General features: G+C 42.7%; 1 protein-coding gene across 1 annotated transcript; it reads left to right on the top strand.

Annotated features, from left to right (window-relative positions):
* The first annotated feature begins 11,837 nt into the window (after positions 1-11,837).
* On the top strand, positions 11,838-41,457 carry TRAF5 (TNF receptor associated factor 5). Its single transcript, XM_079915228.1, has 12 exons — positions 11,838-11,881; positions 21,833-21,911; positions 25,278-25,496; positions 26,481-26,538; positions 28,203-28,304; positions 30,672-30,836; positions 31,470-31,547; positions 31,866-31,940; positions 34,472-34,564; positions 38,214-38,354; positions 39,733-39,901; positions 40,531-41,457. Exons 3-12 carry the CDS (start codon positions 25,279-25,281, stop codon positions 41,106-41,108), a joined length of 1,677 nt encoding a protein of 558 aa, XP_079771354.1. The 5' UTR covers positions 11,838-11,881; positions 21,833-21,911; position 25,278; the 3' UTR covers positions 41,109-41,457.
* Positions 41,458-72,089: the final 30,632 nt, after the last annotated feature.

Genomic DNA, 72,089 nt, shown 5'->3' on the forward strand with positions numbered 1-72,089 from the left:
GAGAGATAGGTGCTGTTCCTTCCACTTTACCTGGCTGCAAGCCGGACCTCAGAAGTGACTTGAAAGATCTCACAGCACGTAGGGACCGGCCAGGACTCCAGCCCAAGTCTTCAGACTCCAATCCATGTGCTCTTCTCCTAGTTTTTTAGCTAGAGGAAGCCAGGATTCTGGGCAGGAGGGTGAGGAAACCAGAAAGGCATGCATCAAAGGCTGCCTGACACCTCTGTCACTGATCCGGGGTCTTTAATAAGAGCTGACAGACCAGGGGAAGGGGATCAGTGGCCGACTCTGCCTCTGAACAGCTCTTCCTGTCCAAGTGATGGCATTTTCTGACGTTCCTCTGGGGCAGGAGCTATCACCCCAGCAGAGTGTAGTAGGTGGATGGGTGTGTGTGTATGTGTGTGTGTGTGTGTGTGTGTGTGTGTGTGTGTGTGTGTGTCAGGGTTAGAGGGGAGCAAGCTGCAGGGCACAAGTCATCCCCAGGGCTGCTGAGGCCATGGTCGGGCCCCAGTGAGTTTGTTGCTTTGCGCAGAGCAAAGCTTTTTGGAGGGTTACACAGCGGTTTTTTCCCCCTAGAGTCCCCGGCAGGCCCTGTCTTGTGAGGAAGTGGGCTGGAGGGCCAGGGGAAAATAAAAGTGAAAATACTCAGTGGTCCTCATAGAAAAATTCGAAGTCCATTTGCAGTGACAGTGATGAGCACTCTCTGCATTTTGTTACCTGGAGGCAAGCAGTGGTACAGGTTTAGACGGCGCTGTAGCAAGAGCAGTGTGCACCCAAGTGTCCGTGCAGGTTCTGTGGCCCTGGGGTTACTGATGGAGCCCAGTGAGCGCCCCTCCCTGGGGGTGGGGAGATAGGTTCTTGTGGGAGGAGGTACCCATCTCACTTCCAGCAGATCCTCATGCCTCGTTTCTTGACACACACTCCATCAGCTTCCCTCCTTGCCAGTTCAGAACATCCCTGGAATTTCCCCTATAGCTTTTTTTTTCTCTCAAGGAAAAGGTGCTCTCCTGGCCAGCGGGAGGGCACCTTCTCCACCTACACCCCTGATACAGCTCTCTCCTCCCTCGGAGATGGATATGGAGATGGAGACGATTCCCTTCATAACTCCCTGGTCACTGATTCCTTCCCCTCCACCACATGCTCAGTCTCTTAAACAAGAAGACCCCACGTTTCCTCTCCCTTTCACTGACCAGCTCCTAGAAAGAGCAGCCAGCACTTGCCCTTGCACTTGGTGCTCTCCTCCTCACTCGGCACCGTGCACCTGCCCTGCTGCTTACATTGCCCTTTGCAAGGCTTCCAGGGCTTGGTAATCCTCAGTCGCCAGCCTGCTCTGCAGCTGTTGCTCAGCTCCTTGGAGGGGGCCACACCATCCCCACTGTCGTTTCCTTCCTTGACCTCGAGCTTCTCGTCCTCCTCCTGCCCTGTAAGTGTCAGAATGGGGCCAACACTGTGTCCTCGGGCTGGCTTGCCATTCCTACGCTCCTCTCCCTGGAACCCTCCTGTGCACCCGAGGTTGACCAGCGCTCTTAAGGAAAGGCTGATCAAGTCTCCACCTCTCACCCAGCTCTCTTCTTGGCCAGTTTGATTTGTGATGGATACACAAAATCCTCACCGTGATGTTTCAGGGGCCCCTTAGATACCGTCCCAAGCTGCCTCTTCCTCCACGTTCTCCCTAACCCTTGCAGAGATCATTGCTGTCCCTTAGCCACCTCTGTCCTGTCTCTCCCCAGCCGGTCCTGATCTACTGTCTATTCCCAGGGCTGCAACCTGAGTTCCCGTCCGCCCCCCACTTTTTCCTGTACTAGCTGAACTGTCCATTCACTCGCTTTCCTTCCCTTCTGTTTTCTCTTCCACACTGTTGCAGAGGGGACTCCTTAATGCATAGTCTAATCAAGACCTACTGCTTCCACCAATGGCGTAGTGGGAATAGGATGGATTTCAGAATCTGGCAAGCTTGGGTTCCAGTCTGGATTTATGGCTTGCTGGTTGTAGTTGTATGATGTGGGCAAGTCGCCCAACTTCCATGAGCTTCTGTTTTCCCACCAGTAAACAGAGATAGTAATGTCACCCACTTGGGGTTGCTGGAAGGATTAAATAAGGCAAAATATACACAGAGCCTAGGGTATGGCGGGTTCAATAAAGCTGGTTTTCATCTCCCGCATGTTTGACAGCATAGGGAGTTGTGGGGTCTCCGGGGAGGTGGAGAATATGCGTCTAGCCTAAAGGCATTCAGATTTAAATTAAAAACAGACAAGCACAAGAACTGCCACATACCAGGCTAGACCATCATTTAAACTAGCCTATTGCTGTCGCTTTGCAATCTCTAGACCAGGCCAACCTCAGGGACCAGAGTCGGTGAACTGGAATGGGGCGGGGCATGGTGGGGATAAGTTGGACCGAGCCCTTGGCAGGCAGAGGGCAGAGGAGGGGACTGGCAGCGTGAGATAGAGGAGGCTCAGCCCCAGGGGATGGGTTTCAGGGGCAGGTTTCCAGTCCTTTAGAAGGACGTGTGGGCAGAGCAGTGCAGCCTTGGAGGAATCATAGTGCTGGGCAGGGAGGCAACACAGGGACCCCACAGAAGAAATAAAACGGATTTAGGAAGCAAAATACAGGTGCTGGCTTGTGTGGCTCACCAGGAGCAGAGCCATTACTTCAGTGGGATCCAGCTGTGAAGTGAGAGCAGGATGAGGAGTGAGGTTGACTTGGGACAAAGCTGCCAGCCAGAGCCCTCTCTGTGCTCCCTTCCTAAAGGGAATGGCTTGGAACAGCCAGGCTATGTTCTGAGCCTCTGTTAGAGGAGTCCTTGATGCTGGAGGATGGAGGCAGGGGGTGGGGTTAAGCTGAGCAGGTCACAGAGGTCCCTCATCTACCTTCAGGATGTTGGGATTCTGAGGAAGAGGCTGGGCAGATATCTGTGGTACAACCTAGGAGAATTTCCCATGCTTCCCTGGGTTCAAGGCAAACTAATGTACTATGAAGTGAAAGCTTGAGTGTTAAGTAGATGCAGAATAAATAAAAGAAGTGATTCAGCAACTGGATGGGATCATTCCAGGAAGCCCTCCTGAGGCGTGAGGAAGGTGGACAGACGGGAGGGAGAGGAGGGAATGTTGAACCACAGGCAGAGGCATTTCTGAGGGATAAAGGAAGGAAGGAATAGTTGTTCTTAATGTATGGGAAGTAGATTATTCTAGAGCAGATTGATGTTGAGGTGGTTTATATGAAAAAAACCTAATAATTTGGGATGTTGCTTGAACCTCTCCATAGCACTCCCATAGACTTCCTCAAAAATGCCCAGTGCCATGTATTTGCTTTGGACGGGCAGACGCTAAATTCTTTCAATCTTTCTGTGATGCTAATTCACTGACACTAGGTCTTTCTAACGAGTGTGACTGACTGCTGTAACCCCTGTCTCTTCCACCTCATAACTGTAATGCGGAATTTTCTCAGTGTCAGCTCTCTTTAGACCATGTGGAACAGCGGCAGGGCCTTCTACACCTGACTTATCTATTCCTAACTTTCTTCACATCGTTTCTCCTTCCTGGAATGCCTCCTGTTTTAATCTACTAATCCGTGCCCCTCTCACTCTTTTCAAAGAAAACTCAAAATTCGTTTCTCGTTAGGAAGGCTGGTCTCCAAGAACACGCCCAGGTTCAGTGATTTGCTAGGAGGACTCACGGGATTCAGCCTATAGTCATAGAGCTAAGATTTATCACGGTGAAAGGATACAAAGCAAAATCAGCAAAGGGAAAAGGCACATGGGACAAAGTCCAGAGGAAACCAGGCACCAGCTTCCAAGTGTCCTGCCCCAGTGAATTCACATAGGACGTGCTTAATTCGTCCAGCACTGAACTGTGACGACACATGTGAAATGTTGTCTATTGGGGAAGCTCATTAGAGACTCAGTGCCGAGTATTTTTATTGAGGACTGGTCATGTAGGCACCCTCTGCCTAGCATACAACCAAAATCTCAGACTTCCAGAAACAAAACAAAACAAAACAAAACAGATGTTCAGCCTAAATCCCATTGTTTGCACAGTTCAGGCACAATGAGCAACTCAGGGTGGTGAGAGCCCACCCCGAATCCACCTTTCCGGACATCAGCCGAGGCCCATCCTTGGAAGCAGACCTTTCTAGGGGTAGCAGGTGCAGGCCTGCTCTGTTAACGCTTTTCTGCACAGCTTCCCTGCATAATCCCACCTCAGTGCCTAACTATAGTTATGCTCTAGAGAGAACCACCCTAGATAAGGGGCCAGATTACCTGGGTTCTAGCCCGACACGGCCGCCTACTGCTGGGTGACACTTTGGATCCCTCAAACTCTATTTTCCTCATTTGGAAAAGGCGGGTTGTAATTCTCGTGTGTAGAGTTCAAGGGTGACTGCGATGATCAAGTGAGATGGCAGAGTGGGTGTCCATCCCCCTAGATTGATCACCCACTGTGTCTAGGGCCATGTGTGAGCACGGGGAGTACGGAGGGAAGCGTGGTGAAGTGGCTTTGATAGGAGACAAGCCCGAGGTTGAATCCCAACCAGGCAGTTGCCAGCTACGTCACCTTGAACACGCTCTTCAATCTCCCTGAGCTTCAGGACCCGACCTGTAAACTATGAACGTGAGTAATGAAACTAGTACCCATCCCTCATTGGGCTGCTGTGCAGAGTGAGTGCAACAGCCCATAGAAAGCATCTGGCCACGGTATCTAGCACACTGTAGGCACCCAGAGTGGCAGCTATTCATTTACTCAGGTATTTGAGCAGTTGCTCTGTGCCAGCACCTTGAAAAAGACACAGTCCCGGCCCAGCCTTCTATTTGCTCATGTAGACTAATACTGAACAGATAATTACATTAGAAATGAATGTAATCATACGTGTTATGAAGGAGAAGTACAGAGTGATAATAGGGCGTGTACTGAGGAAGAAGGGGCTAATTAGCTGAATAATGATGCTTAAGCTGGGCTTGGATGAGTTTAGTTCCGTGAGAAGTGGGGGGAGGGAGGAGAGGATGTTTCCAGCAGAGACAACAGCTTGAGCAAAGGGAGACCAGCCTTAGGGCGAAGGCTGGAAGGAAGGAAGGTTCTCCTCTCCTGTGAGGAATGGCAAAAAGGCCAGAGAGGCTGGAGAGTAAGGGGTGGGGAGGGAGATAACCTGGAGAAGTGGGTGGGACCTCGGTAGCTCAGTTAAGGGTTTGGAACTGTGAGAGTAACGGGAGGCTGTGGAAAATCTGTGTGAGTGAGAACACCTTGGCTTTTTCAGAGGCTAATCAGGCTGCTGTGTGAGGGATGCTTTGGGGGAGTGAGTGGGTGAGGGGAGGCCAGCCACAGTAGGGGATGTGAGGGGAGACCAGCCACAGGAGGGGAGGGGAGGGGAGACCAGCCACAGGAGGGGAGGGGAGGGGAGACCAGCCACAGGAGGGGAGGGGAGACAAGTAATAGGAGGCTGGTGCAGAGGCCCAGGGGAGAGGGATGTGGCTTGAATCGGGGGTTGGTTGTGAGGGAGGAGAGAGGGCACTACCAGCAATGATACCAGTTGTCTGGTGACAACAGCAAGATAAAAAGCGGCCCTTCACCGAGAGGGACCACTGGAGAGAGGAAGCCACCACATTTTGGATGTGGTGGCTTTGGAGTGCCTGTGAGACATTGAAAAGGAAACACTAGGAAGGCAGTAACATGTGGGTCTAGATGCAGTGGAGAGAGACATTGGGGGTCATTAGTTCGTATGTGGTCTTTGATGCCAGGACAGTGTGGTTTCAGGGAAGCTAAAGGGGAAAAAATATTTTAAAGTGTGTGTTTGGGTTCGGGATGGGGGTCGGGGTCCCTAACATCAGATGTTTCTGGGAAGCCACTTAAGATGAAGATGGAAAATTGACCATTGGCTTAAGTGACCCAGGAGTCCCTGGGTCCTGGGTGAGAGCAGTTTGGGGGGCTTGGTGGGGTGTGAGCCAGGCCGGAGTGGGCTGAGCGTTGAAGAGAGGCCGGTGGAGATAGTCACTCCGCTGTGAGAGGGGGAGGATGAGTCAGGAGGTTTGGCTGTGAGAGGAAGCAGAGCTCGAACCTTAGAGAAATATGAGAGTGAGAATTTGGGGGGTTGCTTGCATCTCGGGAGAGATTTGTGATTGTGTGAGCGCTGATAGAAGAAGCCAGCTGAAAGGGGGAGGCTGACGGAGAAGCAGCCTCTTCCCATCAGAAAACCCCTGAGGAGGCAGGAGGCTGGGACAGGTGGAGAGCTTGTCCTGGTGCAGAGGCCACCTCTGCGGGGGCCCTGAGGGGGGCGGAGGAAGGGCAGAGCAGGGTCCCCCTGCACAGAGGGCCGGATGTACAGTCCTGGTGGCAGGAAGTGGAGGTACCTCTGCTCTGAAAACTTCTATTTTCTGTGCAATAGGAAATGAGATTTCCTGGGGAGACGGGGAGTGTGGTCAAGGTCTGTGCAGAAGAGAACGGTGTGAAACAGATGTTGAAAACAAGAGAGTGAGCTGAAAGGGAAACTGGCCCAGAACTCTGTTACCTGATGAAGTCTCTGGAAAAGGAATCCAGCAAATGTGATTTTAGATCTCTAGCACCTTGTGAGGCACCTCGCTGAGGGCCCCGTACCTGTTTTTTTTGTTGTTGTTGTTTGTTTGTTTTTTGCGGTACGCGGGCCTCTCATTGTTGTGGCCGCTCCCGTTGCGGAGCACAGGTTCCGGATGCGCAGGCCCAGTGGCCATGGCTCACAGGCCCAGCCGCTCCGCGGCATGTGGGATCTTCCCGGACTGGGGCACGAACCCGTGTCCCCTGCATCGGCAGGCGGACTCTCAACCACTGCGCCACCAGGGAAGACCCCCGTACCTGTTTTTTGAATAAAAAGTCCTTCTCAAGAATGAGGGGCTCAAGATCTCTATTTTCTTTCTAATCAGACAAATATTTTGCACTGCTCTGTCCCTTTGGTCTTTCCCCACATCTCGCCATGTTGATATTGTCTAGGATTTTAGTTCTATGATAATTATAGATTCAGTTCTATGATATTCTTTTTTATTGTCCTTAGTCCTTTAGACAATTGTTTCATGATTTTCATTTTCCATACCTCTTATCACATCTTCTTAGATTGAATTATTTGAACACTTCTTCCATGATTGTTTTCTAAGTAGAAGTTTTTGTGGCAAAAGAAGAAAGAAGTCCTTCTCAGCATTTTCTCTCTTTCGCAGGTACCTGGCTGCCCACTGGGACACCTCACCCAGGGGCTAGTTCACATTGGTGGGAGTAAGGAGCACTGTTCAGGCTCCACTCTTCCAGCCCCGGATAGCTAGACCCTCCCCCTCCTTACACTGACTACACCCCCCCCCCCAAGTCAGCCATCATTAGCCAGCTTTGCCTTCTCTAGCTGTGACTGGTAGAATTTCAGGACTCAGAATGGGTTGAGATGAAGTGTTAGGCCCTGGGGAGCATGTTCCGTGGGAGAGAGCCTGTCCTGCTTTCTGCAGAAACTGTAAGGCTGCTGTTCAGTCTTCCCATGAGTACTTACTGAGTGCCTATCATATGCCCAGTTGTAAGTACTGCTACCTCAGGAAGCAGAAGAAACATTCTTGCCCTCATGGAGCTTATATTCTGGCAGGAAGATAGTAAAGAAGCAAGCGTATACCAAGCTACATGGTAATAAGCGCTTTGGAGAAAAATGCAGCAGGTGATGACGGGGCTGCCGGGGATGTTGCTACTCTACGTGGGTCGGTGAAGCCCTCACTTGTGAAGTAACACCTGAGCAGGTACCAGAAGTGAGGAATAAGCTATTCAGGTGTCAGGCAGAAGAGCATTCCAGGCAGGGCGGCAGCACGCAGAAGGCTCTCCTACTAGTCAAGAAGAAGCGAGGCTGGTGTCACTGGAGTGTGTGAACAGAGGAAAGCGCTGGGAAATGGGGACAGAGAATGGAGGCCAGATCACAGGACTCTGAGGACACTGGCTTTTACCCTGAGTGAGATGGGGCCTTTGGAGCAGAGGAGTGACATATCTGACTTCTGTTTTTAAAAGGATCACTCTGACTGCTGGGTTGTGAATAGACTGTAAAGGGACAGGGGCAGAGGAAGAGACCAGCTAGGAGACGAGGGCTTTATCCAGTGGGGAGGTGACGGTGGCTTAGACTGGGATGGTTATGCTGACAGTAGAGAGAAGTAGGTAGATATGCTTGGAGGAAGAGCCAATAGGATTTGGTGTTGTGGGATGGAGAGTGAGAGGTGCCAAGGATGATTCCAGAATTCTTGGTCCAAGCAACAGGGTGACTGGCGGTACTGGTTTACTGAGGTGGGGGAAGGCGGTATAGGAGGAGCAGGCTGGGTGGGGCTGGATGTCTTACGTTTGAGATGCTCAGTGAACAAACATGGAGCTATGGACTAGGCAGTCGGGATGACTCGAGTTCAGGATGGGGGTCCAGGCTGCAAATAGGAACCAGGGCATTGTCAGCCTTAGATGGCATCCAAGGCAGGAGCCGAGATGGGCTCACCAAGAGCACAAGTGTAGATGGAAGAGAGCAGAGGTCCAGCACCAGCCTAGGTGCCCGAGAGGTGGGGCAGTGAGGAGTGGCCAGCAAGGAGAAAGTGACCCGGAAGCCGGTACGGTGGTCTAGCTCGGCTTGTCTCACACTGTAACGGGCTGCAAAATCGAACCTGAGAACTCATTAAAAAAGCAGACTTCTAGCTACCGCTGAGAGATCCTGATTCTGAAACATATTAATTAGGCCATGCTAAACTATTGTAACAAATAGTACCCCAAAGCAGAGGTCTGTTTCTCTGGGGTATGGTGTCCAAGCCAGCATTTTTATCATGTTCCAGGGCACATTCTTAGCAGAGCATCCAGGGACCCAACCACTTCGGAAACTGGTGCTGTGCTTTGTGCCTAGGCATGCTCCCCACTGGACTGAAAACATCTTGGGAACAGGAACTTGGGGTCCTGTCCCACTTGCACCCCTTCCCACAATAGAATGAGGTTCAGACCTCTGCATGCAGCAGGCACTGAATAAATGCTGGCCAGGAGTGAAGAATGGACAAGCATGAGTATTAAGCACTTATTTTTGTGCCAGACACTGTGTGCTGGTAATTTATGTAGATTAATACGTTTAATATTAACTGAGCCTTAGAGGCAGGTGCTATTGTCCTATTTTGCAGATGAAGAGAGGTGACACAGGTAAGTGAATGGCAGAAAAGATTGAACCCCAGTGGTGAGGTTCCAGAGCTGGTCTCTAACCAGCAGGCTCTACTGCCTCTCATCAAGACCTCCCTTTCGGTACCAGTTGGGTTGTGGTACCTTTACTTCTGGACATGACATGGAGTAAAGAGTACTGGATTTGTAGTCAAAAAGCCTAGATTCAAGTTCCTGCTCCATCACATGTTAGCTGTGTAATTTGGGGCATAGGTGCTTCACAACTTGGGGCCTCAAGTACTTCATCAGAAATATGACCATGATATTCCTATGGGGTTAGTGTGAGGACTGGGTGTGACATTGTATGTGAAAGTACAAATTGCAAAGCAGTAGTACATATTATTATTAACTTGAAAAAACCAAACTGTAGAACCCCTACAATTACCCAGAAGAGCTGCCAGAGGGGTGTAGATTGTAGGCAACCCAACAGGCCTTGCTTAACCAGACAGGTTCTCTGTACAAATCCTTTATTTATGGATTTGGTTTTTCTTGAGATTTGGTTTGATAAGTTTCACTGTTTTTAAAAACAACTGTGAAACTTCTGGCTAGCTGATCCCTTAAGTCCTTCCACAGCTGACTGGCTCAGTTGTTGGGGGAAGCCCCTCCTCAGATTCTGTCTGCTTTTCTTGGGTCCCCTTCCTGGACTCCCCACCTGCTTTCCCTCTTCTGTCGTCCTGATCAAGCCCATCAGTCCCAATAGCCCAACATCAACCGTTGAACTGAGGGGACTCTAGGCTGCCTGCCCATGTGTGGGCTGGCCGTCTGGGGTGTGCCTGGGGTAACGGACCTCGGGAAGCTTCTCCCCCCAGGGCTGGGGGGAGAGGGCCGCCTTCGGTCCCGTGTGCTTCCTCCCCAGACCTGGGCCAGAGCTGGCCTCACAGCTGGTCAGGAGGGGATTGCCCATCTGCCTTTCCCAGGACATCGACTCATGCCCCAGCCACAGAGTCTTCCAGGGCTCTGGGGGCTGTTGGCAGTCGACAGTACTTCACACATCTGTGGTCAGCTTTGGAGGTACGAACCTAACGCAGTGGGAGGTGTGTGTGAGCCTTGTGGGAAGATGAGGCACAGCTCCAATGATGTTGGCCTTTGGTAGCTAAAAGTCACCAAAAGGTCAAGCCAAGGTTTCTGGATCCTCCTTAGCCCGTCTGTTCTGTAGCCTGCCTAGGGTGGTCTCCGGTCTCTCCCCTTTCCTTAGAGCACCCTTAGGCCATGGAGGGTGGGGCCTGGCTCAGTCCCTGCTTAAAAATGCTTCTGAGTGCCAAGCTAAATCTGAACTGTTGTCCGTTGGCTGTGTATTCCAGCTTCCATGTCACTCCACTTGCAGGGTCTGTGGAATCTCCATCACTTTCTGAGAGCCTCTTTGTGGGAGCAAAAGGCCCATCAGGAAGGGAGACGGGAGGGAGAACGGAGTCTGAGATGGTAGCCCCGTGCCTCGATGAAGCAGGGATGCTCACTCACACTGGGAAATGCAGTCTGGCTGAGGGTGAGGGAGCCTTTCAAATGAGGCGGGTGGGAGCTGTGGCAAGAGAGCTGACCCAGCCTCAGGGGAGCCCTGTGGGGGGAGCCGCCTGGAGGTGTGGTCTGGGCCTCAGGAGAACCAAAAGGTACGTGTCCCCCCCCACCCCCGGGGAGTTTTGAGAAGGACGTGTCAAATGCCACGTAAATGGCCAGAGGGCAACAGTTTAGGAGAGACTAATTGTCAAATCTGATTATGTGGTTACAGTTTAGATCATCAAATGAATATAACTGTGCTTTTCCAAACTACCTTCATGGGGCCTCACCTCCTACCCCAGCACCCAGATGATTTGGGCCTCCGGCTTGTTCAAGGGCAGAGTACAGGTGAACTTGGGAGATGTTTCATTCAGAAACTGGGGATGATAATAATAATGTGTACATCATAGGGTTGCTGTCAGGATGAAAATGAGACAATGCATATAAACTCGCTGGCTCTGAGCCTGCACGTCGCCTCAGTAAGTGTAATCGCGACCCATGTCCAGTTCCAGCCCTTAGGTTCCATTCACATCTTTTCATATCGCCCCCTTGCCGTCCGTCTGCTTCATTCCGATTTGTCCTAGGTTGTCTTCATGGCCCTCCTTCCAATAGCCCTTTTCCACTGAGGCCTTACATTGATCCCGAATTTCCCTTCTTCTGTACCAAATGTTGATGGAGTGATCTGTGCCGGGCCTCGGCTGGCTCTGAAGGTCTGAAGACTAATGAGGACAGCCCCACCCTCGAGCAGCTTGCTGAGCCGAACCCGGACAGCAGTGGGGACTGTGATGGGCGTGGAGCTGAGGCAGAGGGTCAAAGCTTTGACTTGAGTCAGAGCTTCTTATAGAGGAAGCTCTTGCATGGGAAGGTCAGCAGTCTTTATTATTTCCCTCTTGCTCTAACTTCCGAGAGCAAATCTCGGAGATCTTCTGCAGCATCACCTGGAGCCAGGCGGACTCTGGTTGGTTCTAAGCAGGAGAGAGTTCCCTTCAAGGCTTCCCTGAGTGAGACTGATGTCAAAGCAGCAGCGGCCACAGAGTCAGGAGGGCCTCAGGAATGCCCTTCAGCCCCTGACCCCCCCTTCTCTCCACCAGCAGTGCTTTGCTGCACTCCCAGAGGAAATGAGGAACCAGAGGTCTCCTGACAACTTGGAGAGACATCACACTTCTCTTCAAAGGAATTAAAACCATACCCACATCATTCTCCATCCCGTGTCCAAGAAAACCCTCTTCTGCAAAAGTGTAAGGAAAAGAAAAGACACCCTCCTCTGCCTCTGCGACACCAAAGCCAGCCATCGTGTGGAGGGGACAGTTGGGTTTGGGGGGCTGTTGTCACATGTCATCTGGCTGTGGTGGGATCACCTGCTCCCTGCATGGTCTCCCTGTCACGTTAGACCTGATGGGAAATGACCTCTTTACACCTGAGTTTCTCCAAGGCCCTTCCTCTTTGTCTAACCTGCATGGTTAAAGGTTGATGAAAATAAAACCAGTCTGTCCTGGAGGTCACACAGTGGTTGTGTTGTTGTGTTAGGCTGTGGGAACAGCGGAGAGGAAGAGAAGCATGAGCGGGGGCAGAGGCCAGCAGTTGTCTTGAGGGGTTTCACCTTCAGGAGCTTTCTGGGCCGTTGCAGACAGAGGCTTTGGTAACAACTTTGGGCCCATCTCCATTCTCTGTGCCAGTGGAGGCAACGTGCTAGATAAAGGGCTTTTCTTTTTCTTCTTCCTCTTTTGCTGCCTCCTCCTCCTCTTCTTCTTTCTTTTCTTTTCTTTTTTTTTTTTTTTTGTTGTTGTTTTGTGTTTCATTTTTCTGGTAGTAACCATTCTTCCTGGAAGAGCAGCATCTCAGAATTCAAGGACCAGGTGTGACTTTGATAAAGGGAACTTCCTGTCCTTCAACAGGTGGGCATCTGGCCATACCAGCCAAGGCTGTTCTCTATTAGATCACTGCCCAGGGCACAGGTTCGGGCATCTCCCTGAGTCACAGCATCTTGGGATTTCACATTTTAACTTTTCCTCATCAATAACCAACATCTCCCCTCCTTTAATTTAAGCCCAGGACCTGTCACTGGGTCTCGGGTGGGTTTGGGGAATAACATATTTGCACCTGCCCCCTGTTAACGTGAACCTCGGGGAGTCGGCTTCTTAAGGTCCTGGCGAGGCCTGAGCAGAACTGAGAAATGGGTTGTTTGGCTCCTGGCAGCCCACCCTATAACTGGCAGCTTCATGGGCTGGTGTGTTGTTACCCATCTGTTGCCCTTGGCTCAAGGACCATCCTGGGGCACCTGGCCAGCCTTTGTGCCCCCATCTTATCACCCGGGTCTCACCTCCCAAAGGAAGCAATCTCTCTTGACTGTCAGTACCCTTTCTTACAAAGGGGCCTCTGGAAGGGCTACAGGCCTCTCCCACAGTCCTCAGACTCCCCCATCCAGGCACCGAGGTACATTTAACAACACCCCCTGGACCCTAAGAACTGCTGTCAAATCCAGTCATTAGCAGTAGGGATCTCAGACCTAGTAGTGGGTGCAAGGTCACACAGGCTGAATGGGAGTTAACTTTGGGGGAAGCAGCACTGATTAAATCCCAAATAGGGAGAAACACGGGGCTGTGCTGTAGCAGTGGGTGTGATGGGGAAGGACCAGACAGCAGACCCCAGTACTAGCTTCCAGGAGTTCATGCGCTGCTGGCTCTCTGGGATGTCTTATCTCGCCAGACCTTACGTTCCTGACATAGATCTAAGCCTGTTATGTCAAATGTCATCACTAAAATGACAACCAAATTACTTGCAAAGTAAAAAATAAATAAATAAATAAAAATTAGCACCTTGGGCAGTGTTAAAACAATTATTGAGACCACAAAGAAAATGTGGCCATTCCTCAGAATCATATAATTTATTCTGGAAGAGATGTTAGATGTCGGCTGGTCTGAGTCACCCCCATTACTCTAAGATTGTCCCTAAGGCACCCCAACCTGGATATGTCTCCTCCCGGCATCCTTCACTTTCTTCTCTCCTTCATCCTCTCCCATTGGTGCCATGATTTACTCAGCCCTCCAAACTGGAACCTGGGGTCATCCTCCATGTCCTCTCACTTGGCCCTTCCATCAAACCCATTTCTGAATCTATGCATTTTCTCTCAAGAATGCCTCACGAACATAGCTTCTTTTTGCCCCTGCCTTAGATCAGGCTGTCGTCATCCTCTTTGGTCTGTTTTAGTAGCTTCTTCCCCTCAACTCCCCGCCTGGGCCTGTCCTTTATGTCTGTCGTCCCTAAAGAGATGAAAACCATGGAGTGAAAACTGGACTTCCTGACCAGCATACACTCAGGGCTCTTCACAACGTGCTCTTCCCCCCCTTCCACACACACATCTCACGGAGACCTTTCTAGGTGTTCCCAGCTGGGAATTTAGTGGCACAGGGGATAGCAAAACGGGGAAGCCAAACAGGACACTCGGAGTGAGGCAACTCCAAGATGACTCGTAGTGGGAAGCTGCCCACCCCCTCTAGAGCAGAAGGGACCAAGAGAGGAGATGGTGTTTCCAGAGCTTGGGAGCCAGGGACCTGCCTGGTGGAGCTAGTTCACAGAGAGAGGGGCCATTGGTGGGGATTAAAGCCGTGGAGGAGCCCAGTCACTGTTGAGATGCTGCCTGACACTGAGGGATGCAGGAGAAATGGTCTACTACTCCCTTCCTCTTACCCTGCAGTCTCCTGCCCGTGTCTCTCATTGGCTGAATGGAGCCAGAAGCCAGGGGACTATGGAAACACAGTTTTTGGGGGACCAGCCCCCTTGACGATGCAGACCAGGGCAGAGGCAGGGCAGAGGATGGATCTGAGAGCAAACAGGCGGATGACTGGCGTGTTCCCCTAATTTCACTTCAGCTACAGTTAATCATTAACTGTTCCTGAACTTTGTGATACCCTCTGGGAAATTGTTTTATCTCCTTCATTTAGAAAATGCCTCCTCCTTCTTCAAGACCAGTGGAGATGTTTTCTTCTCTCTGGAATCAGCACAGACACCTCAGAAAGCATTAGCTACCCCTCATCTGGGCTCCAGCAGCTTGTTTAAATCTCTCTTGGGGGGACTAGCCACGAGGGTATTGCCATATATCATTCCTGGGTCTGATTTCCTCTGCTCCCCTTGGAGACCCTCAGGGACAGATGTGTTGTCACAGGTCTCCGCATTCTCAGGACCCAACCCAGGACAAGTACATGCTGAGTGTATGCAGGGATGTACAAACAAGGGATCTGTGGGAGTGTCTTCCCACGGGTCACAGCTGGTGAGTGGCAGAGCAGGAGCTGAGCCCAGGTGTCTGGCCCTGTACCCTGTTCACTCTGGGATTTGATCTTGAACTTTCAAGAATCAGAACTTGAAAACCCTGAAGACAGTTCCTGAGCTTATGTGCTATGAAGTAAAATATAGTACATAAAAGCATTCCTGAGTTTTCCAAACCTTCATTAATCTATACAAGATGCTGGGGGACTGTGGACGTAGTGTGGACAGACAGACCTTCCTTTTTTGTGTGTTAAACCTGAGAGTGAATTCTGCTAGACATGTGTCCTTTTTATTGTAACGAAAAGCCAAACTCATGCTGCTTCAGAATGTTAGATTATGTATTATGTGTTCCCCAAAAATGAGTCAGAAGAAATATCTAAGTAAAGAGGGACAGTGGGGTCGGGTTGAGGGCCTAGATATACCAGATATTAAAGTACATGTCAAAGCTTCTCAAAAAAAGGAAGAAAGGAGGGAAGGAAGGAAGGAAGGAGGAAAGGAAGGAAGGAGGGAGGGAGGGAATATTTTAAATCGTGACATCCTAGCCTTTCTTTGGAATTTCTAGAAAATTCTCAGGGAAAAGGTGCATCAATTTATGAAGCTTAAAAATGGCATTTAAAATAAACTCAAAAAGAGTTCTTAGGTAGCAGATGGGATATGATTTTCTCTTGTCTTTCTTGGTTTGAGTTAATAACTCTTCAGCAGGAGGACCATTATAATTCCATCAATGGCAGGAATAGACACTGTTTACTGCAGTAAGGAGATATACACGCTCTAATAGTAATTTTGATGATTTTTTTTTCTTATTTATAAGAACCGAAATCTTTTGCTCTTCCTGTTACATAAGCTATTATACCCAGAGGGGAAAGATTTTAATAAAATGGAGCTCTTATTTCCACTAAATAGCAACCTGGGAATGACAGAGTACCAGCTGGAAATGTTGAATTGCTTAGAGAAATACATTTGTTAGACAAAGAAACGTCAACCTTTATAGTTCTATTATTGGGGCTGTCTAATGTCAGCCAGCGCAGTGCATTGATTCCATTTTTGGAGCTGAGTCACAGGCCTGAAGGAGCTTCAGAGGATGGAGACAGACCCTGCCCTGGGAAACTTCACTGCTCGGTTTCCGTATAAGAACATCCCCCTGACACTTCTCAAGTCCATATTGTAGAGCAAAACACAAGTGCTTATTTTTTTTTATCTAATGAGATAAAAACTCGATTGCATAGAAAACAAGTATTGGACAAGACGACACTGGAGAGTGAACAAGGTCAGCGGATGACTTAGGCCTGCTGACCAGGGCCGGGTAAGACACACAGTGGTAGGGAGAGTGTGGCCGGGCTGTCCTGTCCTCCACTGGCCATCCAGCAGGAGCAAGGAGACTGTCTGTGAGGGTCACATGCTGGGCCTGCCAGTACAAAGACTGACAAGGAGCAGGCCACCGGGCAGCCTGATAGACCAATGGTCCCAAAAGCGGGCTTCAGGGGCCCCGGGGTGCTGGAGCAGGTCTTACTGGGACATGGGTTTCCTATAGCTAATCGGCTCTTGCATCATTCAGGTATGTTCAGGCACAGAATTGACAACTTTGACTTGGAATTTTTCCCCAAGGAGAGCAGACTGTTAAGCATTTACCACCACACCACTGCCTGGGGCTCCCTGAGACCCTTTCAGGGGATCTGCATGGGCAAAACTATCTGCATAATAATACTAAGATGTCGCTTTCCATCTTTACTCTCCTTTAATGAGTATACAGTGGTGTTTTCCAGAAGCTACATGACATGTGTTAATGCAACAGACTGAATGCAGAGTAGATAAGAGAATCCAGCTATCTTCTCTTAAGCCCAAACTGATATGTGCAAAAACGTAAAAAAAAAAAAAAAAAAAAAAGCCACTCTTCTCACTAATCTTTTTTCTTTCGGAAAATGATTATTTTTCATAAAAATATTATTTATGTTAACATATAATTGGCTCATTATTATCTTAAAGTGAATTAATAAAGAAATATTTTCTTTAATTCCTCAATTTTACTCTCAGGTATGGTAAATGTTAATAAATATAACTGACATAAGCAAAAACTCTTCGGGAGTCCTCAAATTATTTTTTAACATTTTTATTGGAGTATAATTGCTTTACAATGTTGTGTTAGTTTCTGTTGTATAATAAAGTGAATCAGCCATATGCATATGTATATCCCCATATCCCCTCCCTCTTGCATCTCCCTCCCACCCTCCTTATCCCACCCCTCTAAGTGGTCGCAAAGCACCGAGCTGATCTCCCTGTGCTATGCGGCTGCTTCCCACTAGCTATCTATTTTACACTTGGTAGTGTATATATGTCAATGTTACTCTCTCACTATGTCCCAGCTTACCCTTCCCCATCCCCGTGTCTTCAAGTCCATTGTCTATGTCTGCCTCTTTTTTCCTGTCCTGCCCCTAGGTTCTCCAGAACTGTTTTTTGTTGTTATTTGTTTGTTTGTTTTTAGACTCCATATATATGTGTTAGCATATGGTATTTGTTTTTCTCTTTCTGACTTACTACATTCTGTATGACAGACTCTAGGTCCATCCACCTCACTACAAATAACTCAATTTCGTTTCTTTTTATGGCCGAGTAATATTCCATTGTATATATGTGCCACATCTTCTTTATCCATTCATCTGTCGATGGATACTTAGGTTGCTTCCACGTCCTGGCTATTGTAAATAGTGCTGCAGTGAACATTGGGGTGCATGTGTCTTTTGAATTATGGTTTTCTCCGGGTATATGCCCAGTAGTGGGATTGCTGGGTCATATGGTCGTTCTGATTTTAGATTTTTAAGGAACCTCCATACTATTCTCCATAGTGGCTGTATCAATTTACATTCCACCCTTTTTTCCACACCCTCTCCAGCATTTATTGTTTGTAGATTTTTTGATGATGGCCATTCTGACCGGTGTGAGGTGATACCTCATTGTAGTTTTGACTTGCGTTTCTCTAATGATTCGTGATGTTGAGCATCCTTTCATGTGTTTGTTGGAAATCTGTACATCTTCTTTGGAGAAATGTCTATTTAGATCTCTGCCCATTTTTGGATTGGGTTGTTTTGATATTGAGCTGCTTGTACATTTTGGAAATTAATCCTTTGTCAGTTGCTTAGTTTGCAAATATTTTTTCCCATTCTGAGGGTTGTCTTTTCGTCTTGTTTATGGTTTCCTTTGCTGTGCAAAAGCTTTTAAGTTTCATTAGCTCCCATTTGTTTATTTTTGTTTTTATTTCCATTTCTCTAGGAGGTGGGTCAAAAAGGATCTTGCTGTGATTTATGTCATAGAGTGTTCTGCCTATGTTTTCCTCTAAGAGTTTTATAGTGTCTGGCCTTACATTTAAGTCTTTAATCCATTTTGAGTTTATTTTTGTGTATGGTGTTAGGGAGTGTTCTAATTTCATTGTTTTACATATAGCTGTCCAGTTTTCCCAGCACCACTTATTGAAGAGGCTGTCTTTTCTCCATTGTATATTCCTGCCTCCTTTATCAAAAATAAGGTGACCATATGTGTATGGGTTTATCTCTGGGCTCTCTATCCTGTTCCATTGATTTATATTTCTGTTTTTGTGCCAGTACCATACTGTCTGGATTACTGTAGCTTTGTAGTGTAGTCCAAAGTCAGGGAGCCTGATTCCTCCAGCTCCATTGTTCTTTCTCAAGATTGCTTTGGCTATTTGGAGTCTTTTGTGTTTCCATACATATTTTGAAATTTTTTGTTCTAGTTCTGTGAAAAATGCCGTTGGTAGTTTGAGAGAGATTGCACTGAATCTGTAGATTGCTTTGGGTAGTATAGTCATTTTCACAATGTTGATTCTTCCAATCCAAGAACATGGTATATCTCTCCCTCTGTCTGTATCATCTTTGATTTCTTTCATCAGTGTCTTATAGTTTTCTGCATACAGGCATTTTGTCTCCTTAGGTAGGTTTATTACTAGCTATTTTATTCTTTTTGTTGCAGTGGTAAACGGGAGTGTTTCTTTAATTTCTCTTTCTGATTTTTCAACATTAGTGTATAGGATTGCAACAGATTTCTGTGCATTAATTTTGTATCCTGCTACCTTACCAAATTCATTGATTAGCTCTAGTAGTTTTCTGGTAGCATCTTTAGGATACTCTATGTATAGTATCATGTCATCTGCAAACAGTGACAGCTTTATTTCTTCTTTTCTGATTTGGATTCGTTTTATTTATTTTTCTTCTCTGATTGCTGTGGCTAAAACTTCCAAGACTATGTTGAATAATAGTGGTGAGTGGGCAACCTTGTCTTGTTCCTGATCTTAGAGCAAATGGTTTCAGTTTTCCACCATTGAGAATGATGCTGGCTGTGGGTTTGTCATATATGGCCTTTATTATGTTGACTTAGGTTCCCTCTGTGCCTACTTTCTGCAGAGTTTTTATCATAAGTGGGTGTTGAATTTTGTCAAAAGCTTTTTCTGCATCTATTGAGATTATCATATGGTTTTTATCCTTCAGTTTGTTAATATGGTGTATCACATTGATTGATTTGTGTATATTGAAGAATCCTTGCATTCCTGGGATAAAGCCCACTTGATCATGGTGTATGATCCTTTTGATGTGCTGTTGGATTCTGTTTGCTAGTATTTTGTTGAGGATTTTTGCAGCTATGTTCATCAGTGATACTGGCCTGTAGCTTTCTTTTTTTGTGACATCTTTGTCTGGTTTTGGTATCCGGGTGATGGTGGCCTTGTAAAATGATTTTGGGAGTGTTCCTTCCTCTGCTATATTTTGGAAGAGTTTGAGAAGGATAGGTGTTAGCTCTTCTCTAAATGTTTGATAGAATTTGCCTGTGAAGCCATCTGGTCCTGGACTTTTGTTTGTTGGAAGATTTTTAATCACAGTTTCAATTTCAGTGCTTTTGATTGGTCTGTTTATATTTTCTGTTTCTTCCTGGCTCAGCCTTGGAAGGTTGTGCTTTTCTAAGAATTTGTCCATTTCTTCCAGGTTGTCCATTTTTTTGGCCTATAGTTGCTTGTAGTAATCTCTCTTGATCCTTTGTATTTCTCCAGTGTCAGTTGTTACTTCTCCTTTTTCATTTCTACTTCTGTTGGTTTGAGTCTTCTCCCTTTTTCTCTTGATGAGTCTGGCTAATGGTTTATCAATTTTGTTTATCTTCTCAAAGAACCAGCTTTTAGTTTTATTGTTCCTTGCTATTGTTTCCTTCATTTCTTTTTCATTTATTTCTGATCTGATCTTTATGATTTCTTTCCTTCTGCTAACATTGGGGTTTTTTGTTCTTCTTTCTTTAATTGCTTTATGTGTAAGTTTAGGTTGTTTACTTGAGATTTTTCTTGTTTCTTGAGGTAGGATTGTATTGCTATAAACTTCCCTCTTAGAACTGCTTTTGCTGCCTTCCATAGGTTTTGCACCATTGTGTTTTCATTGTCATTTGTCTCTAGGTATTTTTTGATTTCCTCTTTGATTTCTTCAGCAATGTCTTGGTTATTTAGTAGTGTATTGTTTAGCCTCCATGTGTTTCTATTTTTTACAGTTTTTTTTCCTATAATTGATGCCTAGTCTCATAGCATTCTGGTTGGAAATGATACTTGATATGATTTCAATTTTTAAAAATTTACCAAGGTTTGATTTGTGACCCAAGATATGGTCTATCCTGGAGAATGTTCCATGCACACTTGAGAAGAAGGTGTATTCTATTGTTTTTGGATGGAATAGCCTATAAATATCAATTAAGTTCACCTTGTTTAATGTGTCATTTAAACCTTGTGTTTCCTTATTTATTTTCATTTTGGATGATCTGTCCATTGGTGAAAGTGGGGTGTTAAAGTCCCCTACTATGATTGTGTTACTGTCCATTTCCCTTTTATGGCTGTTAGCATTTGCCTTATGTATTGAGATGCTCCTATGTTGGGTGCATAAATATTTACAATTGTTATATCTTCTACTTGGATTGATCCCTTGATCATTATGTATTGTCCTTCTTTATCTCTTTTAATAGTCTTTATTTTAGTCTATTTTGTCTGATATCAGAAATGCTACTCCAGCTTTCTTTTGATTTTCTTTTGCGTGGAATATCTTTTTCCATCCCCTCACTTTCAGTCTGTATGTGTCCCTAGGTCTGAAGTGCGTTTCTTGTAGACAGCATATATAAGGGTCTTGTTTTTGTATCCATTCAGCCAGTCTGTGTCTTTTGGTTGGAGTGTTTAATCCATTTACATTTAAGGTAATTATCAATATGTATGTTCCTACTACCATTTTATTAATTGTTTTGGGTTTGTTTTTGTAGGTCTTTTCCTTCTCTTGTGTTTCCTGCCTAGAGAACTTCCTTTAGCATTTGTTGTAAAGCTGGTTTGGTGGTGCTGAATTCTCTTAACTTTTGCTTGTCTGTAAAGATTTTAATTTCTCCATCGAATCTGAATGAGGTCCTTGCTAGGTAGCGTAATCTTGGTTGTAGGTTTTTCCCTTTCATCACTTCAAATGTGTCCTGCCACCCACTTCTGGCTTTCAGAGTCTGAACGATTAGCTGTTAACCTTATGGGGATTCCCTTGTATGTTATTTGTTGCTTTTCCCTTGCTGCTTTTAATATTTTTCTTTGTATTTAATTTTTGAAAGTTTGGTTAATATGTCTCGGCCATGTTTCTCTTTGGGTGTATCCTTTATGGTACCCTCTGTGCTTCCTGGACTTGATTATTTCCTTTTTCATCTTAGGGAAGTTTTCAACTATAATCTCTTCAAATATTTCCTCAAACCCTTTCTTTCTCTCTTCTTCTTCTGGGACCCCTATAATTCGAACGTTGGTGTATTTAATGTTGTTCCAGAGGTCTCTGAGACTGTAGTCAATTCTTTTCATTCTTTTTTCTTTATTCTGCTCCCTGGCAGTATTTCCACCATTTTATCTTCCAGCTCACTTATCTGTTTTTCTGTTTCAGTTATGCTGCTACTGATTCCTTCTAGAGTATTTTAAATTTTGGATCATCTTTACGATCATTACCCTGAATTCGTTTTCAGGTAAGTTGCCTATTTCATCTTCATTTATTTGGTCTTGTAGGTTTTTACCTTTCTTCTTCGTCTGTAACATAGTTTTTGTCATTTCTTTTTTTTTTTTTTTTTTGATGGGTGGTGCTGTATTCCTGTCTTACTAGTTGTTTGACCTGAGATGTCCAGCACTGGAGTTTGCAGGCAGTTGGATAGAGTCAGGTCTTGGTGCTGAGATGAGGACCTCTGGGAGGCCTCACTCTGATTAATATTCCCTGGGGTCTGAGGTTCTCTGTTAGTCCAGCGATTTGGACTCGGAGCTCCCACCACAGGAGCTCAGGCCTGACCTCCGGCCTGGGAACCAAGATCCCACAGCCTTTGTGGTGTGGTAAAAAAAAAAAAAAGAAACAAAGAAACAAAGAAACAAAAGGAGCAGTAAAATATCAAAGAATAAAGAACAAAGTAAAATAAGAAATATAGGGCTTCCCTGGTGGCGCAGTGGTTGAGAGTCCGCCTGCCGATGCAGGGGACACGGGTTCGTGCCTCGGTCCAGGAAGATCCCACATGCCGCAGAGCGGCTGGGCCCGTGAGCCACAGCCGCTGAGCCTGCGCGTCCAGAGCCTGTGCTCCGCAACGGGAGAGGCCACAACAGTGAGAGCCCCTTGTACCGCAAAAAAATATAATAAAAATAAGAAAGATAAAAAATATATTAGGAAAAATAAAAGTATAATTGAAACAACTGGTTGCTGGGGGTTCCTCCTGTGCACTTAGGTGTCTGTGGTCCCTCACCAGTGCCTAGTAGGTGCCCTAGTTGTCCTCACATTTTTTAAGAGATTTTATTTTGTAGAGTGATTTTTGGTTCACAGCAAAATTGACTGGAAGGTAGAGAAAGACAGAGACACAGATGAGCACATTAAATTCTTGTGCTAGGAAATAGGATAGAATGTAGTGGAGGGGAACCCAAACTGAGTTTTGTACATCCTACTCCCTTGTTCTGGGGGCTCAACAGACCTGCTGCTTTAGAGTATATGTCTGAGGGTCCAAATTTAGATGCTCTGTGACATAGACACGAGTGTGATCTTGAGAGAGAACCCTACAGGGGCATAGGACGTGAATTGTTCTCCTCCCTTGGGACTAGAGGACACAGGACGGATTAGGGCAGTTTGGAATAGGTTCTCCCCCTTCTCTGAGAGAAAGGTGAGTCTTGGTTATTAGGTTGTTTGTGTACATCAAGTGCTGTGCCTCTTCATCATCATAATTAAAACTTTTTTGTTAAATCTCAAGAGTAAACAACGTCAAAGGGGGAACAATCACATCTTGTTCTGCTCACCTCCCACCCTTGAAATTCTGCAGGAAACATGCAGGGAGGAAAACGTGGGGCTTTGGTCTCAAACCCCAGGACAAAGAAGATAATCCCCTGGTCTGCTGGGCTTCTCCAGAGAGCAAGCTTTATTCGCTGAAAGAGGCCAGTTGCTTCCTCTGCTCCATTCATCCAGGCCACAGCCCGGACTCAGCAGCTGACCTGGGCAGAGCTTAGGGTTGAATGGGGCTGCCCATCTCTTGCCTACGTGGTCAGGCCACACAGCTGCTCCCAGGCCCAGCTGAACTGGTCAGCTCCAGGAGAATCATGAGGGATCCCAAGAACAAGCCATCCTGAAGGCCAAGCCTTCCTGTACCACAGCCACATGGAGGGATGTCACCCCCAAGGACCACCCATCCTTTCACTGTTTGCAGACACTGAAACCACGACTCCTGGCACTGTGCCAAAAGTAGCAGCATGCCTGCAGGGCAGACAGACTGTTGTTAACCTGGGGACCCCGGTGGGGGTCCCAAGGGTCCTTAAAGGTACACATGTAAGACGTGTGTGCTATTTTATAGGGAGAAGGTCTAGAGTTTTCATCAAATTTTCAAAGCCAGGGGAAGTCCTTGCTCAGAAAAGGTTAAGAATCACTATGTTATGACTCATTTATTTTGTAACTGGAAGCTTGCACCTCTTAATTTCCCTCACCTATTAGAAAAAAAAAAAGAATCACTATGTTAGAGGCCAGTACTACTTAGAGCTGCCCTGCTGAGGGTCTCACAAAAAGTCCATTGAATAACTTTAACTCAACAAATAGCTGAGTTGTTCTCCACGCCTGGCTTAGTGCCAAGGGCTGGAAACACAACAGTGAGCAAGACCAGATGCTATCTGTGTATCACTGAGGAGCATAGATATAAATAAAATAATCACACAAGTGCGTGTCCAATCTCAAATCAAGCGTTGCTCTGAAGGAATGGAACCTGGTTCTATGACAGATGTAACAGTGGATGAATGGGTTTTTGGTTTTGTATATTTTTAAAATATTTGGATGGATAATATATCCATATTCAAAAATTCAAAAGGATTATAAGCAAAAAATCCACCCCCACACACACACACTTACCTTTATCCCCTAGCCACCCCCTGGAAGCCTTGCATGTTTTACAGACTGATGAGTAGACCTCCTGCTGTCAGACCAGGGGGAGAAGAAAAGGCTTACCTGAGAATATGAAGCTTGCAATGAAATTTGAAGCATGAATATGAGTTAACTAAATGAGGAGGCCTGGAAGGGGATAGTGGAAGCACGGAGGCAACAGCTCGTGCAAAGGCCCTGTGGCAGAAGACAGCATGATATATTGGAAGAACTAAAAGAAGGCCTGTGTAGTTGGAGTGCAGGAAGCAAGGGGAGGAGAGGTCCAGGATGCTACTGGGTGGGGAGGATGCATTCTTGTAGCCTGCTTAGCACCACGGGCTTTAACCTAAGAGCGCTGGGAAGCCACTGAATGATGAGGGGAGATAATCTTCCATCATACTTGTATTTTGAAAATATCACCCTGGCTGTATGGAGAATGGATTGGAGGGGAAAGCAGTTAATGGGCTTTTATTTAGCTCAGGTGAGAAATGGTGTGGCTTAGTGGTGGTGGTGTATTTATATATTTTGCAAGGAATGTACTGGTATACAAAGTTCTTGCTTCTAAAAAATGTTAACAAAACGTTTGTTTCAATTTTCTCAAATGAGTGGAAGAAAAATCCATAACCAGAGTTTACTCAGAATGTAGTTAACACCTGGCTATATTTTGCCCAAGCATGTAGCCACACTGAAGGATAATAGCATCCTTTTGATGGACAGTGGGCTGAAATCTCACTGAATCGCGCTAGAAGTTATCTGGTCCAGCCTCCCGCTGAGCGCCCCAAAGCCACCTCCCCTCTGCAGGAGCCCTCCAGTGGCAGGAGATTGTTACTATGGTTACAAAGTCATAACAGAATGACCCTGTGGGTGATGTTCACTAATCAGGGAACAGATGATTCAAACACCTGATGGCTGTAGTTGCTGTGGTGTTCGCACACTGAATTTTCCTTCTTTTCTCCTGATCCCCCAGAATGGCTTGTTCTGAGGAGCAAGGAGGTGTCCCCTGTGGCTTCATCCGCCAGAATTCTGGTAACTCCACGTCTTTGGACTTTGAGCCAGATGCAGAGTACCAGTTTGTGGAGCAGCTGGAAGAGCGCTACAGATGTGCCTTCTGCCGCTCAGTGCTTCACAACCCCCACCAGACGGGCTGTGGGCACCGCTTCTGCCAGCACTGCATCCTGTCCCTGAGGTGAGCGCTCAGGGCCTGCGCTCCGGCCAGAAGCGGACAGGGCTGTTCCTGGGATCTACGTGTCATCTGTGGCCGCTCAACTGTAATCGTGGTTTCGGGAATTGCTGCGGTTGGCCACAGAACCACGACTATGAGGACGGGCCCTCCCAGCACCCTTCTCTGAGAGCCTGAGGAATAATCTTCATTTTTTTCCGTCTTATTGATAGTCACCTTTTCTGAAAATTCAGACCACACCTGTTTTGCACACGAAGGCAGACCTCAGTGCACAGTCCATGTGAGGAAGGACCTGTATCTCACGGGGGTCTTTCCTGTAGGCGCCCTGACCTTTCCTTGCCTTGAGGCAGAGGTGGTGTCGCATCTGGAAGGTTCCTTGCCGCCGTGGATACTCTGTCGACTCCCCGGCAGCTGTAAAACGTGGGTCGTGCCATTTTGAGGTGGAGACCAGGAGAGACATGGAAGCAGGCCTTGGGGGTTTATACAGGGATGCCACGGGAGTTGTACCCTCCCAAGCTTGCAAAGGGGGTTATTACAGCACCTTCTCATTCATTCCTGGGTTCGTTCATTCAGCACCTGTGTGTTCCAGACACCCTGCTAAACCAAGCTCTAGTGCACAGAGGTGAAGAGCTGGAGGTCCAGTGTGACAGAGGACCCTCTATGTTCTAGTGAAGGTGCAAGTTGGGGTGCAGTGTGATAGCACAAGACTGCCGAGGGAACGTTGGCAGAGGACATTTGACCCTGTCTGCAGGACTCCCTCTTTGACTCACATCCTGGAGGATGAATGGGAGTTTCTCAGGCAGACTGAGGAGGTGCTGAAGTTGGGGTACTGGGGGGCCCCTTCTGGGAGGATGGAACAGCATGAATAAAGGCAGGGCCTGGCCTGCTCAGGGGGAACTGCAAGGGGGTGGCTGAAGCGCTGCGGCTGCTCTTGGATGGGCTGTTGAGGTCAGCCCTTAATTCTGGCTTCATTTTGATTTTTCTTTCCAGAGAATTAAACGCAGTCCCACTCTGCCCTGTAGATAAGGAGGTGATCAAATCTCAGGAGGTAAGACAGTTGTGCTTTGGGTTAGCAGTTCTCTGGGTGACGGAGCAGCCAGTGTCCTGGGTTGAATTGGACAGAGAAGTTGGAGCAGAAGAGTGGGAGGGGGACCTTCCTTGGAATCCATATTCCTCTACTGTGGGGTAAGGTGGGACCCCACTCCCACCCCTCTTTGAGAGAAGCTAGTTTGAGTCCTTACTGACCCCCCCCAGGATTCTTCTCCCACTTCTTCTTTACCCTCTTCCTGTACTAGCTCCAGTTACCATGAGTCACTTGCAGAAATGAAACACCCTGCTTCCTGGAATCACTTTCTCATCTGTTTAGTCTCTAAAACTTTCTTTTATTATTATTATGTCTAACAATAGCTTTATTGAGATACAATGCATTTACCATAAAATTTGCCTTTAAAGTGTACATGTTTCTGGGGTGTGTGCCTAGGAGTGGAATGACTGGGTCTCATGGTAACTCTGTGTTTAACGTTCTGAGGCACTGCCAGGCTATTTTCCAAAGCAGCTGCACCATTTTACATTCTTACCAGGAAGGTATGAGAGTCCTAACTTCTTCACATCCTTACCAAAATACGTTGTGGTCCATCTTTTTTATTATAGTCTTCCTAGTTGGTATGAAGAGGTATCTCGTGGTTTTGATTCTCTAATGATTAATGACGCTGAGCATTTTTTCATGTGCTTGGCCATTTGGATATCTTCTTTGTAGAGATTCCTATTCAAATCCTTTGCCCATTTTTTAAGTGAATTGTTTGTCTTTTTAGTCCAATGTTCATGCTCCTTCTCTCTGCTCTTATGATGCCTTTTCCAAATGCTTAGTTGTACTTGTGTCTGCCTCACGCACTAGGCCAGGGGTTGGCATACTACAACATGGGATTTGTTGGGATAAATCCAGCCTACCACCTGTTTCTGTGTGGCCTGTGAGCTAAGAATGGTTTTATATTTTTAAATCATTGAAAAAAATCAAAAGAAGGCTACACAGGAACTTTGTACTATTTTTTACAACTTCTTGTGAGTCTTTATTTCAAAACAAAAATTTATTTTATGAATCAAAAGAAGGATAATGTTTTGTGACATGTGAAAATTATATGAAATTCACATTTCAGTGTCCATAAATGACGTTTTATTGGAACACAGGCATGCCCATTCATTTAAGTATCGGGTACAGTAGGGTTGAATAGTTGCAACAGAGAACATTGCAACGTGGTTGGCAAAGCTGAAAATATTTACTCTCTGATCCTTTAGGGAGAAAGTTTGCCAACCCCTGGCTTGTGCTGAAAAATAAGTCAGCACAGCTTCAGTGACACCACCTGAAGACTAATGCAAACGTTCACCCTGGGACAGGAAGCTGAAAGCATCACCCTCATCCACAGCCCCACCTCTTGACCTTTGAGCATGTGGGGTCAAGTTCACCACGAGATTCTCCTAGCTTCAGCCTACTGCACTAAGCATTAAATTACCTGGCTTGTATGTTTGGTGGCCTGTCAGATGTATCTGAGACAGCCTTTTCTTTTATGGTGGTGAATCTGGTATTTCCATTCCAACCACTGACTGGAAGTTTCCACCCAACTTTTGAGATGTACTTGAAGACCAAATTAATAATAGCTTCCTTCACGTTGCTCTAAAGCTTTGGAGTGTGTGAGACCTACTTTGTTTATCTTTTAGGTGTTTAAAGACAATTGCTGCAGAAGAGAAGTCCTCAATTTATATGTATTTTGCAAAAATGCTCCTGCATGTAATGCCAAGGTTATTCTGGGACGATACCAGGTTGGTATTACTGGTGAACAGTATTTGCCTTTGCTATTTTTCCAGTGACATGTACTGAACATTTTTATGTGACAGTTAGTGGGCTAAGCATGGTACGGAGATTCATTGGGTTGCCCTCAGAGAATTCTTGTCTAGAGGTACACTTGGCTACAGTGCAGCACACCGAGGGCTAAGGTGTGACATTAATCTCACATGAAGAGATTCATTTTGTATGGAACACATGGAGGACATACCATGTGTGCTAGACCTTAACTTGTGGGTTAGGGTTATTGATCCAAAAGAGAAGATGTGAGACATGCTGGGCAAAAGAAATGGTCGAGCAAGGACACGCCATTTTCGGAAAACTGTGAAGGATTGGGGATTCCTAGGATGGGAGCCAGGGCATGACTGCAGAAAGACACAATTGTAAGGGTCCCTGCCTGGAAGCATTTGCAGGTGCTGGGGCGGGTGTCTCCTAGCCGCTGTGGGCCCTGCTGTCTTAGAGGTTGTGATCTAAGGCAGATGACACAGACCAGAACAGAGCTAGAATGTAGTGTAAAGGCGAAGCATTGGTATGAGATGCAAGCAAACGAGGTGTAGGGGAGGTGAAGGGTTGTCGAGTTCCTTTCAGATGAAGCTGTCCTACCTTGCTCTTGCATCCAGCGGTGCAAGGTTGTTAAATGGAAAGCAGGAAACGTGGCTCCGCCACAGCAAGCCCATGTCAGGTTCAATCACACTATGAATGAATACGAGGCAAGCATCTCTAGCTTCCAGGGAATTGCTAGGAGGATGCTACAAGTTTCCCTTCCCAGCCACACGTTTTGGAATGTATTTCAGGTGATTCAGTCTTTTCCCCATCGTGCCTCTACACCCCTAGGCACTGAGCTCATAAATGTGTAAATGATTCCCTTGTTAACCCAAGAATTTCTTTGGAAGTTCACAGAAGGTTTTTGTGTTTTCCTAAGACAGTCCCTCGCCACTTGTTTTGATAGTCAGGTCCTAGAGCAAGCAGGGCCTCTTTACCAACTTTGTTGTCACTAAGCCTGTACAGGAAATGAGGCTCATTGATCAGCTCTAGTGACCAGATCCTCAGCTTCTGGAGAACAGTGGCTGGTTTATTTTCACCTGTTTCTTTTGTATTTCCTCTCATTCCCTGTTCTCCTTCACCTTGCGAGTAAGGTGTAGGATCTCACAGGTAGCAGAGTCTTGATGAATGTTGATGGTTTTGGTGAGAGCTGAGGGGTAGCATCCATGGATTTTGGAGAAGATGTAGATGTCAGTTGTCACTGTCTCTCATTACTAGAGGCAAAGGAGAACAGCTATAATATTTATTTACATCCTATAGTAAAACTGTGTGTTCTCTTAAGGGGTCAGCAAACTGTTTCTGTCAGGAGCCAGACAGTAAATATTTTAAGCTTTGCCAGCCATACAGTGTCTGTCGCAGCTACTCAGAGGGAAAGCAGCCATAGCCATTATGTGAGACATAGGTGTGGCTGTTCTCCATAAAACTTTATTTACAGAAACAAGTAGCAGGCCAGATTTGGCCCAAGGGCCATAGCTTGCCAACCCTGTTTTAAAGGATCTTGTGGTGGGGAACAAACTCCTTAGGATTTTGATACCTTGTCAGCACCACAGTAACTTGCAGTGTTATCCACAGGTTCTGTTAAGACATGCCTGCTTTTAAAAATCTGTAACATGAAGAACACTGTCTGAGTCACCATTCTCTAATATTCTGGTCAAGAACATTTCCTGACTTGACAAGGATGACCCATCCCAGCTTCTCCTGGGCCTGTGATCCTGTATTCCTCTATCGTTTTCTTTACCGCTTCTGGAAGAGCTTCCTCTCCCTCCCTTTCTTTCCTTTAGTCCTTCCCCTTCCTTCACTTACTTAGGAGGTAGCCTTCTCTTCTTCCCTCTTTGCCCTCTGTTCCGGCTTTTACCATCTGCTGTGCAGAGATTAGTACTTGGTGCTGGAGGTGGGGATGGAGGGTGCACAAAAGAAATGTCCTTGAGGAGCTGGTAAATTAATTGGCGTGTCTAAGGAAAATATTCAAGAGCTAACCTGAGAATATGAGCAGGTTAATAGGTAATCAAAGATAAACCCGGCATGCTTTCTTCCTCACGCATCTTCCCCTGTCCTCCAAACAAGGCTGGCTGTCACAGCCTCCGTGCAAGCAGCCTTCTCCATGCCCTGTGCTCAGCAGAGGCAGCGGGTGGCCTCTGCAGAGAGCCTGTGACAGAGGTTGTGCCCCCTGCCCCCCACCCCCACAGTCCTTTCTCCTGCTGCCCCAGGGTCCTCCCTCCCTCCCTCACTAGGCCTTGCACCAGGCTTCCCCTCCCACTGCCCTGCTCAGTGGGTCCCCACTGGCTTGTTGTTATCTGTCGCAGGACCACCTTCAGCACTGCTTATTCCAAGCTGTGCAGTGCTCTAATGAGAGCTGTCGGGAGCCAGTCCTTCGCAAAGATCTGAAAGAGCATTTGAGCGCAGACTGTCCGTTTCGAGAGGAAAAATGCCTTTATTGCAAAAAGGATGTGGCAGTCATCAATCTACAGGTAAAAAAAAAAAAAAGAATCATCTTTATGGGACTAAATTCTGCCTCAGTGGTCACAGTGAATCAGGTGGGATACCAGAAGCACTTTTCTGGATTTATTTTTATGCAGAAAGAGGTCTAAAGAATAACTTCATCTGAGGGTTCTATAAAAAGCTAAAAACCTTCTTGGTGGGACTCTATTCATGTATCATTGGCAAAAATGTTGTTTGAGCACCTGCTGAGTGTGAGTGGTCCAGGAGTGATGCTAGGCGCTGGGTCCCAAGGAGGTGACCACACTGTCTGTCCTCAGGATGCTCTGACCTAAGAGGCAGGATGCCGGCATAAGACAAGAGCATGGGGTACCCTTTACATGTACCAAAGGAGCCAAGCCAGTGACTCCCATAGTCTGTCCTCTGTCAGTCCCATGTCCTCTGACCTTCTTTAAAAGAATTGGAAAATTGAACTGAATTGAATTCACTTATACCAAGAAGGCAGCCATCTAGAACGCTTTTTGGAACTAGGCCATACCTTCCTACAGAGGGTAAGCCACATAGCATAGATCCCCAAAGGGACATATGTATACACACTCTGAGGCCATACAGGGAGCCTTTGGAAGCAAGGCTGGCTTTATTTCAGCACACTTCTTCTGTTTCAGAATCATGAGGAAAACTTGTGTCCTGAGTACCCAGTATCTTGTCCCAACAAGTGTTTGCAGATTATTCCAAGAACTGAGGTAACTGTAAATAATTCTCTTAGTAGATTTTATGTAAGATAGAGTTTCAGTAATCACTGTGGTGTGTGTTTGATCAAACCCCATAAGCAGGGGCCCAAGGCTTAAATTATCCTCACGATAACCATGGTTCTGTCTTCCCTCCCCTTCTCCCTGAGAATTCTTCTCTGTTTTCATCTTAGCTCTCCTTCCCCCAGGCTTCAGCATGGTGCTTCCTCCCTTCTTCCCAAGCCACCCTTGGCTCCCTGCTTGCTGCAGTTATACCAGGTAGCTGGAGAGTCGGGGATGCATTTCCCTAGCATGAGGCTGTCTGTTTTGTAGGTGGATGAACACCTTGCTGTGTGTCCTGAAGCTGAACAAGACTGTCCTTTCAAGCACTATGGCTGTACTGTAAAGGTATGGAATAATTGTTTCTGTCTACCTTCTACTGTATAATTCATTTGTTGAGTTCATTTTATTCTTGATTCCATTCAAGATGCAGAAGGACATTCACTTCTGAGAAACTTTAAGACTGGTGCTTGTAACTAGTGGCTACCAGTAGGGTGAGGCAAGATGGTGGTAGGGAATTAACAGGTACAAACTACTATGTATAAAATAAATAAGCTATAAGTAATTTAATACAACACAGGGAATATAGCCAATATTTTATAATAACGATAAACAGAATAGAAAAAAGAAAAAAAGACTTGTATACAATACATAATACTAATACTTGTATTAGGGTTCTCCAGAGAAACAGAACAAATAATTTATATATACATAAAATTTATAATACCTAATACCAACTATTTTGAGGTTTGGTTATATCTATGAAAATAAAATGTGACCCTCACATTGACCTTGCAATCCTACTGCTAGAAATTTATTTCACAGATATCCTTTCATAAGTATGCAATGATTACACACATATACAAACACACATGCAAACAAAGATATTTACAGTACTCCCCCCTTGTCCATGGGGGTAGATTCCAAGATCCTCCACGGATGCCTGAAACCATGGTTACTACCAAACCCTATATATACTATGTTTTTCTTTCCTATACATACATACCTGTGATAAAGTTCAATTTACAAATTAGGCCAGTAGGAGCATATCTGAATTGCCAGCATCATTTGGGGCCGTTATCGACTAAATAAGGGTTACTTGATGACAGCACTGCGATACTGCAACAGTTTATCTGATAACCAAGATGGCTAAGTGACTAATGGGTGGGTAGTATGTACGGCCTGGATACCTGGACTATGGGTTGACTCACCTCTGGGGCAGGACGGAGCAGGAAGGCACAAGATTTCACTACGCTACTCAGAACAGTTCACAATTTAAAGTATGAATTGTTTATTTCCGAAATTTTCTATTTAATATTTTTGGACCATGGTTGACCATGGGTAACTGAAACCACAGAAATTGAAACAGTGGCTAAATGGGGACTACTGTATATAGCCAAAAAAAAAAAAAAATCCAAAAACCCACAAAAAATGAAAAACAACCTATAAGTCCATCTCTGAAGTACTGAGTATATAATTATATATATATATTTTTTTCATATTTTGGAATACTATGCATCTGATAAAAAGAATGAGGTATATATTTTAAAAATTACATACAGTATGATCTCACTGTGTATGTATCTTCACTGACTCTGGTAGTGAGATTAGGGAATTGGGTGTGGAGACAGAGAGAAGGGGGCTTTTATTTTTCTTCTACATCTTGCTATATTGTTTGAGATAAGCATATATTTCTCTTATTTTAAAAAACTCTTATGAGAAACCTTTTTTAAAAAATCAGTGAAGAGTCCATAAATGTGTCACATAGCAAACCAGTGATTATCCTGGCTGAAGAAAGTATAGGGTTTACTTTCCTTGTGCACAAAATACAGAATTGTTTTCCAGCTCTAAAAGGAATCTCCGTTTTTAAAAAATTTTATTTAAAATATTTATTTATTTATTGACTGCTTTGGGTCTTCGTTTCTGCATGTGCGCTTTCTCTAGTTGAGGTGAGCGGGGCTTCCTTGCAGTGCGCGGGCTTCTCATTGCGGTGGCTTCTCTTGTTGCGGAGCACGGGCTCTAGGCGTGCGGGCTTCAGTAGTTGTGGCTCACGAGCCTAGTTGCTCCACGGCATGTGGGATCTTCCTGGACCAGGGATCGAACCTGTGTCCCCTGCATTGGCAGGTGGATTCTTAACCATTGCGCCACCAGGGAAGTCCCTAAAAGGAATCTTCTTTACAGTTAGGCCCAAACTTCCATTTGGATTGTATTCTAGGACTTGCTGGGGATGGCTGGGGGAGTTATCTGGAGGAGGGGCCAACCCTAAACTGAAGGGAAATTGATGATGAGTGTTTGCTTAGAGTCTATGGGCCACCCATACCATTTGCTTTTACTAGTAATGCAGGCAGTCTGCAATGGAATTTTAATAAGGGAAGAAGTTTGCATTTCTTCTTGCAAACATATAATTTGACTTTGAAGGCAACAAATTTGCATGGGCTGAAATTACAATTAGGTTGCATACCTTCTGCCCGATAAAAGGACAGTGATAGAAGGCGGTAGAGAAGTGTGCTTGGTAGGAGGGAGAACTAACGGAGGCTTAAAACTGATCTGGGAGATAACCCACCAAGGAGGTAAGTTTTACATGGGAATAGTTGAGAGGTGGTAATAACTACACTTAACCCTCAGTCATATACTCCCAGGGCAAGGAACGAAATTAGTGCTGAGAACTTTGATAGTGGCCTGACTCTCTGTAAGCGTGTCATGGGTACTGTAGAATCCTAAAGCTGGAAAAGGGACCTGGGAGGGGTTATTCTCTCTGCAACCCACCATGAGACAAGTAAGCAAAGTTGTTAAAGTTCTGCTTTAGCAGAATATCCCACCACCACCCTCATTTTGGGAGCCTTTCAACAACCTGACTTATTTTTCTCTTCATATTAAAGGATAAACGAGGAAACCTGCAGGAGCATGAGCATTCAGCCTTACGGGACCACATGCTTCTGGTTTTAGAAAAGAACTTCCAGTTAGAAGAACAGGTAAATATTCAAGGGTTCAAGTATAAAGGGAGGCAACAGAATCGCTAGGATTTGTACTTGTTGGTATTTTTATATTCCTCTCTGTTTCAGTATAAGTCAACTGGAGGTAGATGTTTTTCTACTAAGTGGCCAGACTCACAGGCTTGTAGTACATTAAACTGGAAAGTGCCTTTGAGATCTTAGGTGAAGTAACTAAGGTCAAAGAAATTTTGATGTGTTTGTGATATTAAGGGACAGAATTCAATCTCAAACCCATGTCCCTGATTCTCAGTCCAGTGCTCCCCGTGTTACACCACACTGCCTCTCTGCAGCCTATCCACACACCTTGTGGTTATTACCTGGCACCTAGCAGGAACCTAGTAGATGTCTGGCGTTTTTAAATGAAATCAGTATTACCATGAAACAACATTTGACTATCTGTTCTAGGCACCGTGGGTTTTATATATTTTGTAATAAGTCTTAACTTATTAACTTTGCAACCTACTCATACGTGCATATTTATTTCACTGCAATCAATGCATACGTACATATTTATTTCACTGGGTTGTGATTATCAAGTGAAATGATGTGTGCAAATGCCAGCCGTAGTCCCTGGAATATTCATAGTGGACCTCAATAAATGCTGATTCTATTGAGTAATTATTCTAAAAGTTCATTATTTTGTTAGGGCATCTCAGAGGATCAGACTTTTCAAGCCCAGGTAGGGAAGAAAACCATCCAGCTGCAGAGAGGGAGCTGAATTTTACGGCTGCAGATTATTTTATGGTGTCTGATTCCATATTAAAGTAGGTGTGTGAGTTTCAGGGTCAGATCGTGGAGAAAATTAGAAAGACTGATTAAACTGTAACTGGTGGAAGGCATGCTGCCTAGGAGCCATTCCCAAGTTCTTTCTGTAGGTGTTGCCTCATTCGTCTATCCACTGATCCAACAAACACATGCCATGTCAGGTACAATGCTAGTTGCTAGGGACACTGAGTCAAGGAAGACACAGCACGTACCCTTGAAGAGCTCACAAAAATGTAAACAGATAAGATGCTGTGCCTTGTGGGACGTGCAATGGGGGTGCCCTGTGTTGGGGTACAGAGGCTGCAGCAGTTTGCCCTGTGGGCGTTGCAGAAGGCTTTTCAAGGTAACACATCCGAGCTGCATCATCTTGAAGGAAGAGAAGGTCCGTCAGTTAAAATGTTGTGGAAAGAGGATATTCCAGAAGGGGAAAGTTTATGCCAAGGCAGAGAGGCACGAGAGAGACTGATGGTCCAAGAAAATGGGGTTTGGGGGTAGAGAGACATCCAGGTGTGAGACAGGGAAAGGCTGAAGACTGGTGTGTTGGGTCCAGACTGCATTGGCCTTCCATGTAAGCTAAGAAGTTTCAAACATTTTACATTCAGTGATTTTTTTTAATTTATTCATATTCTGCTCTATTTCAGAAAGGATTTAAGGGCGAAAGTTTGGACTAATGTTTGCCAGTAATAAGGATCTAAAAGACGTTTTTAAATAGGAAGATACTTGGTCAGCTAATTGTTTGGCTTTAAAAATATGACAGCTGGTGGTAGCATGGAAGATGGATAGAAGGAGAGAAGAGAATGAGGCCAGAGGGACCAGGCAGAAGGATGCTGCAGTAAACTAGCCAGTGTGGCAGTAGAGCCTGCCAATTGTTGGGTGAGGGTCCTGGAGCCAGAAAGGCCTGAGTTCAAGACCTGGCTCCGCACATCGGAGTTCGGGCAAGCTACTTAACCTCTGTCTTCCACAATTTTCTCATTTGTAAAATGGGGTCGTAGTGAGGGTCAAATTATATATGTGCGCTCTTAGCACAGTGCCTGGCTAACAATAAGCAGTTCAGTATTAGGGGAAGTGATACTGGAGGTGGTAGTGGCTGGTGGTGATGCCGAAGGTGAAGGCTTGACCAAGGCTGTGTCAGTGGGGATGGAGGGAGGGCATTGAGAGACTTTTGCAGGTTGGAGTCACATGCTGTAGTTAAGGCAGGGAACTTGGTAACGTTATTAACTGAGATGGGCACTGCACACAGGAACAGGTTAGACGTGAGGGGAGCGGGGCAAGAGGAGACACTGAGTTTGCTTTTGGTCAAGGATGTCTGGTGCACACGCACATGGGAGTCAGCTCTTGGGGTATAAGTAGATTTGGGGGCCAGAGATCAGATGGTTATTGCAGCCACTTATGCATTCATTTATAAAACATGTGTCAAATGCCCTCTGTGTGCCAGGCGCTGTGCTGGGCTTTGGGGATTGGGAAATAAGTGAAATGTAGCCTCAGCAATTTAGTGGAGAAAAAAATGACCAAATTAACCCCCAAAAAAGCAATGAGTCATGAAGGTAAGTTATGCTTCTAGAGTATGGTCAGAATGTCATGGAACTTAAGAGGTGGCCTAGGTAGGTGGTACTAGTGTGGAAGTATTTCTGGGAGGATATGCCCTTGAGTGAGGCTTAAAAAGTGGTTGCTTCTAGGTGAAGGAGGAAGTGACTGAGAGCAGGGCCTGAAACAGCAGGTGTGTAGTGTGCAAATGGGCATGAGGCTGAAAAGGTGGCCAGGGGCAGATTTTGTAGGGCCCTGTACAGCCTGTAAAAGAAGGCCACTAGAGATGGTTAAGTAGGAGGGGTGACCAGCCCAGATTTGTCACTTATTATTCTTCTGGTCACAGTATGGAGTATGATTTGGAGGAAAACAAGGCTAAAGACAGGGGGAGCATTCATTCATTCATCTATTTAACAAACATTTATCAAGCACCTACTGGTGCCAGGCACCAGCCCAGTTGTTGACGTTCCAGTGGACGGTGGGACTCATGCCAGTCCAGCTCCCATAGAGCTTCTTTTCGGGTATGTGTTTGTTAGGGACAGTGTACGATCTGTTAGGAAGCTATCGTAGCAGCCCAGGTGAGAAATAACGCAGGCTGAAACAAGATGAGATGCAATGAGAAATGGATGTAAGAGTTGTTTTGTTGTGTGTCAGGAGCTAAAGTTGGCAGGTATTGCTGATTAAGTGGGTGTAGGGATAAGAGAAGAGTTGTCGAGGATCACGCGAAGGTTTTTGGTTATTTTCCTCAAATTGATTATAAATTCTGAGAGGTGGTGTGTTTTGCCTACCACTTGCTAGCGGTATGCTGGGCAGGTTACTTAAACGCTCTGCCTCTGTTTCCTTATCTGTAAAGTGAAACTGATAGTCATACCCAACACATAGGATTCTTTGAGAATTAAAAGAGCTAAGGAATATAAGGGTTTGACAGACTCAGCAAATTGCAGCTATTACTATCGATGCTGTGCATACAGCATCTAATGTGGTATGGCGATCAGGGCTCTGCGGTTGTTTAATAAGTGCACGCTGAATGAAAGAGGAGAACCAGTTCGGCAAATTTAGTCAAGTGGTGTCACTAGCATTAGATGAGCCATCAAAGTGGGTTACATATAGAAAAGGCTGATGAGGAATCTATGGATCTTTCTTTTCTTTATTTTTTTCGGAAGCACCTGCGAACATTTCTTAGAATTATATAGTAATCTACCTGTAAATATTTTCTATAAATATATGTGTGTATATCTTTCCTAGAAATACTTAACCTGCAATATTTTCCTAGAACTATATTTAAATTTTAACTTGTGTGCATACAGTTCAATGACCTCATTCATATTCCTGTTATTAGATTTCTGACTTATATAAGAGCCTAGAACAAAAAGAAAGTAAAATCCAGCAGCTAGCAGAAACCGTAAAGAAATTCGAAAAGGAGTTCAAGCAGTTTGCACAGTTGTTTGGCAAAAATGGAACTTTCCTCTCAAATATACAGGTGAGAAATGGCCTTTCTATTCATCATCAAGATTTAGCCTTCAACTAGCCGTGAGGGTTTTTCTTTTAATTTTTAAATGGAAATAATTTCAAATGTGCAAGAATAAGATAGTGCAAAGAACACCTGTATATTCTGCATCCAGATTCACTCATTGTCAGTATTTTGTCCCATTTGCTTCATTCATCCCCCCCCCTCCTTCTTGTCCCAAACTCCCCCACCCTGTCCCTGTCACCTCCCCCCGCCCCCCTTGGGTATTCTTTCTGAACCTTTGAGAGTAAGTTGTCTATCTTATGGCCCTTTCCCCCTACATACTTCAGTATGTGTTTCCTAAGAATAAAGGTCCTCTTTTACATAACCCAGTACATTTAGCAATGTTAGTACATGTTTACACTGGTACAGTACTTTTCTATAATTTATGGCAATTAGGGCTCTAATCAAGGTTGGGCTGATGTTAGTCACTTGATTTCAGATTCCCTGAGAGCGTCTGTAGTCCTGCATTTTGTAGTCAACAAAGTGAAACTATTAATTCCCCTGGGAAGAAAATGTTTTAAACATCACTAAAACATAGCAAAAATTACTTTGTGAATCATGAATGTTAAATAACCATAAACAAATTCCTAAAGGATAATGACTTTATTGTGATGATAAAATTTACAGTGGAAAATATTTCAAGATGTGATATGGGCAATCTTTTTGAAATCTGGATTATTCCAGAAAATGTAGGCCATATCATTTCCATATTTGTCAGCATACCATATGGATGTGTGTGTGAGTGTGTGTAGAAAAAAGGAAATCCACCATATGTTATTATCTCAATTCTGACCTCTTTCTAACACAAAAACCAGTCAAGAATGAGGGCACTAAGGGTAAGAGTGGAGGAGAAATATAGTTATAGTTTTACTTAGTCCCTTCCATCTAAAGAGAGCAACCAAATGTTCAGGCTTTAGCTCAGGCACTTCTGTACCACCTGTAGTGCTCAGGCCAGAACAGGTGGGCCTTCTTCCAGCGCATTCTCTGCCTTCTAGCAGAGTAGGAGTGAATCAGAAGAGTAGCATCTAAGAGAAGGAAGTGATAAGGCAAGGAGAGAACAGAAATATAAAGATAGGGTAGAGAACCAAGAGGAGAGACACCAAGGGAGGAGTAAAACTCAGATGAAGAACAGTTCAAAGATTTGAAACAGGAGCAGAGACGCTGTGGAGGGGGAGGAAGCTATTAGGTGACTCATCTCTCTGAGATCCTCATTGAATTTTCTCTTCTGGACTGTGCATTTTTCATTTCATTAATTGATTAATTAAAGGTGAAATGTTTGAGTTGAAAGATATAACCTTAACGAACTACTCAAATTTTTTTGACATGATGATCCACTTTGTACTGAAAGGTTCTTGCCAGTCACATTGACAAGTCTGCTTGGCTAGAAGTTCAGGTGCGTCAGTTATTACAAATGGCTAACCAGCAACAAAGTAAATTTGATCTGAGGCCTTTGGTGGAAGCGATTGATACAGTGAAACAGAAAATCACCCTGCTAGAAACCCATGATCAAAGATTAGGTATGTCGAATGTTTTATACTTATCTGTTGGTGATTCATTATTTCTACATGCATTCATGAAACAAGCAGCTGTCCAGGATCAATAATGGCTGAATCTGGTATTTGTGAAACAGAACAGCATGAGGTTCTGGCCACTCAGGCAAAAATGATGAAGGGCCATGAGCGGGAGCTGGAACAAGCAAGGGGTGGAAATGGGCCAGGAAATTCCAAGAACAGGGAGTGATGGTTTTTTAAGGAGTAGACAAAAATGAGAAGGGGAAAGATGTGGTGGGAACATTGCTTTAAGTATAGAAAAAGAGACAGGCTTGGCTGTTTCAAAGCCTTCCCGTTAGAAAGCTGTGGGGCTTACCATGCAGATGCCCGCTAGCTCAGTACAGAGTGCATCTTCTCAACACTTTGGTGAGCCTCAGATCAAGAGGACGCATTTGGGTTTTCTTGGTGCCAATCTTGCCAAGACACAAGAATCACGGAGTTGATATTATTAATAGGAATTGTCCATTGGTGGACATTGAATTCAGTTCATCTTTGGGATGTCAGAATTTTCTTGGTTCTCTTCGGATAACAAAATTCCTCTTTGGGCAAATTTTAAAGACAACTTTAAGGCCTTCAGAGTCTTTTTTTCCTTGCAGTTGTTTTGGAAGGGGAGACTAACAAACATGATGCCCACATTAATATTCATAAAGCACAGCTGAATAAAAACGAAGAGCGATTTAAGCTGCTAGAAAGTGCCTGCTATAACGGAAAGCTCATCTGGAAGGTCACAGACTACAAGCTGAAGAAGAAGGAGGCGCTGGACGGACACACAGTATCCATCTTCAGCCAGCCCTTCTACACCAGCCGGTGTGGCTACAGGCTCTGCGCTAGAGCGTACCTGAATGGGGACGGGTCCGGGAAGGGGACGCATCTGTCGTTGTACTTTGTGGTGATGCGAGGGGAGTTTGACTCACTGTTGCAGTGGCCATTCAGGCAGAGGGTGACCCTGATGCTTTTGGACCAAAGTGGCAAAAGGAACCACATTATGGAGACCTTCAAGGCTGACCCCAATAGCAGCAGCTTTAAAAGACCCGATGGGGAGATGAACATTGCCTCTGGCTGTCCACGCTTCGTGGCTCATTCCACTTTGGAGAATGCCAAGAACACCTACATTAAAGATGACACCCTGTTCTTGAAAGTGGCTGTGGATCTAACTGACCTGGAGGATCTCTAATCACTGCTTCTGGGGTGATAAAAGGACTCCTTGAATCCAGAACCTTTGGTTAATGTAGTGACTGAATGTAGGCTCGACACACACTTGTATTTGGCTCTTTGCCCTTAATGTTTGAAGTCATTTTGAGATTTCTCAAGTGCTGTCTTCTTTTTACATTTTATTCTGTCCCAGTTTGAAACTGACAATACTTAGAATATCTTCTCATTATTTATATTTTTATATCTCTTGAAAGATGTTAATTTTCTTAAAGGTAAGGTCTGGGGCATACCTCTTTTACTGGTGCTTAGTGTGGGGTCTCAGGGTGGGCCCTCTATAATATTAAATGTCATTGAGGACACAGAAGTAGAATTTCCAGTTGAAAATGCTTTGGGTTTTTTTTTTTTTTTTTGGTATGTGGGCCTCTCACTGTTGTGGCCTCTCCCGTTGCGGAGCACAGGCTCCGGACACGCAGGCTCAGCAGCCATGGCTCACGGGCCCAGCCGCTCCGCAGCATGTGGGATCTTCCCGGACTGGGGCACAAACCCATGTCCCCTGCATCAGCAGGCGGACTCTCAACCACTGCGCCACCAGGGAAGCCCCATGCTTTGGTATTTTATATTTGACCTTTTGATTCTAGACCTGACCGTAAGCCTGCAAAAACTATCTTTTAGGATAGGCTATTCCAGTTAGGTAGATGGGTAATGTACTTCAATCTGCCCAGTTTGGACCAGACTTTTTCTGGTTATATACTGTATTTGTGGAAATTACTACACCTTTAATATTTTCATGAAGTTTACCAGGAGTCAGCAAGCACAGTTTTGCAAGGATGCATAAGAAGTGGTGAATAGAGTAAGCATTTTCATTCCCCCTGTTGAAGTAAAGCAGAAAGCACGGCATAGTTTATACATAAGGAGGTACAGCCATCCAGCTAAAGTTCAGATTTTATTAGGTTCAAGCACATGAAAAAAACATTTTCAAACAAAATGATCAAATGTTATGAGTTTCGTAAGATTCAACTTAATAAATATATGTACATGTATACAAATAGTTTAAAAGTATTTGGTAAGAATAGTAAATTAATATGAGGATGGGCAGAATTTAGTATATGATGGAGAAGAAAATGTCAAAAATGGATAAGAGGAATTTAAAACGAGAACACCATTACAATTTCCTATGGGTGTTCGTATTCCCATCCGAAATTGATGGCTAAAAGCAGTATCTCCTATTCTTTTTGAGAGGAATTTTGAATTCATAAATTGATATGAAAATGGGCACTTATGTAAACTTGTGATGTTTCTTGTCGAAGTCCTGAGTACTTTGTGAAGAACAGAAATGATCGTGTTCTTCTACATCTATCTGTATGGGTCTGGGAGTGTAAATACAAGTCTACCTGAGTCCTTCTGACTCTTGATAAGCCTGAGCTTAACAAGAAACTACCCAGTTTTCCTGAGCCCTAACTCTTGTTATGCCACCGAGCATGGCCGACACTCAGCTGGCTCCCTTGAGCGTGCAAGGGCAAGCTGCTCACTCGGGTGATGACCACACACCTTAAAACTCTTGATCAGTTGACCTCACAGAAGCATATGATTTACACCAGTGGCTTCTGGAATAAATGGAACTTCCTTCATCTCTCCTGTGAAATTTCCAAGATACCAAAGACTCATACTGCACAAATCTTCCCAAAGGGTTAAATTCAAAGACCTAGGTTCACAATAGAAATCTGCTAAAGAACTACCCTGAATCTGCTGGTGAACTGGGGTACAGCTGACGGTCAGCACATTCCCTCAGACAAACTCAGGAAGTGTTTCTCTAGACCCCAGAGCTGGACGCAGGTGGCGCTGTGTGCTTGTTTTCAATGTTTCTCATCAAGTCCAAAGTCATCCTTGTGTTCCTGAGGAACAGATCACACTGTTGTAACTAGTTTTAAGTCTTTGATGTGAAAAACATTTTAAAAAGCAAATTTATCAAAATACTGATTTTGTGCTTTAACCAACTTCTCTACATAAAAAATGTAAGTCATGGCATGGTTTGCCTTATGAGTTCAGAGTCCCTTCATCATTGAAACAGTGAACACAAAACAAGGTATTCTGAAATAAAAAGCACTTCTTTCTCACAAAATAAGAGTTGTGAATTTTGTTTTAAGGAAGTCGAGCCATGGAAACTTATTTTTCCTTTTTAATGATCTGAACGGTTATTTTTATTCTGTATCTGTAAGATTTAAATTTGTATTTCCATTTTCGTCTGATTTCAGTTCCTGATGAAAAGAAAACAATACACTAGGCATAAAAGGGGAGTCAACAACCTTGAGAAAGGTATGTGCAGGATTCAAATAGGGTGGGGAGGTGGGGTACATACTAATGCACCTTAACAGATCTGAATTCTAACCTCTGGTCTCCAGATGTGATGATTTCAGAGAAACAAGAAATAGTCACAGGGTCAATTCCAAGTGCCAGTCTTGAGTGCACAGAAATGGGACACAGAGCCACGAACCCTTTGTGATGGCCCTTGGACAATCGGTCCACACTGCAACTACCTCTTTTCTCTTGAAAGTGGTTGCAGACATCGGTCTTAATCTTACATAAGAATTCTGGGCTGGAGATAAAGCTTTGATGGATGCACAATAGAGGACCTGGTGGTGGAATCCCCTGGGAACACCACACTTTAGGGAGGAGGAAGAGGAATCTACAAAGCATTTGGAGAAGAGGTCAGAGGTTAAAGAAGTACCAAGGGAGGTGGGAAGGGAACTGAATGTCAGCAGGGCCAAATGCCACCCTGAGAATAGCAGTCGCTCCCAGGGCACCACCCCCAGCACTCCTGAACTCATTATCTCCCCCAGGCTGCTCCCTCCTCTGTCTGTATCTTTGACCCTGGCCTTTGCCTTAAGCTGCAGACCCCTATATCCAAGTACCTGCTGAACATCTAAGCATGGAAGTCCCACAGGTACTTTCAAGTACACTTCACCAAAACTGAACTGAAGATCTTCCCAGTCTCCCCACCACTCTCAGCCTGTGACTCCTCCCGTTTCTACCACCCCAGTTAGTGACGTCAGCATCCAAGCCAGAGTCCAGACACTATGAATCCCCCCTCACTTTCCCCATCCAGTCACCCACCCAGTATGCCAACGGGACCTCCAAATAATTTCTTAAAACTATTCCTACTACTCTTATCCCTACTGCCTACTACTGCCCTATTTGCTGGCCTACAGTTTTTGCTTCGCAACTATTCTCCCTGTTTTCTTCTTTTGCCTCTTTCAGATCCAACCTCACACTGACACCCAGTAATGTCTACAAAGAAAATCTGAGGGTGACTCTCCACCTCACCCCACCCACTGTGGCTCCATCACTCACAGGACAAAGCCCAGCCTCCTTGGTGTGGTGGGCAAGGCCCTGCATGCCTGCTTCTGCCTCTCCAGCCTCACCTCCTGACAGTCCTACTTGGCTTTTAGCAATAGCATTCTAAGCCGTTCTGACATTAGTGCCTGTGGTACATTTTTACCTAGAATACTCTTCTCTACCCTCACCTCCTCCTTTGCCTGGTGAATTCTTGCCCTTTAAGATTCTGCTTTGGCCTCACCTCCTCCAGGATGCCTTCTCAAACTAGCCCCTGCACTCAACCCCTACCCTCCACTAGGCCAAGAGCCCCTGCTCGGGGCTGTATACTTGCTTGTCTATAACTCAGTTCCTGCACTGTTCTTTTTTCCAGAAAACAAATGTTAATTGACTATATTTGTATCAGATTTTACGTTAGGTACAAATAGAACAGATACTGTCCTTGTCCTCATAAAACATAATCTGGCGGTCACTACAGCGGTGAACCAAAACGCTCACTGTGCGCATGTTCCCAGCTGCCTCTGATAGACTTTGCCTCCTAACTTCTTTCTCCTGAGAAACATGTATGTCTCAGACCATTCTGAGTGTCTGTGATGCAAAGTAGAAGAATAGGCAAAAAACATTTGAAGGGAGAGCCCTAGGGGCAAAATTTATGAAGACAAGCTAAACCAATCCACATAAGGATTGGGGAGAATCAAAGAAGAGAGAAAAGAGCAGTTCCTATGGGAACTGTTGGCAATTGTGACCTGGAGCCTGTTTGATGCTTTTATTCTTCCAAGAGACCCACGTTAAAGACTAAAATACATGTTTGTATTATTTTTGGCTGTTTGAGTTACACTTGCTAGAATACAGCTCCACGTGGACATTAGACTCTGGCTCCAGGATTACAAATAAGTATATAACAATATAAGTTGTGATCAATGCCTTGAAGAAAATGACAGACTCCAGTGAAAGAGTAATGGTGCCAGGTGGGGAGAACATGTACATACTTTGGGTTGTTGGGGAAGTCTTTATGCTGAGGTCACATGATATTCGGTGCTCATGTGACATGCTTCCTGGACGCTTGGCACTTTTGAACACCCTTATAAAATCTGAGCCATTTCCTGTGAGGAAACTTGCCTCCTTGCCCTCCTTTGCAGCACAGGAATGTGGCCCAGGCCCCACCAATCAGGCACAGTCATGCAGAACTTCAACTTGAAAGATGAAGTTGCAAAGATTCAACTTTTTGTTGGAAGAAGATTTGCAAGATGAAGAAAGAAATGTGCCAGACTCTGACTTCCCAGTGGTGAGTAGACCAGAGGCAGAGCTCCTGGAACCCAGTCCTTATTTCTGTAGGTTGTGTTTATAGAAGCTGCGGGTTTGGTGTCAAGTGGCCGCAGCGGTGGATTTTCACTAGTGCCTCTAGTGTGTTTGGGTATCATACCTGGCTTTGCTGTACCTGCATCTGGCCTCTGGTCTTCCTGGAGCTTCTGTGGGCGACATTATATTAATAAAGCCCCTGTAGCAGCTAGAGTGCACTGTGTTGTTTGTAACTAAGCCTGACTAAACCAAGCTGAGACCTGAAAGACGAGTGAGCCGTGGGAGGAGCAGGTGGGATGAGAATTCGGGGCAGAGTGCACTGAGGAATAAAAGAATTGGTTTAAGGAACTGAAGATAGGCCAGTGTGGTGGGAGTCCATTAGAAGAGGGGACAGTGGCACTAGATAAGGTTAGAAGAGGAGGCAGGGCCCAGAATCTAGTGCTGAAGTCATGCTGAGGAGTTTGTGATTTATGTGAAGTGCAATGAAAGTTGACCTGACGTGGGCAGGGGATCGCATGACCTGACTGACGTGTTCTAAAAAACTGCTCTATGTAGCGCATAGATAAGAAGGGGACAAGAGAGGACATGGGGAGTGTATTAAGTTTACACCATCCTGCAGTTGTTCACAGGTCTGTGTCCTTACTAGATCACAAACTCCTCAAAGCCAAAAAGCATGTCTAATTCAAAAGATGCTCAGTGTATTAAACTGAATTGTATATGAACACTAATGCACTGAATCTTTGTAACAAATCTGCTAGGCAGGTGTGATGCCCATTTCACAGATGGAAAAAAAACTGGTGATTGGAGAGAGCTGTGTGTTATGTGCTAGGCACTGTCCTAAGAATTCTACACACCCAATGTATATTAACACGCGAGGGCTTCCCTGGTGGCGCAGTGGTTAAGAATCCGCCTGCCAAGGCAGGGGATATGGGTTCGAGCCCTGGTCCAGGAAGATCCCACATGCCGCAGAGCAACTAAGCCCGCGTACCACAACTACTGAGCCCACATGCCAAAACTACTGAAGTCTGTGCACCTAGAGCCCGTGCTCCGCAACAGGAGAAGCCACCACAATGAGAAGACCAGGCACCGCAACGAAGAGTATCCCCTGCTCACCGCGACTAGAGAAAGCCCACATGCAGCAACGAAGACCCAATGCAGCCAAAAATAAAAATTAATTAATTTAAAAACAAACAAACATGCGAATCCTTGCAGCAATCTTATGGGGTATATGCTGTTTTATCCATGTTTACAGAGAGGCAATGGACACAGAGAGGTTATGTAATAAGCTCTAGGTTACGCAGCTAATAAGTGGTAAAGCCAGGATCTGAATCCAGGTAGGCTCGCTTCAGAGGCTCCACTCTTACTATGCAAGACTGCCTCATAGGGGTACTGATTAACTCTACATGCTTCTATAAAAATATAATTTAAATGAGTTACTATATAATAAGAGTAACCACTCGAATAAAGACCGAATGTATAACTTCCAAACCACTCTAGAGAAAAAAAATTGGAAAAAGAAACTTTATCAAACCAAAGACAGAAAAGAGAAGACAACAACAGGAAGCATGATACATAGATAAAACAAGTTAGAATTAAACCCAAACCCAAATTTATTAAACATAAATAAGAATGACTGAAATTTTACTATTAAAAGAGGAAATACCTCAAATATGGGGGACACATGTATATGCTTTTAAATATTAATCTAAAACAAAGCAGAGCTAACAACTCCTTTACTAGGTATATACTCAGAGACACTCTTGCACACACGTACCAGAAAACACATACAAGAGAGTTTACCACCAGCACTGTCTGTAATAGTGAAAAACTTGGCGGGGGGAACCCCAAAGAAACAAGGCACAGCATGGATGTGGAGCAACGGAAACTCTCCCACATTGCTGGTGGAAGGGTAAATTGGTACCAGCTCCGGAGAACAATTTGGCAATATCAAATAAAGCTGAGCTGTGCAAACCCTTCCACCTTGCAATTCCATTTCCAGACATATAACCGAAAATTCTTGCCATGTGCCCAATAAGATGTGTACAAGAATTAACTTGTACCATAATGGCAAAAATCAGTAATCATTAAATTACTAGCAAAAGGAGAATGGATAAATTGCTTTATAGTCATACAATGGAATACTATTCAGCACTTAAGATGAAAAAACTAGAACTACATGAATCAACATGGATAACTTTCACAAATATAATTTTGGTGACAAAACAAAGTTACACAATGCTATCATTTATGTTAGGTTTAAAAAGCACATGAGACAATACTATATGTTACTTACATAGCTATATATAGCATGTATAAAAGCTTTCATGAGAATGGCAGATACCACATCCAGGGAAGGAGTTACCTTTGGGGAAGAAGAAAGGGAGAATGAGATTGCAGAAGGGTTCACAGGGGGCTCTAACTGAATAGGTAATACTAAAATCTGAAGCAAATATGGGAAAAATGCTAAAACGCAGTAGTTAGGTGGCTGGTATATAAGTGTTCATTATATTATTCCCTGTAACTTTATACATGTTTGTTAATATTTCATATTAAACATTTTAAAGAAAATAAGCTTTCAACTCAAGATTCTACAGAAAGAACAGAATAAACCAGAGAAATAAGAAGGAAGAACTTAATGAAGGCATATATTAATGAAAGAGAAAAAACTTCTAAGACAGAAGTTATTAATAAAATCAAAAATTGGTTCAATAAATCTGAAGGAAAAAAAGACTCCAATAAAATATGTAGGAATGAATTAACAATATGAGATCAAAAAAATGTTAATAATACCACGGACAATTTTATACTAAATTTGAAAATGTAGATGTAACAGATACTTTTCCAGGAAAAAAAAAATTTATCCCTTAAAAGGCACCACTTCCAGATGGCTTTAAAGATGAGTTCTTCAAAATGTAAGTAACAAATCATTCACATGCTACGTCTATTCCAGGTCATATAAAAACTTAACCTGACTGATTCATTTTGAGACCTAGCAGAAACTGATATCAAAACTAGACAACTAAAGAAAACCAGAGGCCAATCTCACTTATGAATATAGAAAAAAAATCCTAAATTAAATACACAGCAAATTGCATCCAGCAATGTAATGGAAGAACTAGGATTGTAAGGATGGCTCAACATTAGAAAATCTATTACTGTAGTTCTGTTGTTGTAGAGTAATGGAGAAAAGCTGTATGATCATCTCTAAAACTAATACTGAAAGTACTTGGTAATTCTCAATACCCATTTCTGATTTTAAGAAACAAACAACTTGACAATCTAGGAAAAGAACCAAATGCCTTAATTTTTTAAAGAGGTATCTACCACAAACCTTTAGAAAACATTATGAACAAAACGTAGGATGCAATCCAAATAATTTCTGATAACAATAAAGTACACTTGAGGCTACTACAGCGCTGTACTGGATTCCAGGAAAAAGCCCAAATTGTTATTTACACATAAATGCTCACCTACAAAATCCAAGAGAATTCTTAAAAATACAAAGGTTCAGCGAGGTGAACACATAGATCAATATACCAAAAAAACAAATTATCCTGGGGTATAATAATAGTCCACTAGGAAGAGCAAACAAACTAGAACAGCATCCAAACCGCTAGGGAAAAACCTAAAAGGAAATGTTGCAAAACACCAAGAAAACTGCAAGCCTTCACCTGAATAACAAAGGAACACTTGACTCGACGGAGAAATAACCACCTTGCTCAATGGTAAGTCTCCATATTGCACAAGTATCAAATCTGGGCAAATTAGTCTACCGAAAACTTTGCCATTTGGCGACATCTATTACCGAATTTGAAATGGAATCTCAAACAAGTTGCGGGAAAACGCTGCCATTTGGTGACAATCTGTTACAGAATCTGGCCCTGCTTTGAGGTTCGTGACGTGTGTGAAAGCGCTCAGCGAAGAGTCAAACCGTGACTGAAAGCCACCCGGCTACCCGCATCCCCCGCGGAAAACCGCGCGGCCGGAAGAACCACGTCGGCTCCGCCCACCTCGTGTCGCGGCCCGGGCGTTTCCGGTCGGCTGACGCATCCGCGACCCGAGGCGTCGCAGGTCCCACCTGGCGTACCAGAGCGGGGACGGTCGTCTGGCTCCGAGGCGCTGGCCGACCTGGTTCCTCAGCACCTGCGGGCCGGGGCTGCTGAGCCAGCCGAGAAAGGTCGTTTCCCTCGCAGTTTCCAGTAAGTGACGGTCCCAGTCGGAGCTGCGGCTAGAAAGAGGCCGCGCCGGCATTTTCTTACCCTCCTCCCTTAACCCCCCTATGAAGTCCCTCCCTGGCGTCCGGGTGACTCCAGTTCTGTCCGCTACCACTCCCAGCGCTCGAGGTTTCCCGAGAAGATGTGTCCTTTCTCATGAACGCTTCGTTGATCTTAAACGGGCGCCGACCTCTCACCTGTACACTGGAGGGTGTGTTCTTGGTCTGACATTCGTCTCAGCCCTTCCTCGTCCTGCCATAGTGACGGCCCCGCAGTTACACACCATGGTAATGCGCCCACCATCACTTCTTCCCCACCTGCCTCGGGGATATACACTTACTTTCTGCTTCAAAATCTTTCATCTTCTAACGAAAATCGGTTACCAAGGACCAGCCCTCTCAGCGCGGCGCCCCTATTCCCCTCTAAAAACCCTTTTCTCATTAAATAATTGCAGCAGTTAAGGAAAGAATGCGTTAAGAGTAGGATCCTGACGTAAATGACACGCATTCTTTTATTTAATCATCGCAACAATCCTTAAGTAGATACAAATGAGGAAACTGAGGCACAGAAAAGTTAATTTGCTGGAGGTGACGTAGTTTGCGTGGGATGGAGTTGAAATTTGAATCCATTTTGTAGCTCGCTCCAAAGCTGGTGCAGTCACCCCTTCATCCTTCCCCAATCCTTTGCATCCCCCTTTTCGTTGCTTCTCCTGAGGAATTTTTTTTCTGAATGCTGTCTAGAACAGTGGTCCCCAACCTTTTTGGCACCAGGGACCGGTTTTGTGGAAGACAGTTTTTCCAAGGACGGGGGATGGGGTGGGGGATGGTTTCGGGATGATTCAAGTGCATTACATTTACTGTGCACTTTATTATTATTATATTGTAATATATAATGAAATAATTGTACAACTCACCATAATGCAGAATCAGTGGGAGCCCTGAGCTTGTTTTCCTGCAACTAGAGGTCCCATCTGGGGGTGATGGGATGGCCTCAGTTCCACCTCAGCTCTTCAGGCATTAGATTCTCATAAAGAGCGTGCAACCTAGATTCCTCGCGTGCGCAGTTCACAGTAGGGTTCGCGCTCCTATGAGAATCTAACACCCTGCTGATCTGACAGGAGGCGGAGCTCAGGCGGTAATGCGAGCGATCGGGAGCGGCTGTAAATACAGATTAAGCTTCTTTGCCCTCTGCTGCTCACTTCCTGCTGTGCGGCCTGGTTCCTAACAGGCCAGGGACCAGTACTGGTTTGGGGACCCCTGGTCTAGAAGATCCCAATTTATGGAAATTTGACCTCTTAAGAACTTTTTCAGAGCTTCTCACTCAGACCCTTGAGTGTTCCATTTTATCAGGCATGTAAGCTCTGAGTTTACACATCCCCAGTGTGTGCTTATGCCTCCTTACTTAAAAATGTACTCTTAACCCAGTATGTACTCATTAATCAGCCTTTCTCCCCTGCCTCAGTGTGACTGTCATTATCATGACCACTGTTCTCAGCAAACATTTGAGCAGCTAGTTTTTGTAAGATAATAAAGATAATTGCAGTTTCAAAGAACTTTAGTTCCTGACCTCAAGGAGACATATGACATTTATTCATAAAAAGTCCAAGAAAATAGCAGATAAACACTAAATCATTTGCACAGAAAGCAAATTCTACAGAAGTAACTTTGGACAAAAGAGTTTAAGTGCTAGACTTGTTTCCTTATCTGTAAAATGTTATTGTTAGGGGAGATTATTAAAAGTGTGTGAATCTAAATTCAGAAATGATTGTTCACTTTGTACTGAAGTGGGAACTGTTGGAGAGGCTGTATAGTGTGTTCTTGATACATTATAGTAGAGATGGAGATTAGTTTGAAGATTTCTCTTAGCACTCTGAACATCTGATAAGGGCTGTAGACCTTGCTCTGGAAATAAATTTCACATTTATACATCGTTTTATACTCAATTTTTAGGAGATTCATGACCCACCTCTTCCCTCCAAAGCCTATGGGTTAAAAAACCCTGATTTAGGGAGATAAAATGAACTGCAGTTCAAAAGGCAAGGCTAAGCCAGCTGTGGAGGGCGTTTATCTTATAGGCAGTGGGGAACCATTGGAGGTTTAAGAAGATAAGTCTGGCAGCAGTATGAAGGGTGAATTAAAGTGGAGAAAGGCAGTAAGACTAGTTAGGTGGCAGGTAGAATAATGTAGGTAATTCAGAAGTATTTAAGGACAGTGCCAAGCAGTAAGGGAATGGGGGAAATTGGCAAAGACAAATCAAGAGGAGTTGGTATCTGACTGGATATGGAATTGGGTAAAGACAGGAAAGAGTCAATGATAACAAGGTTTGAGGTCTGTACAGCTGCAGATACATCCATTCTCTACTTTGTCTTCAGTTTTTTATTAGGTCATTCCTATAACATACATGCTCTAAGAGGAGATATCACTACTGATGATGGACACCAAAAAGCATAATAAGGGAATTCTACACACAACACTATACTCACAAATTCAACAACTCAGATGAAATGGACCACTATCAAAACTACCAAAACTCACTCAAGAAGAAATAGACAGGCTGAATAGCTTTATAACTATTAAAGAAACTGAATTGGTATTTAAAAACCTTAAAAAAAAAAAAAAGGAAGCTCCAGATCCATATAGTTTCACTGGCAAGTTTTACCAAACATTTAAGAACAAAATAATAGCCATTTTACACAAGCATTTCCAGAAGATAGAAGAGGAAGGAAAACTTCCCCACTCATTTTATGAAGCCAGCATTACCTGATACCAAAACCAGATAAAAACAGCACAAAAAGAAAACCAAATCAATATCCCTCATGAGCAAAGATGCAAAAATCCTCAAAAAAAAATTAGCAAATTGAATTCAGCTACATATAAAAAGAAAAATACTTTTGACTGAGTGTCATTTATCCCAGGAGTTCAAGGCTTGCTCAACATTTGAAATCAATTAGTGTAATACACCATATTAACAGACTAAACAAGAAAAACTACTTGATCCTATTAATAGATGCAAGACAAAACAAAACAAAAAACCAACTGACAAAATTCGCCATGAACCTGACAGGTTCACCTGTATTCCTTAAGAAAAAAAAAAAACACATTTTTTTCTGTTCAACCAAGATGAGAAAAATCATACTTTGAGCCCCAGAGTCTTATCCAGATAGAGGTCATTGGTTCTTTAATAGCTGTAGAAACGTCCTCCATCTGTGACCCAGAGGACCAGCTCGTGTGACTTGCTTCATAAGAGGACTCAGTGACTGGAGCTTCTGACTAGTCGAGCTTTGCCTGGCCTGATTTGGACTTGGTGAGCAAGCAGTCTTGCTTGCTCCCCATCAGAGAAACTACATTGCTGAAATGGCAGAGAGATGGTGAAGCGTGAGGATGGACAGTACCATTTGATGTGGTCTTGGTAGTCTCTCCAAGAGATGGCACTATTTATCTATGCTTTTCTATCTTAAAAAATGTTGCACTTTTACAGACAGCGAACAAATGGAATGTGTACATTAAGTTTCAGAAAGGATGTAACTGTCTTCACATCAATGTTTAATACAAAACAAAACAACTCAGTGAACTAGGAGTAACAGGGAATCTGATAAAAGGCATCTACAAGACCTAGAACTAACATCATACTAAATGGTAAAAGACTGAATGTCTCCAACCCCCAAGATTAGGAACCACACAAAGATTATGTTTTCACTACTCCTATTTCATATTTCACTAGAAATCCTAGCAATTGCAGTAAGGAAGAAAAAGAAAGAAAAGGCATTTTGATTGGAAAGGAAGGAATAAAATTGTCCCTATTTTCAGGTGACATAATTGTCTAGTAAAACTCTTAGTGCTAATAAGTGAATTTAGGAGGTTGCAGGATAAAACGTTAACATACAAAAATAAATCATATTTCTACACTAGCAGCGAACAACTGGAAACTGACCTGCTCCCGTCCCCCACAAGTGTAATACTTAGGTAATGTCTAAACCTAAAAAAACATGTGCAGGATCTATATGCTGAAAACTATGAAACACTGTTGAAAGAAATCAAAGAACGTTCATACTGTGTTCATGGATTAAAAGAATCAGTATAATTAAGATGTCAATTCTCCTTAAATTCATATATGCATTTAATGCAATTGTAATAACAAAACCCAGCAGAATTTTTGTAGATATAGTTGATTCTAAAGATATAAGGAGGGGACTTCCCTCGTGGTGCAGTGGTTAAGAATCTGCCTGCCAATGCAGGGAGCACCGGCTCGATCCCTGGTCTGGGAAAATCCCACATGCTGCAGAGCAGCTAAGCCTGTGTGTCACAACTACTGAGCCATGTGCCACAACTCCGAGCATCTGAAGCCCACGCTCCGCAACAAGAGAAGCCACTGCAATGAGAAGCCCGTGCACTGCAACGCAGAGTAGACCCCGCTCTCTGCAACTAGAGAAAGCCGCTCACAGCAACGAAGACCCACCACAACCAAAAAATAAATAAAATTTTTTTAAATTAAAAAAAATAATGAAGTTATAAGGAAAGGTAAAAGAACCAGAATAGCAAAAATATTTTGCAAATGAATAGCAAAGTTGAAGAATTCAAACAATCTGATTTTAAGACTACTATAAAGCTACAGTAATGAAGACAGTGTGGTATTGGTGAAAGCATAGACACATAGACCAATGGAACAGAATAGAATCCAGAAATAGACCCACACAAATATGACCAGTTGATATTTTTCTTAAATAATAAACATTTATTTCTGACAGTGTAGGGGCTAGAAGTGTGAGAGCAGGGTGCCGTCATGGATGGATTATGGTAAGACCCTCTTCCTGGTTGCACATGACTGACAACTGATTTCTCACTGTGTTCCTTACTGGTGGAAGGGGCTAGGGAGATTTATGGGGTCTCTCTCTTTTTTCTTCCAGTTGTACCGAGATATAATTGATATACAGCACTGTGTAAATTTAAGGTATACAGCATAATGATTTGGCTTACATACATCATGAAATGATTATCACAATAAGTTTAGTGAACATCCATCATTTCACATAGACACAAAATTTTAAAATATAGAAAAAAGTTTTTCTGTGATGAGAGTTTAGGATTTACTCTGGTAACAACTTTCGTGTATAACATACAGTGGTGTTAATTATATTTATCATGTTGTATATTATACCCTAGTACTTATTTATCTTATAATTGGAAGTTTGTACCTTCTGACCACCTTTATCAAATTCCCCCTCCCCCCACTCCCACCTCCGGTAACCAGAAATCAGATCTCTTTTTCTAAGAGTTTATTTGGTTTTGAAGAATAATTGACCTATAACACTACATTAGTTCCTGTTACACAACATAGTGATTTGGTATTTCTGTACATTTAAAAATGATCACCACAATAAGTCTAGTTATAATATGTCACCATACAGAAATATTGCATAGTTATTGACTATATTCCCCACAATTTACATAGCAATCGATCTCTGTCTACCCTATCTACCTACCTGTCATCTATCTGTCTATCATCTATGATTGTTTTAGATGGCTGACCTCCTAAGTTCAAATGAATTTTAACAACCCTACAATTTTACTCCCCCCACCCATGTGTACTGTTTTTGACATCATATTTTACATATTTTTGTTTTGTGTATCCCTTAACTACTTACTGCAAATGATTTTACTACTTTGTCTTTTAACCTTCCTATTAGTTTTATACATGGCTGATTTACTACCTTTACTAATGAGATCTTTACTTTTGTAATTGTCATGTTTCTAGGCCTTTTCTTTTTCACTTAAAAGAAGTCTCTTTAACATTTCTTGTCAACCTGGTTTGGTGGTGCTGAACTCTTAGTTTTTGCATGTCTGTAAAGCTTTTGATCTCTCCATCAAATGTGAATGAAAGCCTACTGGTCAGAGTATTCTTGGTTGTAGGCTTTTCCTTTCCATCAGTTTAAATGTATTGTGCCACTCCCTTCTGGCCTGCAGAGTTTCTGCTGAAAAGTCAACTGGTATCCTTATGGGATTTCCTTGTGTATAAGTTGTTACTTTTCCCATGCTGCTTTTATTCTCTCTTTGTATTTAGTTTTTGCCATTTTAATTACAGTGTGTCTTAGTGTGGTCCTGTTTGGGTTGATCGTCTTTGAGACTCTCTGTGCTTCCTGGACCTGGATGTCTGTTTCTTTTCTCAGATTAGGGGAGTTTTCAGCTATTATGTCTTCAAATATGTTCTCTGCCCCTTTCTCTCATCTTCTGGGATACTTATAATGCAAATGTTAGTACTCTTGATGTTGTCCCAGAGGTTTCTTAAACTGTCCTCACTTTTTTTTTTTTTTCTTCTGTACGCAGGCCTCTCACTGTTGTGGCCTCTCCCGTTGCGGAGCACAAGCTCCGGACGCGCAGGCTCAGCGGCCATGGCTCACGGGCCCAGCCGCTCTGCGGCATGTGGGATCTTCCCGGACCAGGGCACGAACCCATGTCCCCTGCATTGGCAGGCGGACTCTCAACCACTGCACCACCAGGGAAGCTGGCCACACTCTTTTTATTCCACTTTCCTGGGGTTATCCTTCTTAAACATTTGTTACATATCCTTAGGTTCTTTCTCGCAATTGCAGAGAATGAAATAAATGAAATCGATATGTATATATGAATGTATAAGACTACAGTTTTTTTTTTGCGTTACGTGGGCCTCTCACTGTTGTGGCCTCTCCTGTTGTGGAGCACAGGCTCTGGACGTGCAGGCTCAGCGGCCATGGCTCACGGGCCCAGCCGCTCTGCGGCATGTGGGATCCTCCCGGACCGAGGCACGAATCCGTGTCCCCTGCATCGGCAGGCGGACTCTCAACCACTGCGCCACCAGGGAAGCCCGAGACTACAGTCTTATGTTACAGAAATAGATCACCAACTTGCTTCTCTAAAGTTAATGCATTTAATATAATAACATGCATACAAAAGAATATGTATAGGGCTTCCCTAAACTTTGTCACCTCTTCCCGTACATTTTGATAGTAGCTTTTTTAAAAAAATATTTATTTATGTATTTGTTTACTTGGTTGCACCAGGTCTTAGTTGTAGCAGGCAGGCTCCTTAGTTGTGGCATGTGAGCCCCTAGCCGCAGCATGCATGTGGGATCTAGTTCCCTGCCCAGGGATCTAACCCGGGCCCCCTGCATTGGGAGTGTGGAGTCCCAACAACTGCGCCACCAGGAAAGTCCCTTGATAGTAGTTTTATTACAAATGTATGTATCTATAAACATTATTATGTTTAGTTTGCCTAGTTTTGAGCTTTATAAAAATAGTATTATATCATATATAGTTTTCTGTGTCTAGATTTTTCACAAAATATTTTGTTTCTATGATTTATCTTTTCATATAGCTGTATTTCATAAATTTATACTGCTGTATAATATTTCATTGTTTGAATAAAGCACAATTTATCCATTGTCCCATGAATGGACATTTAGGATGTCTCTGATTTTTTTTTTATTACAAACAAATATGTTATACATTTTTCCTGGTGCTCATGTGTAAATTTCTTTAGATTACATATCTAAGAATGAAATTGCTAAATTGAAAGGTACGCACAATGTGATACGCACAGTGTTGTTTGTGAATACAATGTGTGTTCAAACTGCTGAGATTCTAGGGTTGTTGTTATTATACTTTAATATAACGTATCCTTGTCTAACACATTTAATTTGGTTGTTCAAATCATTTATTGTCTTACTGGTATTTCATCTGCTTTTTCTACCAATTACAAAAGGTGTTTTAAAATCTTTCATTATGATTGTGCATTTGTCTATTTCTTGTACTTTTTTTGCAATGTTTGCTTCTTATATTTTGAAGCTGTGTTATTAGGTATATTTAAATTTTGAATTACTAACTCTTCTGGTGAATTTTACCTTTTATTATTATGGATTTACTTTCTTTATCTCAAGTAATATTTGTTACCTTAAAGTCAGTTTTATCTGCTAATAATATAGCTACACCAGCTTTTGGGGGGGATTAGGGGTTCATGTTTGTTTGGTATTTTTTTTCATTCTTTTACTTTCAGCTTTTCTGTATTTTTAATTTTAGATGTCTCTTTTAAACAGCATATAGTTGGGTTTTATTTTCTCATCCAGTCTGACACTCTTCATTTTTAAAAAATCTGGCCATTAAGAATTAATATAATTACTGATATATTTCTGTTACACCTACCATTATACTATGTACTTTCTATTTCTCCCACTTTGTATTTTTTTCCTTTTTGCCTTCTTTTTAATATATTTTATATTTCATTTTTTCCTTTAATTTGGGTTTCTTTTAATATTGGTTATCCTATAAATGATAACATACATCCTTGATTTATCAAAGACTCATGTTAGTTGGCACTTTTAACTTCTACTTAGATGAGGGAAGGATCTTAGAACACTTTGACTCCTTTACTCTCCTCCTGACTTTCACACCATTGTATCATATATTTTAATTCTACATAACTTTCAAATTCCAGAAAACAGTATCCCCCTAAGTCAGAAGCTAATTCATTAGAGTAAATATTTTTATTTTAAAAATGAAAGAAATGAACTTTCAAGTCAAGAAATTAGAAAAAGAACAACTAAAACACAACTGAAAGGAATATAGGAGAAAAAAGTAAAGATAAAACCTTTAGCGACTTTTAAGAGACAGGAAAAATAGACTGTAGGTTAATCCAAGAGCTGAATTTTTGAAAAATGCCAATAAAATGGTCAAACCTTGACAAACCTACTAAAAAAAAAGAAAATAAAGAAAATACAAACAAAAGTAAAACAGGGATATATAGATCAATAGATACATAGCTCTAAACACTTAAAGAGAATAATATGAACAACACTATGCTAAGGTATGAGTATTGATCTGTCCACAACACAGTTACACAGGAAATGTAAGTTTATTTTTCTATAATTCATCTCATTTTCTTCTTGAAGCCCTAGCTTATTGGAGAGGATGGAAACCTGATCTCAGCCAGTTTGGAATTTCTTCCTTTGAGTCAAGGAAGGGGACAGGTAGAGGGGTGAGGAGGTGGGAGGTGGTCTTTGTGTTTCCGAGGAATGGGTGAGGGGAAGATACTCACCTGGTCCTCAATGTTATCTGTTCACACAGGTATCTTCTGAGATGTCCATCATTCAGTCTGGTCCTCAGTCATTGATCCATACTATCTGCGACTGAGATGTCTTCATTCCTGTCTGCCTAGTCCTTTCAGGTATGGTGGCTCTCTCCCTGTTACATCCACGTCACATGTAGGAGCATGGGCATAATTCTGCTCCTCACTGCCATGCAGGGGTACTAAATGCAAGCCTCTTTAAAGCTTGGTCAGCATAATCTCCCCTCCCAGTCATTTCTTCTCTGATATCATGTGACTACTGCAAGGCTCAGAGTACAGCTTCTCTTTTCCCCTGCCTTAGGTTACTCATATTTGTGTGGATTTTTACTACTTCCCTGGTACTCTGTGAATCAGGATACAGGGCCTGTCTTTTGGGGATTTATCAATGTCTATATTCTTATTACTTCCCCACAATATCCTCTTCTTCCTTAGTCTGGGGGAATTTCTTTCTAGTCTTGGTGTAGCTCAGGGTGGGGTTCTAGGGAGGTGAGATTGAGTCTAGTTCTTTCCAGTTATATTTCTCCCAAATATTTTATCTATATATGGAACCTTCTCTATTTCCATAATGGCTTACATTTTTAGAAATCAAGTTCAAGAAGACTTCTTTTTTTCTGTTTACTACCCCGGTTTATCCCTTCCCTAAAACAACAAGCTCGCAACTGCCTAGCTGCTTAAAAGGAGTATGGGAGGAGGGATAAGGAAAAAAATGAACTAACAGGTGAAAAAAACTTAATATTTCAAAAATACCCTGTCACATAAAAACTTGTTGAGATGACAAATTTGTGGAATAATACTTGCTAATATCAAACACTTACTATGTACCATTGTTTTAAGAACTTTACATCTGTCAATCTAATCATCACAATAATAATTAAATAGGTATCATTACTATTCTGATTTTACAGATAAAGAAACTGAGATACAGAGATGTCAAGTAACTTAATTAAGTTTTGTTCAGTAGTGTCAGAGCTTGTACTCAAACCCAAGAAGTCTGGCTCTGTAGTCCACTTTCTAAACTACTATGTCTTTGGTTCTCAAATGACTCCCCAAGGAACATACGGAAATGCATAGGGGGTGTGATTTAGTGTTTATAAAGACTGAGGAAAGTTACTGGCATTTAGTGAATAAAGACCCAAAATGTTAAATGTCCTGTAGTGTGAGGATGGTCCTGAACAATAAAGAATTGACCCATCCAAAATGTAGATAGAACTTCTATTGAGAAACACTACACTGTACTGTACTACCTCTAAATTGCCAAGATTGACTCAAGAAGTTAAGAAAAAACTCATATAGATGACTATTCATGATAGAAGTTATAAATGTTATTAAAAAGTTAATAGGCAGATTTTCTACTTAGTTTTTAAGGTTTTCAGGGAATAAGTGAGTTTCATAATATATATAATAATCTCTTCTAGAATATGAAAGGATATAGAATGCCTCTTTTTAAAAAATTTTTTATTTCTTTTAACATCTTTTTTGGAGCATAATTGCTTTACAATGTTATGTTAGTTTCTGCTGTATAACAAAGTGAATCAGCTATATGTATACATATATCCCCATATCCCCTCCCTCTTGCGTCTCCCTCCCATGCTCCTTTATCCCATCCCTCTAGGTGGTCACAAAGCACCAAGCTGATCTCCTTGTGCTATGCGGCTGCTTCCCACTAGCTCTTTACATTTGGTAGTGTATATATGTCAATGTCACTTTCTCACTTCATCCCAGGTTACCCTTCGCCCACCCCGTGTCCTCAAGTCTATTCTGCGTTTGCATCTTTATTCCTGTCCTGCCCCTAAGTTCTTCAGAACCATTTTTTTTTTAGATTCCATATATATGTGTTAGCATACAGTATTTGTTTTTCTCTTTCTGAATTACTTCACTCTGTATGACAGACTCTAGGTCCATCCACTTCACTACAAATAACTCAATTTCATTTCTTTTTATGGCTGAGTAATATTCCATTGTATATATGTGCCACATCTTCTTTATCGCTTCATCTGTCGATGGACACTTAGGTTGCTTCCATGTCCTGGCTATTGTAAATAGTGCTACAATATAATGCCTTTTAATTGATTTTATGAAGCTTATAAAACACAAATTAGATTTTTAGAAATATTGCTAGAGACAAAGGGGGACATTTCATTATGATAAAAGCATCAATATATATCTGAAAGATACAACAATTATAAATGTATTCATACTGAAGTGGGTTGAATAGTATCCTCCCCAAAATTCAGGTCCACCCAGAACCTCAGAATGTGACCTTACTTGGAAACAGAGTCTTTGCAGATGTAATTATTTAAGATCATACTGGAATGGGGTAGGGGGAGGGACCTAAATCCAATGACTGGTGGTGTTAGAAGAAGAAGAGAAGGAATACATAAATGAATAAGGAAGAAGACCATGTGACTGCCAAGGCAGTGATACGAGTTATGCTGTGCCCAAGCTAAGAAACATGTGGGGGCACTAGAGGCTTGAAGAGGCAAGGTAGGGTTCATCCCTAGAGTCTGCAGTGGGAATATTGGCTCTGTCAAGTCTGATTTTGGACTTCTAGCTTCCAGAACTGTGAGAGAATAAATTTCTGTTGTTTTAAGCCACTTAGTTTTTGATAATTTGTTATGACAGCCCAGGAAACTAATACACCTAATAACAGAGCCCCAAGATACATGAAACAACAAGTTACAGAATTGAAAGGAGAAATAGACCATTCAAATTGTTGGGAAATATCAGTATCCTACTTTTAATAATTGATGGAAAAAATAGACAGAAAATCAGTAAGGATATAGAAGGCTTGAACAACACTATGAACCAGCTTGACATAAAAATATATCTATATAACACTTCACCCACAGCAACAGAATACAACAAGCTCATAAATTATTCTTCATAAATGTAAAAGGATTGAAACCACTCAAAGTATGTTTCTCTGATCACAATAGAATTAAATTAGAAAAATCAACAATAGAATTTAGGGGATCTCCAAATATTTGGAAATTTTAAAACACACTATAAAATAACCCATGGGTCAAAAATGAAATCACAAGGGAAATTAGAAATTATTTTAAGCTTAAAAGAATATAAAAATTTATGGACTGCAGCTAAAGCAATGCTAAGAGGGAAACTTATAGCTTTAAATGCCTATATTAGAAAAGCAACAGGTGTCAAGTCAACAATCTAAGCTTTTAACTAAGGAAACTAAAACAAAAAGCAAATAACCCTAGGCAAGCAGAAAGAAGAAAATGATAAGGATCAAAGCCAAACATTAATGAAATAAAAACCAAAAAAAAGTATAGAAAATCAGTGAAACCAAAGGTCATTTCTTTGAAACAACAAACTGATTTCAAAAATCAGCAACAAAATTCATAAACCTTTAGCTATTCTGATCAAGAAAGAAAGGAGAGAAAAAACACAAAATAAGGAATGAAAGATAGGGCATGATTACTGACCATATAGAAACTAAAAGTATTATGAGAATATTATGAATGACTTTGTGCCAACAAATTAGACAGTTTAAATGGAGAAATTTTTATCAAGATGCAAATAACAGGGCTTCCCTGGTGGCACAGTGGTTGAGAGTCCGCCTGCCGATGCAGGGGACGCGGGTTCGTGCCCTGGTCCGCGAAGATCCCACATGCCGCGGAGCGGCTGGGCCCGTGAGCCATGGTCGCTGGGCCTGCGCGTCCGGAGCCTGTGCTCCGCAACGGGAGAGGCCGCAGCAGTGAGAGGCCCGCGTACCGCAAAAAAAAAAAAAAAAAAAAAAAAAAAAAAGGATGCAAATAACAAAACTAAGTCAAGAGAAAATAGAAAATCTGACTAGAACAATAGCAAGTAAAGAAAATGAATTGGTAATTAAAAATCTTCTCACAAGGAAAAGTGCAGGCCCAGATGGCTTCCCTGGTGAATTCTACCTAACATTTAATGAAGAAAGATTACCAGCCCTACGTTTTCAGAAAATAAAAGAGAAACAGTTCCCAATGCACTTATGAGACCACTATTACCCGGATATCAAAATCAGTCAAACACATCACAAGAAAATTGCAGAGCAATTATTCCTCATGAATGTATACACAAAATTTCTTAATGAAATACTAGGAAACTGAATCCAGCAGTATTTAAAAAGGATTATACACTGTGTTCCGGGAATGTAGGTTTAGTACCCTCAAATCAATTAATGCAATATACCATATTAATCAAATAAACAACAAAAACCAGATTATCATGCCAGTAGACACAGAAAAAGAATTTGATGAAATCCAACACCCATTATTGATAAACACTTTCAACACACTAGGGATAGAAGGGAACTGCCTCAACCTGATAAAAGGTATCTACATGCTTAATCATACTTTTTGAGGAAAGACAATGTTTCCCCCGCAAAGATGCTTTCTCCCCTAAGGTTGAGAAAAAAGCAAAGATATCTCACATTTCAATATGTGCTTGTGGTTCTAACTAGTGCAGTGAAGCAAGAAAATTAAGTCATGCATATTGGAAAGAAAGACCTAAAACTTTATTTGTGTACATGTTCCTGAATATAGACAATCCTAAGTAATCTAAAGAAATAAGTAAACTACTGGAATAAACAAGTTTAGCAAGATCAATATAAAAAAATCAATTGTATTTCTATATGTTAGCAGTGAATTGTACAACAATAAAATTTAAAAAACAATTCCATTCCCATTAGCATCAGAAAGAATAAAATATATAGGAATAAACTTAACAAAAGAAGTGTAAGACATGCATTTCTGAAAGAAATGAAAGAAGATCTAAATAAATTGAGATATTCTATGTTCATAGATTAGAAGACTCAATATTGTTAAAATGGCCATTCTTCCCAATTTGATCTATAGATTCAATGCAATCCTTACTAAGGTTCCAGTAAGATTTTTTTGTATAAATTGACAAGCTGATCCTAAAATTTGTATGGAATTTCAAAGGACCTAGAATAGTTAAGATGACCTTGAAAAAGAACAAAGATTGAGGACTATTTGATTTTAAAACTTATGAAGCAACAGTAATCAAGATAGTGTGGTACTGGCATAAGGATAGACATATAGATCAATGAAACAGAATTGAGTCCAAGAATAAACCCTTACATTTATGGTCAGTTGATTTTTGACAAGCATGCCAAGGTAATTCAATGGGAGAAATGACATGTTTTCAACAGATGGTTCTGGGACAATATCCATGTGCAAACAAAACAAAACAAAGCTTAAATCCTTACCTCATGCCATATGCAAAATTTAACTGAAAATGGATTATAAGTTTAAATATAAGACCTAAAACTGTAAAACTTCTAGAAGATGACAAGGAATAAACTTTTGTGACTTTGAATTGGATAAATATTTGTTGGATATGACAAGAAAAACATGATACATAAAAGAAAAATGAATAAATTTGACTTCATAAAAATTAAAAACAACTGCTCTTTAAAAGACACCATTAAGGAAATGAAAAGACAAGCCACAGACTGGGAGAAAATATTTGTAAATCATATATCTGATAGAGGACTTATATCTGAATATATAAAGAACTCTTACAATTTGTTTTTTACAAATTTTATAATAAGAAAACAAATAATCCAGTTTTTTAAATGAATGAAATATTTGAATAGACCTTTAACCAAAGAAAACATATAGTGGCTAATATGTACATAAAAGATGCTTCACAACATTAGCTTTTAGTGAAATGCAAATGAAAACAACAATGAGATGTCACTACACAGCCACTAGAATGACTATCATAAAAAGGATTGATGATACCAAGGGTTGGCTGTTGAGGAAAGGGAGAAACTAGAACCCTCATATTTTACTGGTGGGAATATGAAATTGTGCAGCCACTTTAGAAAACAGTTCGGCATTTTCTTAAAAAATTAAACATAAACTTACCATTGGGCCCAGCAATTCTATTCCTATATACCCATCCAAGAAAAACATAAATATATGTATACACAAAGACTTATATGTGAATGTTCACAGCAGTGTTACTTATAATAGGCAGAGATTGGAAAAAATCCAACTTCCCATCAGGGGACAATGAGGGAAAAACATTGTCCTTCCACATGCAAAAGACATTTTACCCCTCTCAGCTTTTGTTGTTTTCTTTTTTTTTTTTACTCCTCTAAGTTTTAGTTTCTTCATCTGAAAAGTAATATTAGAAACTTCTGCCTGAGATCTAAAATATCTGAGTAGAATTTCTAATATTCCTGGATCCAAATACCCAGTTTTGGTGAAAGTAGAAACAAAACTCAAGTTCATAATATTTCCTTGTTAGCATAGGTACAAGTATGATGGTGACATTGATTAAAATACAAAATTAAGCTACTGTATTTTCCAACTAATGGGGCACAATATTCTTGTAAAAATGAAGCAAGCTTTGGGCAGTTCTGTTGTCCTAGGCTTTCTTACTTTTCTTTTTTAGCAATTGCTGACTAGGAAAGTAGAAACCAACATAGAGAGGGGAGAAAGAATATCTATAGAGTGTGAGTGTAAAGTATGATTGGGATTGTAGAGATACAGGGATAGAGAACAACGCATATGTCCAGCCCCTCTGTATTCCAGGGTGTTCACATACATGCCGTGAACTGGGAAACTGGCATATTCCATAAATTGAGGGGTTTATATTTTTATTCTCATTTTCTAAATTGAGTATGTTATAAATACGTTATAGAGGTGGTCATTTAAAAAAGCCATCCCATGGATTAGATTTTTAAATGCCTTGTATAGAATTAGCAGAGCACTGTTTATGTCATTGATAACATTTGTTGATACCGTCATCTCCATTTTTCAGCTGAAGAAACAAATTCAAAATGGTTGTGAGTTCAGGACTGAGTGATTCACTCAGAGCTGGCAGCGCTAGAAATAAAAACCCAGAGCACCTTTACTACTATCTGATTCTCTGCTGACACGCTTCTTAAATGAAATTCACAATTTCTAATAGGGAAAGCAGAGGCTGTAGGAGGAAGAAGGTGGACCAGATGGAGTCTTCTCTCTCTCTCTCTCTCTCTCTCTCGTTCTGTGATCTGGGCATTCTGTTCTGTTCCAGGATCATAATGACTCCTACAACAGTCCAGCCCCTCTGGGATTTGAGGGGACTACAGCTTTTAGGTCCCGATTTCTTGATCAGTGCTTGACTGAACATTAGAATCACCTGGGGAATATTTTAAAAATCATCCCCAACAGGCCACACCTGAAACCAATGAATTAAGCTAGGTTCTTCTGTAGTGGGACCCAGCCATCAATATATTTTAGAGCTCTCACGTGATTTCAATGTGCAGCCAAAGTTGAGAACCACTTCCTCTAAGTCAGTGCTTCTCAAACTTAAAATATTACTCATCTAGGGATCTTAAATGCAGGTCTCAAGATGGGGCTCAAGATTCTGCATATCTAGCAAGCTCTCAGATGATGTCTCTGATGGTGGTCTGACTACTGCACTTTAGGTAGCAAGAATCGAGACTACAGGGCTTCCCTGGTGGCACACTGGTTGAGAATCTGCCTGCCAATGCAGGGGACACGGGTTCAAGCCCTGGTATGGGAAGATCCCACATGCCGTGGAGCAGCTGGGCCCCTGAGTCACAATTACTGAGCCTGTGCGTCTGGAGCCTGTGCTCCGCAACAAGAGAGGCCACGATAGTGAGAGGCCCGCGCACCGCGATGAAGAGTGGCCCCTGCTTGCCACAACTAGAGAAAGCCCTCGCACAGAAACGAAGACCCAACACAGCCATAAATAAATAAATTAATTAATTAAAAAAAAAGAATCGAGACTACAGCAGTGATTCACAAGCCATCAAACCACTAGGAAAACTTGGAATAAACAGAGACATCAGTGCCTCACTCCAACCCATTAAAAACAACTTCCTCTGTTGGGTATAATTTTTGTTGTTTATGGACCTCTTGAGATGAACAAATGACCACCAACAAGTTCCAAGTAATCCAGGCAACCTGAGGATGGATGATACATGTGGCCCTACTGCCTCCTAAGATGTTTCAAGCCTGTTTACCCTGTGTGGTCATGACATCTAAGAAAGAGCACATACTTCCTTAGCTGAGGGTGATCCATAACCTGACCCACATAGGATGAAGACATCTCCTTCTGGACTTGGGAGACCTGAACTATGTAATTTTGGCCAGTACTCTTGAACTCTCCATGCTTTAGTTACCTTCTCTTTCTACCTCCCCCCTCCCCCCAGCCCCTGTGTCTCATGGAGGTACTATGAGAGTAAATGACACAGGACAAGGAGATGGGGTGGGCGTGGAGGGCAGAAAGAGGAGAATCACATGACAAATGGTGTGATGAGAGTTCGTTGCCTGGACTGTCTGGCTGTGGTTTGGCAGTTCCATGCCAGCACAACTTCTGCACTGGATCCACTTTCCCGCCATCTGACTGTGCTCCTGGGAGAGGCCCCACCTCACTATGACTCTGAGTTTTTTGGGGGCCAGGTGTCCAAGAGGATTGAGGTTTGCTTGATATGTGGCCTGTGAGAGACTCCTGAGGATGACTGCAGAACCGTGGGCCTCTGGCATCCAGGTCATTGAGGGACTGGAAGACTGCAGACTACATTCCAAAATCCATTGCCAGCTGGTCTAAGTATGGGATTTATTAAGATATCTACCCAGGAGTGGAATTGCTGGATCAAACGTCCCCTCCACCAGGAAACCTACATAAGCCCCAGAACTAACCTTACCCACTGGGGGCAGACACCAAAAACAATGGGAACTATGAACCTGCACCCTGTGAAAAGGGACAACATTAAACATATCAACATTCGAATTATAGGGGTCCCAGAAGAAGAAGAGAAAAAGAAAGGGTCTGAGAAAATATTTTAAGAGATTATAGTTGAAAACTTCCCTAACATGGGAAAGGAAATAGTCAATCAAGTTCAGGAAGCGCAGAGAGTTTCATACAGGATAAATCTAAGGAAAAACATGCCAAGACACACATTAATCAAACTATCAAAAATTAAATACAAAGAAAAAGATATTAAAAACACCATGGGGAAAGCAACAAATAACATACAAGGGAATCTCCATAAGGTTAACAGCTGATCTTTCAGCAGAAACTCTACAAGCCAGAAGGGAGTGGCAGGACATATTTAAAGTGATGAAAGGGAAAAACCTACAACCAAGATTACTCTACCCAGCAAGGATCTCATTCAGATTCAATGGAGAAATTGAAACCTTTATGGACAAGCAAGAGCTAAGAGAATTCAGCACCAACAAACCAGCTTTACAACAAATGCTAAAGGAACTTCTCTAGGCAAGAAACAAGAGAAGGAAAAGACCTACAATAACAAACCCAAAACAATTAAGAAAATGGTAATAGGAACATATATATTGATAATTATCTTAAGTGTAAATGGATTAAATGCTCCAACCAAAAGACATAGACTGGCTAAATGGATACAAAGACAAGACCCATATATATGCTGTCTACAAGAGACCCACTTCAGACCTAGGCACACATGCAGACTGAAAGTGAGGGGATAGAAAAAGATATTCCATGCAAATGGAAATCAAAAGAAAGCTGGAGTAGCAATTCTCATATCAGACAAAATGGACTTTAAAATAAAGACTATTACAAGAGACAGAGAAGGACAGTACATAATGATCAAGGGATCAATCCAAGAAGAAGATATAACAATTATAAATATTTATGCACCCAACATAGGAGCACCTCAATACATAAGGCAAATGTTAACAGCCATAAAAGGGAAATCGACAGTAACACAATCACAGTAGGGGACTTTAACACCCCACTTTCACCAATGGACAGATCATCCAAAATGAAAATAAGTAAGGAAACATAAGCTTTAAATGACACATTAAGCAAGATGGACTTAATTGATATTTATAGGACATTCCATCGAAAAACAACAGAATACACTTTCTTGTCAAGTGCTCATGGAACATTCTCCAGGATAGATCATACCTTGGGACACAAATCAAGCCTTGGTAAATTTAAGAAAATTGAAGTCATATCAGGTATCTTTTCTGACCACAGCACCATGAGACTAGATATCAATTACAGGAAAAAAAATTGTAAAAAATACACACACACAGAGGCTAAACAATACGCTACTAAATAACCAAGACATCGCTAAAGAAATCAAAGAGGAAATCAAAAAATACCTAGAAACAAATGACAGTGATTTGACCCAAAACCTATGGGATGCAGCAAAAGCAGTTCTAGGAGGGAAGTTTATAGCAATACAATCTTACCTCAAGAAACAAGAAAAATCTAAAGTAAACAACCTAACCTTACACATAAAGCAATTAGAAAAAGAAGAAGAACAACAACAACAAAAAAAACCCCAAAGTTAGCAGAAGGAAAGAAATCATAAAGATCAGATCAGAAATAAACGAAAATGAAATGAAGGAAACAATAGCAAACATCAATAAAACTAAAAGCTGGTTCTTTGAGAAGATAAACAAAATTGATAAACCATTAGCCAGACTCATCAAGAAAAAAAAAGGGAGAAGACTCAAATCAACAGAAGTAGAAATGAAAAAGGAGAAGTAACAACTGACACTGCAGAAATACAAAGAATCTTGAGAGATTACTACAAGCAACTATATGCCAATAAAATGGGCAACCTGGAAGAAATGGACAAATTCTTAGAAAAGCACAACCTTCAGAGACTGAACTGGAAGAAATAGAAAATATAAACAGACCGATCACAAGCACTGAAATTGAAACTGTGATTAAAAATCTTCCAACAGGGCTTCCCTGGTGGCGCAGTGGTTGAGAGTCCGCCTGCCGATGCAGGGGACACGGGTTCATGCCCCGGTCCGGGAAGATCCCACATGCTACGGAGCGGCTGGGCCCATGAGCCATGGCCGCTGAGCCTGCGCGTCCAGAGCCTGTGTTCCACAACGGGAGAAGCCACAACAGTGAGAGGCACGCATACCGCAAAAAAAAAAAAAAAAAAAAAAATCTTCCAACAAACAAAAGCCCAGGATCAGATGGCTTCACAGGCGAATTCTATCAAATATTTAGAGAAGAGAAAACACCTATCCTTCTCAAACTCTTCCAAAATATAGCAGAGGGAGGAACAGTCCCAAACTCATTCTATGAGGCCACCATCACCCTGATACTAAAACCAAACAAAGATGTCACAAAAAAAGAAAACTACAGGACAATATCACTGATGAACATTGATGCAAAAATCCTCAACAACATACTAGCAAAAGGAACACAACAGCACATTAAAAGGCTCATACACCATGATCAAGTGGGGTTTATCCCAGGAACGCAAGGATTCTTCAATATACACAAGTCAGTCAATCAATGTGATACACCATATTAACAAACTGAAGGAGAAAAACCATATGATAATCTCAATAGATGCAGAAAAAGCTTTCGACACAATTCAACACCCATGTATGATAAAAATTCTCCAGAAAGTAGGCATAGAGGGAACTTACCTCAACATAATAAAGGCCATATATGACAGACCCACAGCCAACATCATTCTCAATGGTGAAAAGCTGAAACCATTTACACTAAGATCAAGAACAAGACAAGGTTGCCCACTCTCACCACTATTATTCAAAATAGTTTTGGAAGTTCTAGCCACAGCAGTCAGAGAAGAAAAAGAAATAAAAGGAATACAAATTGGAAAATAAGAAGTAAAACTGTCACTGTTTGCAAATGACATGATACTATACATAGAGAATCCTCAAGATGCCACCAGAAAACTACTAGAGCTAATCAATGAATTTGGTAGAGTAGCAGGATACAATATTAATGTACAGAAATCTCTTGCATTGCTATACACTAATGATGAAAAATCTGAAAGGGAAATTAAGGAAACACTCTCATTTACCATTACAACAAAAAGAATAAAATACCTAGTAATAAACCTACCTAAGGAGACAAAACTATAAGACACTGATGAAAGAAACTAAGATGATACAAACAGATGGAGAGATATACCATGTTCTTGGATTGGAAGAATCAACATTGTGAAAACGATTATACTACCCAAAGCAATCTACAGATTCAATGCAATACCTATCAAACTACCAATGGCATTTTTCACAGAAATAGAACAAAAAATTGCACAATTTGTAAGGAAACACAAAAGACCCCAAATAGCCAAAGCAATCTTGAGAAAGAAAAACTGAGCTGGAGGAATCAGGCTCCTAGACTTCAGACTATACTACAAAGCTACAGTAATCAAGACAATATGGTACTAGCACAGAAACAGAAATATAAATCAATGGAACAGGTTAGAAAGCCCAGAGAAAAACTCATGCATATAGGATCACCTTATCTTTAATAAAGGAGGCAAGAATATACAATGGAGAAAAAACAGCCTCTTCAATAAGTGATGCTGGGAAAACTGGACAGCTACATGTAAAAGAATGAAATTAGAACACTTCCTAACACCATACACAAAAATAAGCTCAAAATGGATTAAAGACCTAAATGTAAGGCCAGACACAATAAAACTCTTAGAGGAAAAATAGGAAGAACACTCTTTGACATAAGTCACAGTAAGATCCTTTTTGACCCACTTCCTAGAGAAATGGAAATAAAAACAAAAATAGACAAATGGGACCTAATGAAACTTAAAAGTTTTAGTACAGCAAAGGACACCATAAACAAGACAAAAAGACAACCATCAGAATGGGAGAAAATATTTGCAAATGAATCAACAGACAAAGGATTAATCTCCAAAATATACAAGCAACTTATGCAGCTTAGTATCAGAAAGCAAAAACCCATTCCAAAAATGGGCAGAAGACCTAAATAGACATTTCTCCGAAGAAGATGTACAGATTGCTAAGAAACACATGAAAGGGTGCTCAACATCACAAATCATTAGAGAAATGCAAATCAAAACTACAATGAGGTATCACCTCACACTGGGCAGAACGGCCATCATCAAAAAATCTGCAAACAATAAATGCTGGAGCGGGTGTGGAGAAAAGGGAAACCTCTTGCACTGTTGGTAGGAATATAAACTGATACAGCCACTATGTAGAACAGTATGGAGGTTCCTTAAAAAACTAAAAATAGAACTACCATAGGACTCAGCAATCCCACTACTGGGCATATACTCTGAGAAAA

This window comes from Stenella coeruleoalba (assembly GCF_951394435.1).
Source record: "Stenella coeruleoalba genome assembly, chromosome: 1".
Lineage (NCBI taxonomy): Eukaryota > Metazoa > Chordata > Mammalia > Artiodactyla > Delphinidae > Stenella > Stenella coeruleoalba.

Coding starts and splice junctions, on each gene's coding strand:
- TRAF5 (XM_079915228.1), top strand. CDS start 25,279: ATGGCTTGTTCTGAGGAGCAAGGAGGTGTCCCCTGTGGCTTCATCCGC. Junction 31,941..34,471: donor ACTATGGCTGTACTGTAAAG/GTATGGAATAAT, acceptor TTCATATTAAAG/GATAAACGAGGAAACCTGCA. Junction 34,565..38,213: donor ACTTCCAGTTAGAAGAACAG/GTAAATATTCAA, acceptor TCCTGTTATTAG/ATTTCTGACTTATATAAGAG.